The 72,089-nt window shown below is 33.9% G+C and overlaps 1 protein-coding gene and 1 long non-coding RNA gene across 2 annotated transcripts in view; one reads left to right on the top strand and one right to left on the bottom strand.

Annotated features, from left to right (window-relative positions):
* Positions 1–15,650, top strand: part of LOC145267162 (uncharacterized) — a 97,166-nt gene extending 81,516 nt beyond the window's left edge. Inside the window, exons 6-8 of the mRNA XM_080123211.1 lie at positions 1,811–1,917; positions 7,853–7,949; positions 15,135–15,650. Coding sequence (XP_079979337.1) covers positions 1,811–1,917; positions 7,853–7,949; positions 15,135–15,173 — 243 coding nt within the window. The 3' untranslated portion in view covers positions 15,174–15,650. The remainder of the gene's footprint in view (positions 1–1,810; positions 1,918–7,852; positions 7,950–15,134) is intronic.
* A 17,229-nt stretch (positions 15,651–32,879) lies between these two features.
* LOC145267164 (uncharacterized) lies at positions 32,880–64,387 on the bottom strand. Its single transcript, XR_013864834.1, has 2 exons — positions 64,202–64,387; positions 32,880–34,815 (listed from the first exon to the last, which is right to left on the bottom strand). It is a non-coding gene; the product is annotated as an uncharacterized LOC145267164 (long non-coding RNA).
* Positions 64,388–72,089: the final 7,702 nt, after the last annotated feature.

The raw sequence follows: 72,089 nt of genomic DNA, 5'->3' as shown, positions 1-72,089 counted from the left end.
CTTTTCTTGTGCGTCAGTGCCTCTCCTGACTGTGCGATATGGCACATACTGACCAATCAGAGGCATAGCGCAGGGACCTTCCTTACCCCCCAAGGAACTCTAACTGCTTCCGTTCCGGACGAGAAAACTCCTCCTTTTCCAGCTAGATGCCAAAGAAAGCGGACCTGTTTCCTCACTCTCCCTCTCTGCCAACACCGGTATTCTTGGGAATAACTACCGGGCAAAGGCAGACAAGTTTTATCCGAGTTATATCTTTTTGGCATCTTACCCTGACTCACTTCAATAAATTGTTAAGTTTTACAAAGTTGTTTGTTCGTTTATTCAGTAGCTTGTGTTGAATTAACTATTTTATTAGGGAGTGCCCGAAAAGCACTAACTCACTCCCTAAAACTTCCTTTGATTTCACGGGCTGATTAGATAGAATTAATTAGTTCTGGTTGATGATTCGAAACAAAGATCATACCTAATCAATGACTGCTGTATGAGATTAGTTGTAAATCGAGTTAATTCTTTTGAAAGTATAAATAAGAAGCTGCAATTATAGGACGGCATTCCCTCAGTCTAGAAAGATCACCACAAAAAAGTATACAGATCAGTAGTTAAGGTATTAATAATGATTTGTGAACTTTAATATTTCTGTAATGATTATGGAAATTTGATTGAAAATGAAATATAATTTTTAATCTTATTATTTTATTCTAACAATCAACATATTCCAACAGAGAAATTATTTTAAGATTCTGTCTCTTTCAGTGCAATTGTTTGTATCTCTCTTGCACTTGGTTCACTGAGTATATTTGCTAGGTAGTTTTTGAATTTATTTTTCATTAGTTTGGTTGCTACTATAATTACTGGAAATATGGAGATCATCTTAAGATTCCAGTTTCTTTTCATGCCATACGTAAAACCTTGACAGTTCATTATCGTCTCCCCCTTGAGCTCTGTTTTACCCAACATCATTGGGGCACGAACTTCTATTAGGGTCGCTTATTTTTCCTTCTTTTCCTATATCACTATGCTAGGTTTAATAACTCCGTTTTACAAGTATGTAACTGTATCTGGGTAATTGTAGCCATTGTGGATAATGTGATTTATTTCCAATTGTTCTCAAGGCTTGCTGCTGCATTCAATATTCAAATTTTTATAGATGGTCCAGTGAAGATATTTACACACTCCATTGGATGTCAGGTGACTCACACTCTCTACTTCTGTGTGAGAGAACCTGCGTTTGTTATCCTTACTGAGACCACTCATCTTTTTAAAAACATTAGTCATTAAGCCTTGATATTGGGCAGTCATTATAATCCTCTCCTGATCATAGTGGACCGATCCTTTTTTAGCCCGTTTATAGAGCCTTCCTTATCTATATAGTCCAACTTGACATGGTGTTGGTTGGCCTATTCTTCCAGTTTATTGCAACGAAATGTCTAAGTGTAATTTTGGCGATTCTTTTGATTATTTCTGTTGTTTTGTGTTTCTGTTTCATTTGTAAAACAATCTTGCCCAAATTATGATGGTGGTTATTTAGATGATTCTTATTTCTTGGCGTTGATATACTATCATGAGCTTTGGATTCTGGGAGCTCATCAGATATTTCCCTTTGCTCACAATACTGGCGCAATTATGAGAAAAGGAAAAAGCTTGAGTGTAATTGAATCCCCAATGTCTGGAAGCACCGCTCCATTCCCCTCTACCTCTTGAATGCCAATGCTTCCAAATCGTATGATGTTTGTTCAAATCTGTAATTTGCTGACTAATCTTAAAAACAATATTGCAATTGGATGATTGAACAAGAAAATATGTATTTTAGATTGCAGTTTATGAAAGTGAAAGCTGGCAAATTGATGATTTGGATAAACTTTCTCAAGTCACATCAACATGCAGTTCAGATGATTCTTGCACTAAATGTCCTGAGGTGTAAGTATTTACATAAGTTTTCATTTTGTTTTGATTTTCAATTTTATTATCGAGATCTCTGCAGTGGTCTTCAATATTGATATTGTTTTGTCTTGTGGAGCGCAACCATAATGAAGTTGTTTGGTCACACAATGACTAATCAGACTATAGAGCATAGTAATTTCTCCTGGAATTTTTAAGGATTTTAAGTATAGTTCATAATAATGATTGAAATAAATAATAAAGCTAAATAACGATTACAGTTACAAAAATCAAATAATAAAGAACATGTATAGAATACTACCCAGGAGAAATAACTCTACTTAACTCCGAAATTTGCCACAGTAGTTACTCCCTATATATATTATTACTTAAGAATACTAAATAATAACAATTAAATAAATAATAATATATGTAAATAAGTAAATGCATAAGTTTAATAACAATATATATATATATATATATATATATATATATATATATATATATATATATATACTCGTTGAGCAAAAAATGAGCTAAACAAATTTTATACATTGTATTGCACTAAAAACTATATTGAACAAAGAACAATTGAACAAGGAAACTTAAACGAGACTAATAGCACAGAACAAGACATTTACTTTAATAAATGCTTCAAATTTGATTTCTTTAAAAGATCAATCCTTTTAGACATGCACAAAGTGATGCACTGTGAAGAGGAGATACTATTCCATTCGCTTTGCACAACTTCCCACAATTTGTCATTGTTCTCAAAAGTTCTTCCGGCTAATGCACGAGACATTATGAACCAAATATTCTCGATTGGGTTTAAATCGGGGCTTTCATCTGGCCAAAATATCACATCAATTGAATTATCAAAAAAACAATTTTTTGTGAATTTAGCAGTGTGTGCAGGGGATATTATCATGTTGAAAAACAATGTTATGGATATTCCCAGCTTCTGGATACTTGGTAATAGTCCTGTTTCTAATATTCGAATATATTCCTTTCCATTGATTGACTTTTCACATCTAGTAAGTTTCCCATCTCCTGCTGTAGTAAAAGTTCCCCATACCATTCCCATGTTTAACTGTCATTTTTATGCCACTTGTCGAAAATCTTTCTCCAGTTCTTCGATTGCACCGTTCGGGAGCATCAGGAGCATCACTAACAAGACAAAATCTTGATTCATCTAACCAGAAAACATTCCTGAATCAATCTGTATCTTTCTTTCCATAACACGAGAAAAATCTCTTTCGATCATTGATGTTCTTCTTAGATAAAAATGGCTTCTTTGCACACCTTTTAGAAGAAAATCTCATTTCTTTCATTCGTCTAGATATTTTATATCTAGAAAGAGAATTTCCAGCCCCTGTTTTGAATTCTTTGCAATGATCAACATAAGTTTTTTTTTAATCCTTCAAAACAGTTAATTTAAACATGTGGTCGTCCTTCAAAGTGGATGCTCTAGGGCGACCAGATCCAGATTTCCCTTTTACCAAGTGTTCCACTTCGAAGCTTTGACCAATTCGCTTCACTACAGAAAGAGATGTTTTCACATTTTCTTTTCTTAAAATATCAAAACTCTGCTTGTAAGTCATTTTGGACTGCCTTAATCCTGCAATTCAGTTTTTTTGTATCCTCGCCAAGAGGCGGTCTTAACATTTTTACGATTAATTTTTTTCACTTATTATTATATGCTATAATAATAATGATCTACAAAATAGAAATTTTCAGTTAAAATTTTTTTAAATTCATTAAAATATTGAAAAATCGATTTCTTCCTTCTTTCACTCATGGCTTATTTTTTTTTTTTTGCTCATGAGTGTGTGTATGTGTGTGTGTGTGTGTATATATATATATATATATATATATATATATATATATATATATATAGTAATAGGCGAAATGGCTCTACTTTTTACTCTGAAATTTGTGACAGTAATTATTTCCCTTGGATATTATTGCTAAACAATACAGAAAGAAAGTGTGCGTAAATATTAAACAATTATAAGTGAATAATTATAGGTGAAACACATAATAATATGATTATTATTGATAAATGTTGTAATAATATTAAACAATAACAAAAATTCCAACCCATATTTCAAAGATAATTTAACAATATATATATATAACAGAATATTTCAAAGATAATTTAACAATATATATATAACAGAATATTTCAAAGATAATTTAACAATATATCTATAACAGAATATTTCAAAGATAATTTAACAAACATGCAAAACACCTGACTATGAAACTGCTATTTCTGGTTTCTGGCTTCCAGTATAAACATGGCTCTACTGAGTGATTGCACACATTTATTTCTTCATGATGAAGATGAGGCATACCTAAAAAATTTGAGAATTTACCACAATATTACTATCCTGGTGCGACACATTATATTTGTAAATAAATCCTTCAATATTCTCATTATTCTTTTTACCTACCTTGTCCCGAACCAAACTGTGTTTTTCTACAAGACTGCATTGTCATAACCTTCAGACACAACTCTTTTGATATATATATATATATATATATATATATATATATATATATATATATATATATATATATATATATATATATATACTAGCAAAAGTACCCATTGTTGACTGGGTTCAAAAACAGCCTACAGAAAATGGACTCTGATTTATGAAAGTATGATAGGTTATGAAAAGGAAGGGTTGTAAATTTGGGTTGAATTTGGGGGTATCAAAACCAAAGCAAAATATGATGAAAGTAAAAATAAAATGGATAAACCCCATAATTTATTATACCATACCTGTTCACACTGAAACACTTATCACAATATTCGTAATATTTGACCGCTTCTCAACTCAGTTGAATACATGTGTGGAGGGCGATAATGAGAGACACCAATCGTACCACCTGCAATATGAAGGACTGCCAAGATCAAACATATTTCAGGCATCTTTTGGAAGACACTGTAAAGGTTGTATGCTTCAAGTCCCACTTGTAGTTTGTTACAGAGGCTGAGAATGACTTCTTTAGTTATGTTGTATTCGTCCAAAAATTACATAAGATATGCAATTTGAATTTTCTTTTCCCTCCAAAATGTCGAATTTGTTCTGAATATATTCTGAATGAATGAATAGCATTATCTACTGCACATAAGAGTAGTAGTTGATGGGCAAAAATCAGAAGCTCACAGTATAAATGCTGGAGTCCCTCAGGGGTCGATCCTGGGCCCAATTCTTTTCCTGATCTACATTAATGATCTTCCAAATCACATTCTTACATCATTCGTAGACATTTTTGCTGATGACACTACCATCTATGGTAGCACATCTAAGACAGTAAACGACCAAGTTCTCTCCGATTCTCTCTCCTCTGATCTTGATCAGGTTGTACAATGGGGAAAGGAGTGGCTGGTTACTTTTAATGCATCTAAAACCAAGCTTCTATCCTTACATCATCAACGTTCTGATCTCCATCTGGCATCAATTAAAATGAAGGGCTCTCGTCTTGGGGAGGCCTCAAGTTTTGACAGGCTTCTGGGCTTGATCTTTACTCCTGATCTTAAATGGAATACGTACATCAAATCTGTTGCCAAGGCCGCTGGAAAAATGGTCGGATCCTTCTATCGATCCAGTAGATATCTCACTGCTGATGCAATTCTCTATCTATATAAGAGCCAGATACGTCGAAGGATGGAGTACTGTTGCCACATATGGGCAGGAGCTGCTAGAAAAGACTTGTCCTGCCTTGATAGGGTTCAAAATAGACTTCGTGGCCTGGTGGGAGATGTCCTTTTCTCTTCCCTGCAACCTCTATCTCACAGAAGAGATGTTGCGAGTTTGTCTCTGCTTTATCGTTATTTTCATGGAAAGTGTTCAACTGAGCTTCAATCTATGGTCCCCCCTCGCCAAACTTTCACAAGAAACACTAGACTAGCTGAAAACACTATCAATAATTTTCCCCATTCTTTATCTGTGCCTAAACCTAAACATAGATTCTATGATCAAAGCTTCTTTCATAGACTGCACGCCTGTGGAATTGTCTTCCGTTTTCCTGCTTTCCAGCTTTCTATAATATGGTTGTCTTCAAGTCCAACGTGACCAAGTTTTTGATGAGCCGTTCCACTTATGTTAACAAATTTACCGAACTTCCATTTCTATCGATTACTATATTGTCCTTTTGACTACTCTACAGTCTTTAACCCTTATCCTTGAGTGGCCTATTGGCCTTGATAAGTGGTGACGTCTATGTAAAAAAAAACCATAAGCAATACCTTTCTTGCAGATTAATATTAATGAATAGAGGCCCAAATGATAACCAAACTTTTGTCAAATCATGTCTTGTGCTATATAAATTTTATATGCAAGACATAAACGTATGTTTTACATTATTTGGATTATTTAGACTACTGTTCTCATTTAGACGGTCTTTTCACAATATTTCAGCCGATGTTACCTCGAAAGGTCTCTAAGTACATCTTGTTGAACTCAGGAATTTGTACAGAATTTCAAATGAAAAAATAAAAACTGATGATGAGCAAATTATGCTATTTTTCCATTGCACACACGTACTTCGCTGCAGATCAATATTTAATGAATACAATTCATGTCAAAGCAATTTTTCACCACTTTTGTGCGCTTTTACAAAGATTAAAATCTGAATCTAATAATAAAATAAAAGTTTATGTCTAGAATTTTTAATCTAATTTTGGTCAAGATCCATTTCATTATTTTAATTCAAGTATATGTCTTAAAATTTAAGAAAAAATTGAAATTCAGGGATTGCTTGATTCGTGTTTAATTGACTATGGATCAAATTTAATGTAAATCTGAAATATTTGAATTTTCAAAGGCTGTGTCCATATTATGCATCCTCAAAAATTACTCCAAAGAAATTTAAATTTGTGAAGTATTTTTTAACGGATGTCAAAATGTCACAAGAATTGAATCTGAATTTTCACAAAGGACTTCCATCTCTTTTTTCTTCCTTTGCTTAAATTAAATAAAACTAAATATAGTCCACATTTAGACAGCTTACGCTGTTGCACAATAATTATCAGTTAATTAGTTTAGATGTGCGTCCTGAGCATAAAAATATACAAATGTATACACAGCTATATATATTAGTTGCATAAGTTCCTGCTGTTTTTTAAAGAAAATCAAAGAATTTTAACAGCAAAAGTAAGTTCATGTTGAACCCAAACTGCAAGTTTTTGTGTGAATCCCATCGACTGAAGGTGGTGTGAAATTGTTGCAAAATAACTCTTCATCTTTTCACCCAATTCTTTACATGTCTGATGGCCATCTTCCTTCAAAAAAAACCTGAGTTGGTTTTCATCTATCTTGATTGGTTTTCCAGAACGAAGTGCGTTACTGAGGTCAAAATTACTGTGTTTTAATCTGATAAACCAATCTCGAACAGTTCTCTCAGCCATAGCGTTTATTCCATATATGGCACAAATATCCTTGGTCACTTCACTCGCTTTTTGACTTCGATTAAAGGCGAAAATAACAAAGCGTCGAAAAATGTGATTTTTTATCTACTTGACAATCCATTTGACGGTTCTGAAAAACTAGAAAAATTATATGAGCAAAAAACGATGACCATTATCTTATCTTATCTATCTATATACGTGTATATCTGATACTTGGCAAAGTGTTATACACCATATATATAACACTTTGCCAAATATCAAAACGTGTTTTCGAACAAAAAATTTTTATGAAACGGTGGGAACTTATGCAACAACCTGATAGATAAATATAATTATTACGTCTATTTATTTAAAATGTTATCTTCTAAATCACGATGATAACTAAAATAAAATTGCCAAATTTGCTATGAAGATTTCCGAGTTCAAGAAGACGCACCTAAAGAAAGTCAGAGATTGCATTGATCGAAACATCATGAGAATAACAGCCAAGATGAGAACAGTAGTCTAAATACCTGAAAATTAATTGGAAATGTTCCATTTTTGTTTCTCCAGGAAAAGTGACCATTATTTTCTTGTTTTCGTGATTTTGGATTCAATCCTGGCATTCATGATCGTTGTACTCATTCGAGTTTTTGTTTGGAAAAAGAAGGTAACATTGTTTTGCTTTGACTTTTTTTTTGCATTTATGTATTTTATATTGTACGATTAATATATTATTATATTCTTATATGTATAAACTATGGCCTTTAAAATGATTTAATAAGGTGGAGCAAAGGTCCGGAAGGGAGGAAATATTGCCCGGGTTATTATTGGTAGAATTTCATCCCTGAACGGCATTGGTACAGTGTCAGTGCTTTGTTGTTTCCCTTTGTTTTTAGCCAGGAAAGGTCAAAAGAATAACCTAGAATCCATCATAACGAACGAAACCCCTACAAAATAAAGGATGCCATGTACAGATATCCTTACCTTACCGTGTAAGGGAGAGAACTACGGATACGCATGAGTACAAACTAACATAGTTTATGTTTTTTTATGATGTTGTTGTTTTTTAGATGTTATCAACTATAAATAAATGTGTTGTTTTTAGTTTCATCTATTATTCATTCTGATGTTTGATATGTTTAATAGACGGTTGCGTGATAAAATAACCTTTTATACTAACACTCAATTGCTTACAGTACCATTGAGGATTTCATCAACCATGTGCATGGAGGACATATAGTATAGACAAGGTATTTTTCTCTCTCCCACTGCGAGAAGATGTAACAAGGGTCAGAAAGTGAGATTGAAGAGCCAGCGCTCTAGAGAAAGATGTCTGGTCAGCCCCGTCAGCATTTCCCGGTATGGGTGTCTCAGGCGATTAGCAATAAATTAATCTCTCCTCAAAAAAAAAGAGCAAAGCCTTGGAGGGTGAGCCTCCTAGAGTGTCACACGGCCAACAACATACTACAGTCAACAAGAAAAAGTTAGTTCAGAAATGGCAAAGACATTGTTGGCTTTGATGGTAAAAATAGTGTAGAGAAGTCACACATGAAACTCAAACTAAAATAGACTTTCTTAACCTTCAGCCTAGGATGAAAGTGTAGTATCTGGTTTGTTTAAATATGGTTCAGTAATTTCACTGAATATCCATAAAATATGTAAACATTTTGAAAAATATATTAACCAGAGTTTTAGCTTGAACAAAGCAGTTTAAATTTCAACAGTGTAAGGAGATGTATGCAAAGCAGTAGATTTTATTGGTTGGTCGAATTGAAAAATGAATAAGATTTCTTGGGTTAATAAGTGTAGAGCAGTTGAGGTAGAACGGTCAGTTGGAAGGGAAAAGCCAAGGAAAAAATGAGAAGAAATGATAAGGAAGGATTTAAAAGAGAGATAAAGACCTGTCCAGAGATAAATTCATTTGGAAATCAATTTCTAAAAGTTGACCAACACATGCCAGCATGCAAAACGGATGTTGAGCCAACTATGAAGATGATGATAGTTTAATATGAAGAAAGGCTATAATTTAAGAAATTTAATGGATGTAATTTTTAAGATTAAAAATTTCATAAATTAAGATTTAATAGTTACTATTATAGTTTTATTCTTACTTTCAAAAGGTCGGTGTCTCAGATATTTTTTATAAATACAATGTTTTTTTATTACTGACAGTTTAATAAAACTTTATAAATAATACAAAGTCTTTATTAGGTGTTTTTTAATGTTACAATATTTTTTCTTCATATCTTTTATAATTTTGTAAGCTTACACAAAAATTATACCTTAAATAACAAAGATTAAACAAGAATTTTTGCAAAACTATAAAGAAAAATGTAAAGAATGTAAATTTTAAGCTAAAGCCTTTTAGCTTACATTTCACCCCATATGGTGATTATAGAGGAGATAGTAAAGGAGTAATCAGCAGGTTGTATGTTCCTATTACGTCGGGGTCACAATTTATAATGAAAATATTGAATGGGGTAAAGCTAAATGGTCCCCAGCTTTGGCAAAAGTCATTTTGAATGATGATGATGATGATGATGATGATGATGATGATGATGATGATGATGATGATGATGATGTCCATTATTATTGTCAAGAATCACAATTATATCTATTATAAATTTTTAGCGAAAGAAGGAAATGACATGCATAAAAAATGGAAATAAATGAAATGTTAAGAAAATAGAAAATAAAAAGTAGCAAGTGTTCCCTAGAACATAAACAGTTTTGCAAATGCAAAATATATGAGGAAACAAAATTTTATAATGGAACATTTTTATAAAAGAGATAAGAATATAAAAGGTACTTTTAATTATGAAAATGTTCATTTATGCAAATACGTGTTTGGTAAAGAATGTTGTGTCATTTATGCAAATACGTGTGTGGTAAAGGATGTTGTGTCATTTATGCAAATACATGTTCGGTAAAAATGTTGTGTAGTTTAGCAAATACGTGTTTGGTAAAGAATGTTGTCTTATTCATGGAAATACGTGTTTGGTAAAGAATGTTGTGTCATTTATGCAAATATGTGTTTTGTAAAGAATGTTGTGTCATTTATGCAAATACCTGTTTGATAAAGTATGTTGTGCCATTTATGCAAATACGTGCTTGGTAAAGAATGTTGTGTCATTTATGCAAATACGCGTTTGGTAAAGAATGTTGTGTCGTTTATGCAAATACGTGTTTGGTAAAGAATGTTGTGTCGTTTATGCAAATACGTGTTTGGTAAAGAATGTTGTGTCATTTATGCAAATACGTGTTTGGTAAAGAATGTTGTGTCATTTATGCAAATACGCGTTTGGTAAAATTTTTGTGTCATTCATGCAAATACGTGTTTGGTAAAGAATGTTGTGTCATTTATGCAAATACGTGTTTGGTAAAGAATGTTGTGTCGTTTATGCAAATACGTGTTTGGTAAAGAATGTTGTGTCATTTATGCAAATACGTGTTTGGTAAAGAATGTTGTGTCATTTATGCAAATACGCGTTTGGTAAAATTTTTGTGTCATTCATGCAAATACGCGTTTGGTAAAGAATGTTGTGTCATTTATGCAAATACGTGTTTGGTAAAGAATGTTGTGTCGTTTATGCAAATACGTGTTTGGTAAAGAATGTTGTGTCGTTCATGCAAATATGTGTTTGGTAAAGAATGTTTTATCATTTATGAAAATACGTGTTTGGTAAAGAAGGTTTTATCATTTATCAAAATACGTGTTTCGTAAAGAATGTTGTGTCGTTGATGCAAATACATGTGTGGTAAAGAATGTTGTGTCGTTTATGAAATACGTGTTTGGTAAAAGTTTTTTGTCATTTATGCAAATACGTGTTTGGTAAAGAATGTTTTATCGTTCATGCAAAGACATGTTTGGTAAAGAATGTTGTGTCATTTATGCAAATACGTGTTTGATAAAGAATGTTTTGTTATTTATGCAAATACGTGTTTGGTACAAATGCTTTATCATTTATGCAAATATGTGTTTGGTAAATAATCTTGTGTCGTTTATGCAAATACGCTTTTGGTAAAGAATGTTGTGTCATTTATGCAAATACGTGTTTGGTAAAGAATGTTGTGCCGTTATGCAAATATGTGTTCGGTAAAATTTTTTGTCATTTATACAAATACGTGTTTGGTAAAAATGTTTTATCATTTATGCAAATACGTGTTTGGTAAAGAATGTTGTGTCGTTTATGCAAATATGTGTTTGGAAAAGAATGTTGTGTCTTTTATGTAAATACGTGTTTGGTAAAGAATGTTGTGCCGTTATGCAAATACGTGTTCGGTAAAAATGTTGTGTCATTTATACAAATACGTGTTTGGTAAAAATGTTTTATCATTTATGCAAATACTTGTTTGGTAAAGAATGTTGTGTCATTTATGCAAATACGTGTTTGGTAAAGAATGTTGTGTCATTTATTCAAATACGTGCTTGGTAAAGAATGTTGTGTCATTTATGCAAATACGTGTTTGGTAAAGAATGTTGTGTCATTTATGCAAATACGTGCTTGGTAAAGAATGTTGTGTCATTTATGCAAATACGTGCTTGGTAAAGAATGTGGTGTCATTTATGCAAATACGTGTTTGGTAAAGAATGTTGTGTCATTTATGCAAATACGTGTTTGGTAAAGAATGTTGTGTCATTTGTCAGAAATTTAATTTCTTCCTTCTTTTCGTCGTTGTCTTTTATCTTTCCTCCCTTCTTTCCTTCTTTAACTTTACATCTTTTTAACGAGCTGCTGCTGCTGCTGAAAGAATCACGCCACAATTGGTTCTACTAAGAGATATTTTTCCCGCGAAAATTCAACAAGTGCACTAGAGAGCGGAGCGAAAGTCAGTTTTGGACAGAGATTCCACGAGGGTAACACGCAAGTTACGAGCTCTGGTCCTACTCAGACATTCAAGTCTTAAAAATAGTAAAAGTTATTTCATTGTTCATAGGAATGAATAATGAGTTTCAGTAAGAGTCGAATCAAGTTGGTTGACTCGAAAAGAAAAAAAAAGAATCAATTCTAAGAAGAATTGATCTATAAACTGGACGCACGAGATGCGATTAAATGTCGGCGTGTGGAAACCGAAATGTCTTTCCATGTTGTAACCAGTGAGAATTTCATCTGACAAGAAGGACGAACGAAGGTTTTACCAAACAACATTGAGTTTTCAAATTCAAGGATTATTTTCAAAAGAACTTTCAAGGATTCTGTCACTGAAGTGAGGACAGATCGATTTGGAGTGGCGTGAAGAAAATATATATGTAAAAGAAAGGACTCACACACATATATATAAAGATAAAAAAAGAAAGGTTAAAAAAAACGAAATCATTGTTTTACGCAGTAAGTTCTCTTATTCTAATGTTCTCTTATTTCTGTACTCTCTCTCTAGTGTTAATTAAGCCTTTAGTGCTTGCCATAAGGACATTTTTTGGCAGTCGAATTGGTGAAGATATAAACTGTATTTTCTCTTGTAAATTGAACATATAAACTCTTTTCTCAATAATTGAACTTTGCAGCTTTGCTGCCTTCTTTCCCCAACCCTTATGCTTTCTTTTCCCTCAATAAAATGTCAATATTTTTTTTATTCTTAAAAGTATTTCCTTGTCTTTATTTTTTCATGTCCTGATTTTTCTAGGCTTATTAACATGAACCACGTGGGATAACCTTCACGGGACTCAGTGAATAAATTTCCCGCACATTTATGCAAATACGTGCTTGGTAAAGAATGTTGTGTCATTTATGCAAATATGTGTTTGGTAAAGAATGTTGTGTCATTTATGCAAATACGTGTTTGGTAAAGAATGTTGTGTCATTTACGCAAATACGTGTTTGGTAAAGAATGTTGTATCATTTATGCAAATACGTGTTTGGTAAAGAATGTTGTGTCATTTCTGCAAATATGTGTTCGGTAAAGAATGTTGTGTCGTTTATACAAATACAGATTTGGTAAAGAATGTTGTGTCATTTATGCAAATACGTGTTTGGTAAAGAATGTTGTGTCATTTATACAAATACAGGTTTGGTAAAGAATGTTGGGTCATAAGGCTTAGAATTGTGTAGGTCAACATGTTCATAGTGTGAATATGTAATATAATTTATATGAGTATCTGACAGCGTGGCATTGTGTATGTATGTGCATTGATTTGCATGAGTCGATATGAGTAATTGAGTTCTTTCCATCTTGCCTCCTCCAACCCAAATGCATGGGGTAGCGGGGTTGAGCAATGTTCTTGGATTCTTCCGTGCATGATAGCTGGTGTTGTCCGTATCTCTTTCTAGCTTTTAATTTCGTGTCGGCTTATTATTTTCATTTGCATATCATTTTTACATCAGATCTGGTAAATCCAATGGACTAAAAAAAAAAAAAATAGGATAGTGTTTGTCAGTATAATTTATGCCGGTAATGAAATTTCCTTGCCCATGGCCCAATTGAAAATGCTGCTTTTGGGGGGAAATCTTACCCTGTATTTAATTTTGCCGTCGATGGAAAACAACTTTCCAGCGATTTTGCTCTTGTATCTTTTTTGATAGTACACTTCAAATTTTCTGTTCTCGGTCAATGAAGTAAAATTTTTATTTTTGTCACAATTTTTCATGTTGGATTTTAAATCATTAAACATTAAAACCGAACTTTGTCTAACTTTACTCTTATGGGAACGAACATGCAGCCAATCTTTGCAATAATTTTGCAATAAATTCTAATTTTTTAATAGTTTAAACAAAAATTTGTTTGTTAATACTTTTTATTATCGTTTATTAATTTCCTATTTTTTATATTATTAACTAGCTATTTTAATGAGCCGTTTTTAAACGTTAACTAGTGTTTTTTATTATTTTTTTCAATTATATTTTAATCTTTTTAATGTAATAATTTCTAATTTTTTAATAGTTTTAACAAAATTTTGTTTGTTAATATTATTTTTTATTATCCTTTATTAATTTTCTATTTATTATATTATCGTCTATTACCTAGTTATTTTAATTAGCCGTTTTTAAACATTAACTATATTTTTTTAATTTACTTTTTCAATTATATTTTTTACTTATCTTTTTTAATTATATTTTTACTTAGCTTTTATTAATCAACTTTTACCATTTATATTTTTTAATTAACTTTTATTAATTAGCTTTTTTAATAGGAAAAAAATTATTTAAAAAATAAACTTTATAAATTGATTCACGAAAGTAAGGGATGTCGTTTCTAAATTTAATTTTAAGATACCTATGACATGGCAAAGTTTTATTTACAATACAAGATATTACTTTGAAATCACCAAAATGGCACCATCTGATATAGATCTGATAGAAATGTAAAAATAATGTAGTTTTCCAGATGAGGCTCGCGTTAAGATTAGAGTAGTGGGAAATTCATTTTGAAGTTAACAGTTATGATTACGTAACAGGATATGACGCCATGAGAGGAAGTAGTTGACTGAGAAGTGAAATCAATTTTGCTTTAAGAGGTAGGTGGTGACAGAAGACAAAATTAGCAGCCGTACTCCTGAGGTTTTGGGGCAGGAGTATTGCAGCTGTAAAGTTGCTGTAAAAAAAAAAAAAATAATAATAAAATAAGCACCGGAAGCGAATAATGGTGTTATTTTTATTTTAAAATTCCTCCTATTATTACAGCTACCAGAAGGAAAGGGGGAAAGAATCTAAGAGACGGAATATCAACAGAGCAATTTTGACAAAATAGAATTCCAGACAAAACACTGGTCAGAGATGTTTGTGACAGTCTGGGATTGAGGCCACCTTAACTACGCTACAAAACCAATTGATAGATATTGTTAATACTGTCTTATTCGTTTATTATTATATTAGGTTTAAATATCTAATTTCTGATTTAATTTTTTTTCTTTCAGAGCAATATATTAGCATGTTTTGGTGGAGTTTGTCCTTGAGTCGGTGGATTAGATGAAGGAGCCGAGCAGACCATATTTTTTTTGACAAACATTGCAAAAAAAAAACTATAAATAATCTTGCTTTCTCATCTGTTAAAAATCTGTAGTGTGAATATATTTAGAGATATTAATTTGGAAATAATAAATGTGCATTTCATATTTATTGCTGTGGATGATAATGTTAGTTTAAATAATGTCATTAAGAAATTTGAAAAGAGTGAAAAATGAGACGAGTATAGGATTCGAATCCTAACCACCTAATCCGAGCATCATTTTAGATTGGTTGTACTAATGAGCCAGTACGTCTACAGAAAGTTGAAATTGCACAAATAACACATCTTCTAAGTTCAACAATAAAGTTTTGTTTACGTTTTTACCAGTAATGTAACCATATTTTTTTTTTGCATCAGCAATGAAATACGATAAACATGTTGGTTAATACTGAAGTTTATTTCTGACAAAATGTTGTGCATTATACTGTTTTGTTTTTGTTTTTGTTTTTTTTTTTGCTTTTTTTTTTTTTTTTTTTTTTTTTTTTTTGCTTTTTGTTTTTTTTTTGTGGCGCTAATGTAACACAAACGATTGATTTATTCTACTTTAATAATATTTATTTTTTTTATTAAAATATGTATGAATTAATCTTGCTGTTGCATAGGGGTGTTATTATTAAAACGTACCACTTGTGCGCCTATGTTACGGGAGTTTTTATTTAGTGTTCTTGTTTGTGAGAGTCTTAGTGAGAGATTATAGACAGTCTTAAAAGTGTTCATATGTCTTAAAATGTTCATGTTGTAAAAGATGGAGACATTGGTAAGATATAGAGACAGAGTACATATATATAGAGAGAAAAACAGTTATATATATATATATATATATATATATATATATATATATATATATATATATATATATATAATAGACAGTATACATGTTATTACAAGAGAACCAATTCAATGAGAGGAGATTTATGAATATCTTGATAGATAGACCGAGAGATAGTGCGTTTGACATTTACGTTTTGATAGTTGTGCATATAATATAAACACGTTACCTTTCTCGTTGTAATGATGAACACAGAAGACGCAGATACACAAAAATGGTGACGTGCTTTATTTCATGACTGGTCCATGATTTCGCTTGAGGAATTCAAAGTTTCTTTACGTGGTTATTTCTAAAACCCTCTCACTTCTAGAGGGTGTCTTGATTCTAACGGAGAATCGGTCTGAAACTCTCTGCTTCTCTCCGACTCTTTTTCCAGACTCCCAGCCTGCATCTAAAAACTCTACCTATATTAACTCGTCATGTCATTGCATGATTAAACATGTGCTCATCAAGCACGTTAGTTGACATGCGTTACGTTGCCAAACTTGACATGACCCCGAGTTCAGTAACCTATTTTTCCAATAACATTTTTACAAAATATGTTTACAATTTCAATTGACGATTAAATTCCTTATCAGAAACAAATTTCATTTTTGCATTCCTTTTCCATATACAGATATGTTTACAATTGCAATTCCTTATTTCAATAACATTCTGTATTTATTTTAACTTATGATTGGAATTTTCAATTCCAAATCTAGCTTCGCAAGTTCGAATCCTTGACTATCCTATTTCATATGTACATTTAACTAATTCCCTTTTTTTTACTTACATGAAAAGGGGGGGCAGCCCTTTTATCATGTAACATTGTCCTATAAGTTAAACGTTTTCATGACATTTACAGCTAATAAAAGCAATTATAAAAAATTGCATTTAAAATCAAATTAAACTAATATTGTTTATTTAAATATCATAAAATGTTTGAAGATTACGATTTTATTAACAAAAACAATACTTAAAAATGTAACCAGACGGTGGACCAGGCAACGCCGAATGGCCTTGCTTGCTGGGTTAGGAAGCAGTCAGCATCTGGGTGGTTCTTTTGACACAAATTGAGGGGATTTCACATTGTTGGACGTAATAGTGATGATGATGATGATGATGATGATGATGATGATGATGATGATGATGATGATGAAAAGAAGAAATCTGTTTTAACAGATAATCAAAATGACTTCCCCTCATCACCAAGCTGGATAGCTGAAGGATGTAAGTTGAAATCATAAAATGCTTTCAGGGTGTGAAGATTGGCACTTAAATTTTATTTGAGGGGACCACCAGAAAATCAAATCAGGTAGATAAATTGTCAAGTGGATTCGAATTATTGGATTGACTGTGAAATCACTTTGGAAAGAAGGCCAACTATGATGACCGGTTTACTTATCCTACCTTATACAGATGGCCTTTGGAAAACCATCCCACAAGTGAAAAAAAAAAAAAAGCTAAAGGCTTAACGTGAGTGAAGGTGAAAGCACTGGGGCCCTCCCACTTTAGTTATGACTAGCAGTTCAGCTCGGGTCCTATGTACTGTTCATAACTTTCCCTACATGTGAATACATTTTATGTAAGATTTCAAATGTTTAGACCAAAATTTGTCTGAGTAATTTGGTAGAGATTGCAAAGGTCACTTTTTTAAAGCTTTGACTCCAATTTTGACCCCTTAACATTTATTATTTTGATCTCAAATCAAAATACAAAATTTTACCCATGTCCAAGTTACCTACATCTAAAATTTCAAGTCTTTACACCCAAAATTGGTGGAGGAATTTGGTAGAATCTGCAAAGGTCAACTCTTTCAACTTTTGACCTTTTGGCAGCCAAATTTTCGGCCCAAAACTGACTAAAATGCTTGCCGCATATCTGAATACCCGTTATGTAAAATTTCAAATTTTCGACCAAAACCGATTAAAAAGCTTGCCCTATCTCTGAATACCCTTTATGTAAAATTTCAAATGTTTAGACCAGAAATTGGAGACCACAGACGTCAAATTTTTTCAAACTTTGACTCCAATTTTTGCTCCTTAACATTTATTTTTTTGAGCTCAAATCAAATTAAAATGTTCGATCCATGTCCAAATAACCTACATTTAAAATTTCAAGTGTTTTGACCCAAAATCGTTGAACTTTGACCTTTTGACAGCCAAATTTCTGGCCGAAAACCGAGTAAAAAGATTTTCCCAAATCTCAATACTCTCTATGTCAAATCACGATTATCTAGACCGAAAATTGACAGAGTTATTTGGTATGGAAATGTACACAGACACACGCACACAGACATTTTCACTTTTATAGATATATATAGATAAGAGGTATGGATTGAGAGAAAAGAAGAAAGGGAAAAAGTCCCTTCAAGCTTGAGAAGTACAATTCTTTTTTTAGATTGGTTTATGAAGAATAGTGGAATAAAATTCTGTTGATCGGGGGGTGGGGGTGGGGGTAAGCCTATATGGTTCTGACTATAATGAAAGGCAACAATAACCTCGAGGACACCTCTGCCCGACCGCTGGGAAACCCAGACTTTTGAGAAAAAACACATTTCACTTGGGTCTCACTCTGCTCCAAACCACTGAGTTCGCACTGTAAAGAGACAGGCCCTTCAGACTTAGGGTTTATTAACAAAAGCCAACAGTCCCCGAGTATTTGTATCTGGAGTCAGAAATGGTCAGAATTTGTAACTACCCCTGAATAAGTATCTTGTTTTTGTTATACAACAAGCCAATAGTGTTGCTGTAGAAAACTAAAATTTAGTTTAGAAAGCTAAAATTTAAATATTGTAAAATTATATATATATATATATATAATATATATATATATATATATATATATATATATATATAATGAGTAGTACTAGTAGTAGTAGTAGTAGTAGTAGTAGTAGTAGTAGTAGTCATTCGGTATTTAAAATTCTTTTTTCTTTACCACAATGTTAAATTGAAAGGAAAGTGAACGGAGAGTCTTGCGTGATGTTACCTGTAGTGTTGTTTTTGAAATGCCGGAAGAATGCGTGACGCGATTTGAATATCAAGGTACTTCCCCCCCCCCCCCGTATTAGAAGCGTTGACTGGATTTGAATTTTAAGATGAAAAACGTATAAAATACGTTTTGAAGCCAACTACAAGGCAAAAATAAACAAAAAAATACTACAGCTAACAGCACGCGGACTCTATTCACTTCTCCAATTTAACATTATAGTGAAGAAAAACAAACAAAAAAGATTTTTAAATACCGACAAAGTTATACAACTTCGAAATATATATATATATATATATCCACACGCAATTATATTTTAACAATATATATGCCGCTCCCCATTTGGGCGTACCAATTTGGTTAAAGGGAAAATTATTCCCAACTCGCATTTAGGTAAAAATGCACTTTTGTACATTTTTACTTAATTGTTTAATTGAATTCATTCAAAAAGTATCGCAAAACAAATAACACACACACACACACACACACACACACACACACACACACACACACACACACACACACACACACATATATATATAATTTAGTTTTCTATTATTTATACCAAGGATAAATTTATAAATATTTATTGATTTGAATCTATTTAAAATTCATAGAACATAACGATTTTAGGTTAAAAATGGCGCTGGTAAAAATAACACAAATGGATGAGACAAGTGAAAAAAAACCCATAAAAATCTTACAATGAGTTTATTAAAATCTTGGATTTTCATAAAGGAAAATCATTAAAAAAAAATTGTCAAACTGAAAATTATATCTACATTAGATTCTAAAGATTCTTTGCTAAATCCCCATATTCTTTGCTAAAGATTCTTTGCTAAATCCCCACAAGTAAATTCTACCTTTTAGACGATTTTTGAATCAAAATCGAGAATTCAAAATAGAATTGGAAAAAATATTAGAATAATCCCATCGCATATATATGAATAACAATACACACACACTATATATGATTCCTGAAATTCATACTTGAGTCATTTCATCGACTGAAATGTGTAAAAGTTAATGTGTATTTTTAGTTGCCCTTACACACGTTGATAAAAATATGATGGTGTCAAAATTCCAGTTTTCTTAGCATTTATCTGAAATTCTTTGGGTCATCATAAATAGCAGCAGAATAAAACCCAATTTGAATAAGGTGGTAGTGATCGCATCGAAGCCTGAACCTAGCGCAATGAGTCAAAAGTTCCATCAGTGTTATAGCAGCATTTGTTGGGTGAGAGGCAGTATAGGTACAGAGACATTGAAATAATTTTTGTTTTTCTGATTTAAACTAATTAGACTTCTGTCACTCAATTAGCTCTTAATATCCTAGATATAATTTTTACTATTTAAATTTAACATAAAATGATCATCCATTTTCGAACCAACAACTTTAGATGTCTGTCTTGTAAAGTGTAATTGTTTCATTGTTCTGATGGATCCTTGTGTGGAGTTTAAGACCTCAAACTGAAGCATATTTTTTTCACATAAATCTGACGTTGAGACTTTTTGATTTTGAATGATCTTCAAAATGTACTTAAAGGTGAACTATATCTAAAAGATTCGGGGACTATGAATTACTGATGTTCCATTGTTTTTATCGGAAAAATAAGGCAAGATGAATCATGCTCATTGAGACCCAGATGGCTGACTGCCAGTCTTGTTTTATTCACGTTGGGCGAGATTTTTACATAAAACACGTTAGACAACAGGAAACAACTCCCACCGATGAAGGATGACTGAACAAAAAATCTCCCTTTTTTATTTAATAGTCTTCAATGTTCAATATTCAATGTTCTTTTTATTGATGCATTCTTTAAGTAATTTAATTATGTGATTTTTTTATCTATATATTTTTTTTATTTTAAATCTCGGTTGATAGATGGTCAAATAATGTCCAGATCGAGTTGCTATATAATCTTGAAAAGTCAGGGTTAGACATGTTATACTCATGATCTCCTTCCTTGCTGAATGATTCTCTTTATGAGACTCCTATTTCGTTGGGTGGGTTAGGTACAATGTGTTATTTATTGCGTTAGATAATTATCATTTCATAGGAATGTAGTGTAGATGCTGTTTAAACAACAAAAACTTCCTGTATGAAAGGTTGAAGCTCTTGACTGATTCTGGTGTACAATTTTTGAGTGATGGTAGCTCTTCAGCTCTGTGTGATGGGCAATGCATGAGTCTTTGAAAATGAAATAAGATAGTATTGAACACGTTTGGAGCCAAATAATTGCAACACACAAAAAATTTTTTATAAAATAAACGAGTGTTTATTTTTTAGAATTTCCGTTTCTGACATGGCTCATGAAATGTAGGTGGAGTGGATTTTTGTATCATCTTGTCATTGTAATAGCACTGCTCCCAGCCCGTTAGATGAAGCATCGGCAGAAATCACAGTTTCATGTGATGGTTTATACAAACATAGCACAGGTGCTGAGCACAATGCTTGATGGAGCTGAATGTTTCCTGTTGTGCATTGTCCCAAACGAATGCATATTCTTGGCTTAAAAAGTCCCTTGGTGACTTATTCATGTCTGCCAGGTTTGGGATGAATTTTCCCAATATCTAAGAGCAGATAACTTTCTGTCATGTTCGTTGGTGTGGAGATTTGGAAACCCCAGTAAGCTTTTCTGGATTTGGTTGAAAACCGTCAGCACCGAGTATGTGCCCAAGAAATTTCACTAATGATTTGGAGCATTCTTCCAGGTTGAGCATAATGTCAGCAGCCTGGATTTTTTTTCTTTAGTGTACTTTTAGTCGGGCATCGTGTTCTTGATTTTTGCCATAGATTAGCACGTCAGCTTGCATGCATATCACTTCCATTTCATTCTCTAGTACTTGTTACATGCACCTCGGATAGATTTCACTGGCTAATCAAATACCAAATGGGAGACAGTCGAATTGGTACTGTCCGAATGGGCTAATGAAGGTCGTCAGTGCATAGCATATAGCTTAGACACTGAAGAATATCAAAGCATATTAAATAAAGAGGGGGGGTATGTTAGCAGACATTCTGATAATACATATATTATAACAAAACATGGTGTCAGAATAAGGGATTTATGAACGAATGTGGACAATACATAGGGAAGGAGTTAAAGTGTTGATCCCAAAAGCCATGTAAAAAGAAATCTATATATCTATAAAAGTGAGAATGTGTGTGTGTGTGCGCGTGTGTGTGCGTGTGTGTGTGTGTGAGGACAATTCTCAACCTATATACTCAATGAATTTTTGATCTACAGACTTGAAATTTGGTATATAGGATATTCAGACATGTGGAAAACTTTAAACCATTTTCATCTGGACAATAGGGCTGCTAAAGGGTCAAAAGTGAAAAATTGGTACTTGGGGGTCATCAGATTTTTACCTGTTTGTCACCTGTTTCACGATTGTGCATGCACGAATTGTTCATGTGACAGCTTCCTTATGTTAAGAATAAGTAGGCTTGAAAACACTTTTTAAACAACGTGGCAAGATGGCCTAATGGTTATCATATTTGACTCACTGTCTTTAGGTTTTGGTTTCGATATCTCAGCTCGAGTAGTTTTTTGTTTTTGCTTACAAGAAATGAACTGTTTACAAAAACAAAATACTCGCATGTACATGTCTCAGTTTCTTTCCAGTTTTTTTTTTACTTCATTTTTTAAAAGGAATTTAACGTTACGGTTAATACTGGACAACGGTACATCTGCTAGTATTAAATAAAAGAATTACACAAATGAATTCCAGTATGACAAGTCATTTGAGCCCAGCAGAACCCTTTACATTCAACTCAAGTTATGGGAAAGATGGATTCAACAGTTCAGCCATTACAGGACTGTTTAGAAACTTCGAGATATTGCATGGGTGATAAAGCAGAAGACATTTTTGGCACATTTAAGCTTTCGCCCAAACAATGTGAAAACTTTGGCATAGTTATATCACAGTTCAATGACCATTTTAAAGGTGACACAAACATAGTATTTTAATCGGCCAGGTTCAACCAGAGATGTCAAAAGGTGAGTCGATTCTTTTATTATGGATCCTCATGTACTGGCTAAAAACTGCAATTTTAAGGATCTGCACAGAAAACTAATTTGTGACAGAATTGTAGTCGGGTGCACACATCATAATATGTCATTGAGTCTGCAAATCATTCCAGACCTCACCTTAGACAAGGCCATCAGACACGCATAGCAGTGTGAAACAATTAAATCACAACGTCTCCTGCGATCACCAGAACACATCAGCTCAAAGGAATTTTGGTGTTGACTCTATTAATCACAACAGAAATCGAAGACAAGGTTAGAGCAAATACAAGACCCAGACGTGAATCTCACCACGAGAATCAACAGAAGAATGGGCATAACAAGATCCCCCATCAAAGACGTGTATGCACCACCATTTTAGTCACTTGCCAATTGTGATAAGCCACTATGTCCAGTATTACCACACAAGACTACATGAAGTTAAGCATAACTCAGATGACAGTGAAAGCGACCAGAGTGCATACTTTGGTGTTCTGATGATATTAGAAATCAGCCTGAGCAAACCTTGGCGAACTAACATCACCATTAATGGACTACAACTACAATTTAAGTTGGATTCGGCGGCAAATGTTACCACAATCCTTGAACACATCTATAAATTAAAGAGCCGCTGTTAGGTAAACCAGCCATCAAATCTCTTAAGCTTATAACCGTCCACCCAAGCTTACATACCATCAGGAATAAAACACAATCATTTGAGCCGAAAAAGTAAATGCCAGACCTATTCACAAGCCTAAAGAATACAACATACTGCTACATGCAGATGCGAATTCACAGCACTATGTGTACTACTACTCTTGATAAAGAAAACACAGGCAGAACTCTAAAGAATGGGAAAGCTGGGGGTCATAAGCCAGATTGACAAACCCACTCAATGGTGTTATCTCATGATGCGAGTACTAAAAGCAAACAAGAAGGTTAGAATATGTGTAGATTTCACAAAGCTCAACAAGTGTATAAAACGTAAACTATGGTTGACCACCTTTTGGCTCAGTTAAGGGAAGTGAGAATCATGAGCCACTGGATGTGAACAACAGATATTAGTAGATTCCACTTTAATCAGAATTTCATTTCTGACACCATGTTTTGTTATATTTTTTCAGGAAAATAAGACAAGACGAAGTATGCTTGTTAAGACCAGGATGCCTGACTTGTTTTATTCACATTGGGCGAAAGTTTACATTTTTAAAGGGAGGCAACTCCTACTGGTGCAAAATGTCTGCTAATATAGCAACCACCAATCTCTGTGATACATTAAGACATTAAAACCTGGTGGTGATGTGAATATAATCAGATTGTCTGCTTGAACCTTTTCAAGGAAAGACACCCAGAGTGTTTTCATTGTTAAGAAGCTTTTTGAATCGTGTGTGATCAATTGAGGTAACACAAGTTGAAATTGAAACTGCCAAAACGAATTTTGCAAGTTGGTGATGGAATACGAAATAAAAAATCATTCACTGAAAAAATAAAACAAATGTAATAAATGTTTATATAAGAAGAAATATATACATGCATATCACGAGAGTCAGTTTTGTCTCGTTCAAGGCAAATCAAGCACATAACACTCACACCAATTTTTTTGAGTAAAATATGCAAATACACACACACATCTGTGAACATAAGTTATAAATCATCATCACAACCATCAACTGAAAAGTTAAATGAAAGAAAAATGTATGATTTTTAAATTGCATTTCTTTTTTCCTGTTTTGCTATTACCTTTTAGCCTTGAAGCCACAAGGACGATAACAAGATAAGCACTATAAGAAGAACAAGAGAATTTATAATAAAAACTAAATTACACAAAACTCCTTTTGAATCTAATAACATTAATCCTCGTTTTTTTCTATAAGATCGAATACTACAGATGCATCTGTACATCTGGTTGTTGAAAACTGTCCGATATGCCGATGGCAAAAATTGTGTCATACTCTATTGCCTTCCTGATTTTCTCCAGCAAGGTTTTGAAGAAATTAAGAGGGTTTATTGTTCTGTATAGTCCATTTATTGCCTCTGATTGATGCTATTCTGACTCTGTTGAGCAAAGATGCCCGTTTCTGAATGCTGTAAGGCAGCTGAATGGGTCAAAGCACACGGAAGCATCATTCTCCATAAGGGTTCAGTTCAACCTGTTCAGCTGCCATTGTGCAAATCAGAAAGTGTTCTGTCAATATGGCTGCTATAAGTCAGATACAAACATGCATAAATTTATAGAAGTTTGAATCCTTGTAAGAGTGAAATAGTCGTAGTCAAGGGAAGATATACTAACATGACTAGAAAATGCATTGAATTGAAGAAATTAACAGATTGTGGCTCTATGATAGCAAGCAGGAAGGGTTAATGAGATAAATATGCAATTTATACAGCTGGCTGTGAATACAGCTTGAGGAATTTTAAAAATTAAATATAAACAAAATAAGATTTTGAAAGTTAAAGTGATTTTACCAACAATAAAAAATTTCCCACTATGGACAAAAAGAAATCACACTAAATCGTGTCCATAATATCATAAAAAAAACATAGACAGCTCCAAAGCTGCTGATCTTATTTCTGCTATACTATATATAGCCCCTATTCTGTCAACACTCTACAACATAGTTGCTGAATCTTGCTTTCTTAATAGTTGGAAAATTGCCTCTGTGATACCAACTTCTTGGTCTTTTTTCCTCATCAAATCTTCCTTAAGGTTCGTATATAAGGTCCATTGCTTTTTCTGCTTCTCGTAAAATCATTTCTATCTCTTGCTCTAAATACTTTCTCACACCCAAAGCTATTCTCTATCTCTATAAATCTAATATCAAACAATTTATGGAGTATTTGAACTGATGAATCTCTATCCCACTTGAAGGTTCTTGATAAATTCCAGAAATGCATCTGTAATTTGATTGGTCCCACCCTTTCTTCTTCATTGCAACCTCTCTTTTACAGGTGTGATGTTGCTAGTCTCAGTCTTTTTTTATATATACTATTACGGCATGTATTCTTCAGAATTGTCTGATTTATTCCCCATTTTCTTTTGTTCCAGCTCATTTGACTCCTCGGTCTTATAATTTTCATCAATTCATTGATAACTCATTGCAATAGAGTTTCCTATTCCAGTAGCATCTTCCAAGAACTGCAATCTTCCTGATAACTGTTTCCCTCCTACATACAGCCTTGGTCTTTTCAAGGCTAAAGTCATGAGATATTTCTGTCTTTGTGATAATCATCATTCGTTCTTGTTAGTTCCTTACATCAAGTGGCTTCATATCTTGTCTGGAACGTTTTCCATAAAAACAAACAAAAGAACATAGCAGTTTATGGCTGTTCAGATAAAATCAAAGTAGAATGATTAGTGGTTGTGCCCCAACGATTTGTTCATTACATTTAAGTAGAAAAATAAACAGTCTTCAAGAAATTTTAAAAATTGGATGAGGGGGGGGGGATATTAATTGCAGATATTTATATTATAACTATGGCAAAAAGCTGAAAAGAGCATCCTTGGACATTAAATGGTTCGATTAGGAAATGATTTCCCATTTTGTCAATCGAAATAGCAGCAGTAAATAATTTATATTTTATGAAAACATTATTTCCTTTTGAGGACGAAATCTTCATTGCAGCTTTTACAGACCCATCAGTCAAGACAAACCGATAGAAGAAGGTATGTTCACCTTTTGGACTGATGTACTTTTACAGAAAATGTTGTCCTTGTAAAGAACTGTATCGACTCTTAACAAAAGCTCAAATCAGCAGTTTCTTTCAACCAATAATAACGCAAGAAATATTTCCTCCTGAATATTGTGCATACTGTAAAATCCCAAATCCCTTCTATTTCTTTCTAATTTTTTTTACACAGACAACACATATGCATAAATCACAATCCAACTTTTTAGGTCAGAAAGGCTTTAAGCAAATAGTATACACATGATTAGATACATTCACAAACACACAGTGACAGTATTCATCAAATGTGCATACACACAAGTTCCAAGATGCACACATACTTTCCTACTAACAAAAAAGGCACACTAATATACACACACATTTTCATTTACATACACGGCGACAGCCAAAATGAATATGTTGTACTCAATTTCTCCTTCTAGACAAAAATTTTGCACCAGGAATTCTCATTCATTGCCATTTAAACATTGCATTAAGAAACTCTGAAATATTTCTCTCACCTGATGTTTCTTTCATCAAGCCACTTTTAGAGGATGATATCTATGCGTCTGCTCCATATCTAATACGTGATATTCAATATTTGGCTACTCAAAAGATGCAGGGACTAAGTGATCTACCTTATGAATGTTTACTCAAGAAGTTCAACTTTTTTCTATTTTGAGTGCAGACGATTATGCAATCATCTTATTCTGGCCTTCAATCTCGTCATTATGATATACCTCAGGACCTATTAGTCACTCCTGCATCAGAAAGAAATCTATGCAGACACCATGAGAAACTATTTTGCTGCTGATTTCGACTGTACCGGAGGAGGGCTAATTCATCTCTCTAACCAAGAGATCTTTTGAAATAATTTGAGATGGAATTCAACTGCAGTGCATTGATAGGGGACAGTGGTTCAAATCTTCACATCATCTTAACACCAACTGACCTGTTTACTTAGATTCAACACTTACATAGATTCAACACTTACGTACAAAAGTTAAGTGATCATTCATAAATCACTTTAAGAATACCCGTCCCAGGATGAGTAAAATTCCTCAAACAGTTTTGTACAACTTTTATGGTTCAATGACAGATTAAATATATAATGAGACTAAACTTTATATCTAGAATCTTGATCTCCTCTTATGTTGTCCAGTTTTAATCTTCCATTGAGGTCTTTAAGACTTGTGTTATGCGTACATTGTATCATTTTTATATCATTTCTCTCCATGCAACGCATGTCCTCATCATTCACTGACCCGGTTTCACTTCTATACACTGCACACAAACTAGTGTTGGAACGATTAATTAGAATCGAGAATTTAAAAAATCGGATCTTTTTGGGGTATCGGAAAAATTGGAGCCTAATTTCTGATTTCAAAAATTACTTTATTATTTTTTTTTTTGTTTAAAATTTAATTTTCTAAATAATAAAATGAAATTACTAGTAAAACTAAAATTTATAAACCATAATGATGGATGTAAGAAAAAAATGGAACCAAAAGAAAATGGCATGGGGAAAAAAGTGTCATAGATAAAACTGGCATGGGTGGAAAATATAGATGAAAATCTTAGAATGAGTTTATCAAAATTTTGTCAAAAATACATGAAGGGAAAACATTAAAAAGTTAAAAATAAAATCATATGTACATTTAAAAATAGATGAAGATTTGCCATTGCCCTCGCCCTTCCAAAAAATAATAATGAAATGTTTTGGGCAATTAAACTATTTTAAAATTGGAATTGGTAAGTGTATCGGAATCTTGAATCGTCCCATCACTAGTACAGACTCCTCACTTGGTTGACAAAAATAATGCTCTACTGATCATCAACCGCAGAAGTTCTCCATTCACTCCAAACTCCATGCGATGAAGTAATACTAATAGTTTTGCTTCACTATCAATTGACGGACAAATGAAGACAATACCAAATAAATAAGAGAACAGAAAGTTAAGCAATGGTTTCATTTTTATTAATTTGTTAATGCCGGGTTTACAAAATAAAAAGAGAAAGGGTTTATATCTAACACAAGAACAATGAAAAGGAAAAATCCACTTTTGTATGGATGAAGAGGATCCGTTTTAGGATGAGGCAAGCTAAAAGCATCATTCGGGAATGAAAGGCTCATTTGAAATAGAAATGCGATTTGAAAAATAAATCTTTCTGGGGAAGATGGGTGATGGTGGTGGTGCTAAGGAATACACAACTCTGGAAACAGCTTTTCAATATAGATTTGATACCTTTTCAGATTTCGGTTTTTATCCAAGACAGTGATGCCACTATTAGAAATAACAATTTTAGTACAGACATTTACAGGATAACAGTGTTATGCTGAATAAATACCATATTACATATAGGAATGATAACTAATGTTGAAACGAGATCTTCGACACTAGTCGAATTTTCTTCTGTGGATTTTATTATCTTCCAATCAATATCATTATCCGTTTATGGTTTTATCCATGCAAAACACAGATATTCTATAAAAAGCAATAAATTTAAGTTTAAACCAATATTTTAAATCAATTATTTTACTATTTAATATACTAGCAGTCTCGCCTGGGTCCTAATTTTTGTAGATTACAGAAACAATTAAAATAAACAATTTACTTAATATTTTAATTTGAAATTGTAAACTTTACTTTCATACAAAATCAGAGTAAAAATACTTATATCTGTTTAAGATTCGAACCAGTAACCTCTGACACTAAAGGTGTACTAAACAATGATTAGCTTTTTACAGGATATTCATATGTTGCATGTTACAGGATATTCATATGTTGCATGTTACACCATGTTTTTACAGGATATTCATATGTTGCATGTTCAACCGTGATTTTATTTAGTCATGTGACCCTTACCTTTTCTTTCATTCTTCAATATGAAAAGAAAGAATGGACATAATTTTTTTTGGCCTGGCGATATCAAGCTTATCAAAGCTACAACAGAAACATGTTTGGATGTATAGCATGCTATGTGTGTAGGAAACATTCTGTACTCTGATTTCTCTAGACCGATTCTTCAGTCTTGTTTCGTGTAGAAGGTTGCTGGAAATGCTTAAACCAGACGTCTAATGGCTAACGGTGTTCTCCATTGAGTTTTACTCTTTAATAGTATTTCTCAACGGTTTTACAAGCTGCCATCTGTCTGATAAGGAGTTGAATTGTATGGAATTTTTTTTCCTTCTTTTCCTTTTAAGGGTTAAAGTTTATGTAACAAAAGACTATAAGAATGTTTACTCTCTATCTTGTTTATTTGAAAATGGTATATGTATTACATGTGTTTGTTTAAGAAATGTAAATTATTTAGTGTGAACCTTTTCTTTAAAATAAAGTCATATTAATGCTCATCATGTTTAGTTATGATAGATTTAAAAATAGATACACAAGTAAATAAGTATTAATCAAAATGAAAAAATATTTAAATCATATATGTTCTAAAATAAAGCAAAATATGAACGAATGTGCAAAAGGCAAGAATTTAATGAGAGGAGGGGGGGTTAAACAAAAATGATCCATATCGCATGTAAAATGGTGACTCTTACATAAACAAATATCTTATGTGCATAACTGAAAGTTTAGTTATTTTTTATGACGCCATTAAAATGTTATTTCGTCTGTTCTTGAAAAAGACAGATTTTAAAGTTAAAATTTTATTTCGGTTTTGAAGAAATTCTTACAGATTTTTACTGGTCCCTTCATAAATGTTTTTTACTGGTCCCTTCATAAATGTTTTTTACTTGTCCTTCCATAAATGTAAGAACGGCACAAAACAAGTTTAATTGCAAAAGACAGATAAAATTGATTTTATACTCCACCCCAAGGAGTGTGGGTGTGGCACAGACACTAGAGATTCACTCTTGACTCCATTTCCTTTAATGAAAATTGGGGGTTGGGTAGATTTAGGAGACAACCTCCTAGTGTTGAATCAGCGCCATAAATAAGCAACAGTTTTTGGATAATGTGTTTCAGGTATTTTTTAATGAGTGAAAGAAAAACTTTCAAACGATTTTGTTATGCATTACATATATTTTAAGTTTATCAACAAGAAACCTTAAGAATCACATATGTAATAATTAAACAGTTTTATTTTGTTTTCGACTGTTTAAAATTTATTACAATAAATTCATATGTAAACATTCATCCATGGAAAATGTGTTACAGATGAGAATTATTCCTAAAAAATAAAATGATTAAAGTATATTGGGAAAAATTAATTCAGCGATAAAAATACAACACAAATTAGATAATTATATATTAGACTTGCTCCCATACTTACGAAACTATTTAAGCACTGCCTTAAGGAGAAGTGCTTTCCGACCCCCTGGAAGACCTCATCAGTTTGCCCTGTATTTAAGAATTCAGGTGATAAGTCATCTCCCTCTCAGTACAGACCAATAAGTCTCCTGTGTGTTATGAGTAAGTTGCTGGAATCCATATTAAATAGAGAAATAGTCAACCACCTCAGCAGGAATAACCTTCTTAGTGACACACAATATAGTTTCCGCTCTGCAAGATCTACCGCAGATGTGCTGACGGTTATATCCCACAGGATTAGTGAATCTCTTGACAAAGGCTTCCTTTCTAGGGCAATTGCTCTTGACATATCAAAGGCTTTCAACAAGGTATGGCATAAGGGTCTACTTCACAAGATTTTCAGCTACGGTATAACTGGAAATGTTTTCTCAATCATTAAATCATTTCTCTCCGATAGGTTCATAAGAGTAGTGGTAGATGGACAAAAATCGGAGGCCTGCAATATAAATGCTGGAGTCCCTCAGGGGTCAATCCTGGGCCCAACTCTCTTCCTGATCTACATCAATTACCTCCCTATACACATACTTAAATCATTCGTTGACATCTATGCTGATGACACGACCATCTACGGCAACACATCAAAGGCTGTAAATGACAAAGTTCTCTCGGATTCTCTCTCTTCTGATCTCGAGCGCGTGGTTCAGTGGGGGAAGATGTGGCTGGTTACCTTTAATACATCCAAAACCAAACTCCTATCCTTACATCATCTACGCTCTGATCCCCAGCTGGCATCAATTGGGATGGATGGCTCTCGTCTGGGTGAGGCCCCGTGTTTTGACAAGCTTCTGGGTTTGACCTTTACTCCTGATCTGAAATGGAACACGTACATCAAGTCTGTTGCCAAGGTCGCTGGAAAGATGGTGGGATCCTTCTACCGCTCCAGAAGATATCTCACTACTGATGCAATTCTCTATCTATATAAAAGCCAAGTACGTCCAAGGATGGAATACTGTTGCCATATCTGGGCAGGAGCTGCCAAAAACAGCCTATCATGCCTTGACAGAGTACAAAATAGACTTCGTGGTTTAGTGGGGGATGCCCTTTTCTCTACCCTGCAACCTCTCTCCCACAGAAGAGACGTTGCGAGCCTATCCTTGTTTTATCGTTATTTTCATGGCAGGTGCTCGTCTGAACTCCAATCCCTGGTTCCCCCTCGCCAATCTTTCACGAAAAACACCCGTCTAGCTGAATCCACTGTGAAAAATTTCCCCCACTCTATATCCGTGCCTAAATCAAAACGCGGATTCCATGAACAAAGCTTCTTTCTAAGAACTGCACGCCTGTGGAACTCTGTTCCGTCTGCCTGCTTCCCTCCGGACTACAACTTGGATGTCTTCAAGTCCAATGTTAACAAATTCCTAATGAACCGCCCCCCTAATTAAACACTTCATCAAATCTCCACACTAACGTAATGTACTTGCAATAACCCTTATCCCTGAGTGGCTTCCGGGCCTTGATAAGTGGTGATCACTGTGTAAAAAAAAAAAAAAAAAAAGAAGACAACTTATGTAAGATAAACTTATAATTTATCTATATTAAAACGTTTGAAACTTATTTGTAAATTATTTTTAGATTCTATGAATTCTTCTCATGAAGGCTTCAGAAAATGTTCGAAAAATGATCTTTGGTCATAAAGGGAATAAAAATATCCTTTTCATTGTTATTTGACAAATAAAAAAAAAAAATAGAAAACTTATACATTGGAGTTCGGCATTCATAAATTTAAATCAAACAATTTTTCGTAAAAGAAAAACATTCGTCAATTTTCGTTTTTAGTTTTGCTGTAAGATTTTTTTTTTTTTCAAAACGTCAATAATTTTGAAGGCCATTTTAGAACACAAACATTGAAACAAATTTCAAAATAACTTTAATACAAAACACTTTTTGTGCAATTTCTTTGTGAAAGTGACAAGGTGAAAGGGGGTGAGAACAGTAGCAAATAAAAATCATTCCTCAATTTACTTTCAACAACTTTTTTTTTACAGAACAATTCTGGATGAGACTTTACCAATGCAAAAGAAAGATATTTTACATCATAATATATATATATATATATATATATATATATATATATATATATATATATATATATATATATATATATATATATATATATGTCAGTGTCTGTGAGTGTGTTCCTTATATTAGAAAGAAAAGTTGGAGAATCTACATAAAAACTAAAAGCATATTAACATTCCTAAGGAAGTTATGAATCCCAAACTTTGCTTAAAATTTCAAATATTTTCTATTTAAATGAAATTTAAATCATATGTACAAAATTTTCTCGGGAAGACAATGGAAGTGGTTCAAAATCTATGTGCATTGAATCTCTGCACCTTCTCCAAGGAACTATGAGGCAGAACTTCCTTAAAACTTCAAATATGTATACCCAACTGGAATAAAATTTAAACCATATGTATAACATAATTCAGGGAGTTTTTCATTTCGTTTTTTGTATAATTATTCACAATTTTAAACCTTAATGCCAGTTTTTCATCTCATGGTCAGTAGAGAGCTAACAAATTTGTTAAATAAATTTTTAGACCATGGTCTAGAACGGCTATAATCGGTAATCTTTAGCCCAACAAAATAGATTTCCAGTGTGTCCGTGAAACCACAGATATCGATGGCGGATCAAATTAATATAGTGTTATGTGTAATTAAACACACACACATTTGGGCAGCATTTTTTCTTTGATACATGTTTCATTAAAGAACGTTCACAAATCTCATTTGTTTCTTTTCTAATCCATCAATTTGAATTGGGAGACCAGCGATTTAAGGTTCTGCTCGAGTATGAACAAAAACTTAGCATACCGGTAAATGTTTTCAACTCTCATGAGTCTTGATCAGTCACGTGATGAGTTACAAAATTTATACTTGGGCAGAATGCTAGATCATTAGTCTGCAAATTCGAAAGGATAAATCAGAAAAGTAAACAAACAGTAATTGCCACTTTAATCAAACATGGATATATGTGTGTGTGTGTGTGTGTGTGTGTGTGTGTGTGTGTGTGCGTGTGCGTGTGTGCGTGTGTGAAACTGCTATAACAATTCATAAGTGTCTATGTTGTAAAATTAAAACTATAAAAATGCCTTCCAATGAAGGGGGATATTTTTTAAATTATTATTTATCATAGTAATAAAATGAACAAATTTTGTTTCATTTTAATCAAAACGTTAAATTTTGTATAAAATTTATTTTGTTCGGTGAATGTAAACATTTCCTTTTCTGCTTCTGAAAAAATAACTTTTTTTTTTACATTCTTCCGAATGTAAAAAAATTTGGAAACTTAAAATCTATTTCTGCTAAAGTTTTCTTTTTAAAAAAATTAAACAAAAAAGTGCCGAGGTGGATTTGATAGGTATGAAAATAACTTTATAAAAACAATATTCGATTTTGGCTTTATTACCTAAACTTTTTATCAGTTGTTGTCGTTTGGCAAAAGTTTTATTCATCCAGAAAAGTTTTGGGACTAAAAGGGAAGTTATCCCCCTTCCCGGGAAGAAAACGGGGGAGTAGGAATGGGATAAAGAAAAGAATGGGGAGGAGGAAATGTTTGACTTTGAAAGCAACATTGGTAAAATATTTGCAAAAAAAATCATTTTTGTTCAATCATTTGATTGAAAGTTTTATTTGGTTGTTTGCTTCTTCAATATTGAGGTTTATAAGCAAGTATCATTGGCCATCTTCGGCTTCTTCCTCTTCTGATATCTTGGTCCACAATTTTTGGTCAGAAAGAAGTGAGGGCGGAAAGAGACCAGTTTTAAGATAATCTTCAAGTACCTAAAAAAAAAATTGTAAATATTTCTATCAATCAGTCTAAAAGAAAAAATATTGTAACATTTTAATCAACATTCCAAATGCTGGAAAATAATGCAATGTTTTTGCATTATAATGAGATATAAAAAAAAAAATGCATTTGAAGTAATTTTGTTTCATGTAGAAATTAGTAAAAATTATTGAGTAGAAAAATAATTACAAGAAAAAAATAAAATTTATCAAATATTGCATTTTATATTGCGAAAAATTCCATATGACAAACTCACTTATGCCCTTTGTTTTAATTTCAAATTAGAAAATGTTGGATCAATAATAATGATTTTGTTTTTGTAAAAAAGGTTCTAAATTTCTACTCAATCATTTGTCGGAATTTTTACTAATTTATAAATTACAGGTTAGTATGTAATAGTGTTTTTACTTAAAATGCATTTTTCATTTTTGAGATATCCAATGCACAACCATAAAAAATTATACAAGATTTATGATATATAATTTATTCTTCTCTCTCTCTCTCTATATATATATATATATATATATCAGTATTGCTTATTCGCATATATATTTGTTTTCGAGTTTTAAATAAATTAATATTCTGTAATATCCATTTATAATTTTATTGCTAAATTTGTTTCTACACAGGCAATCGTTTTAACTATATATTAATATGATAGCGTGTGTTCTTTTGTGTGTTACGCTTTATGTCAAATTTCATTGGTTGAGATTTAAGAACACACACGATATTATATATATATATATAAATTATACTAAATGTGAGTTAATGTATTTAGTGAGGGTTTAATGAGATCTTAGGCATAATCTCCTCCTCCTTTTCCAGTAGGGGGATGTGATAGTCTGACGTGTTTACTTCCGGTGATGACGTCATTATCTTCTGTTAAAAAAGATGCATATAATATATTTATGATGTACTACACTGACATAAGATATCATATTCCAAAAATCACATGGATGTACTGCCAATTCCCAAAATCAGGTAAATGGATCAGTGCATGCTAGGGGCTTATTTGTAACATTCCAAAAATCATGTAAATATATCAAGTAATCCTGAATTCATATTTTCGTCCTTAAAGTCCTTATGGCAGTAATTGCAAAAACTCTTCTTAAGGAGGGGGGTTTAAAGTCACTGGAATGCTGAGACTGATACTGCACTCAGAAATTCATGTTGAAGTAATGGTTGCCTAATCCCTAACCGTGTTAATGTTTTTATGTATTAATTTCGAAAAGCTGCTGAAACAGTTTATGATTTAAACATTACTTTATTTCAAGTATATTTTTAACAGTGGGGTGGGAGATATGAAGTCAGTCCCGGAAATGGCTGAAACTGTTTATGCATTAAACATTACTTTATTTCATGTATATTTTTAACAGTGGGGTGGGGGGTGAGGGGATAAAATGTCAGTCCCGGAAATGGCTGAAACAGTTTACGATTTAGACATTACATTATTTCATGTATATTTTTAACAATGGGTTGGGGATGTAAAGTAAGTCCCGGAAATGGCTAAAACAGTTTACGATGTAAACATTACTTTATTTCATGTATATTTTTAATAGTAGGGTGGCGGACATGAGGTCAGTCCCTGGATTAGATAAGTGCAAATATGTGCTATACTATACACTATATACTAGCAGTATACGCAGCGTCACCTGGGATTGGATAAGATAGGTGGAGAATACCCAGAATTGATTGGTGTGTTTGTAATGAAATAATCACCCTAGGCAATATATCAAAGTTATTATTTTAGTAAGGGGGGGGGGCGATAATGTGGGTTAAAATTATGAAAAATGATTGTCGAAATTAGTAACATATCCAAGAATTATGATAAATGATGAAATATGGGTTAATTGATTGGTGTGTTTGTAATGAAATAACCAGCCCAGACAAAGTTATTCTTTTAGTAAGTGGTGGGGCAATACAGTTTTAACAAATGAGCTAGAATAATATGATGGTGTCTTCATTCATACTGAACGCCCACAGAATGCCCAGCAGCAATATATTACATATGAAAGATGCCGCCGTGGAATTTCCACTGGTCCCGCTAGTTATTATTATTATTGGCTCACAAGGACCTTTCACACAGGTCATCAAAGATCTTTCCTTGAAAACAGCTTGTGGTGTTCCCTGGAAACTGAGTGACATCAAGTCTCCCCAAATTTCCAGTACTCTCCACCTCCCTTGATAACATTTGCAAATGAATTTGCATCATCGCAACAGCCATTTACCATTGATTTCTCGCTGGCAGTGGCCATTGTTCTCAACTGGAATTTGAGTGGCAATAAACCTCGCAAGGTCCTAGTTCTCTTTGCACTTGTCCAGCGGAGGTCTGGTCAGTGCTCTCTCCGCAGTCTTTCCATCCGCCTTCACCCTACTCGGCTATTTGGCATCACTCTTTATTGGTGATGGGGTAATGGAGGGATGGGGGAAGGGATAAAGAACTTATAGATATGCAGTTTCAATGTTCTTGGTTCCATGAAATGCTTCTTCATGTTTGCTTCTGCAGTAGTTCGTTCGACCCGTACATATGGCTCATGTCTGCTAGTCTCCACATTCAAGGGTTTTTCTCAATATTTCAGCTGTTTTCATTATTGTTATTCCTTGTATCTTTCCAGTCATTCCTCCGATTCCAATTTCTCTTATTCTTTTTTCAAAATTTTTAAGGATTGTTTCTAGTACTCCTATTATTTTGATTTTCTTGATCATCCATATCCCTTTCAGTTTTCTAGCTAGCTTTGTTTTGTCCATCTTTGCTTTGATGTGATTGAGTTATCTTCTGCTGCATTTATTAGGGATTCAGTTTCTCGGTTTATGTGTCCTTTTCACATACATGTCCAAGTGTTTTCATTATTTTCATCTTTTGTCATCCATATGAATCTTCCATGTAGTTGTTTCTCTCCCCATTTTTCTTTTCTCGTCTTATTCTTTGTTTCTGTTTTCTGTTTTGTTGATTTTTACAGTGTCTCTTGCTGCTATGATTATCCTTTCAGGATTTTGCATTATGTATTTGATTTTATTATTATTATACTTAATATAATTTATAAAACTCACTATGTGTGCATGTCTCTGTCTCCACTTTTTCAAAGTGCATCTCCTCTGAGACACAAGGAGGCAGAATGGCATGTCAAATGATTGCATTTTTTTGTTGACCGTTTTTTATGCTAGTAAAAATAGCTACTAAGGGGTAAAAAAATGAAAAAAATGGAATCTGGCAAGTGTAAATTGCCTAAATGAGTTCTTTGTATGCATGCGCAAATATACATTTATATGTTACAGTCGGTTCATTTTTAACTATTTCTTATTCGTTAATCATTACCATTTGAGCTATTATCAAATAGCTCAAACACTCCAGCTTAAGTCGTTACCGTTTGAGCTATTATCAAATGGCTCAAACGGTAATGACTAAAGCTGGAGTGTTATATGTCTTAGTTTTGATTCTAACCCGATGAAACCCAAGTATTATTTTATTTTATTTTTTTTTTGCTTTTGAAATCACTACTATATACTGGGTACAATATATAATAATCGATTGAAATTTGACTATTATAATAAATATGAAATCTCCATAAATCATATTTAAGCATATTTTACGACTAGGCAACGCCCAGCTAATAAAATGGTATAAAGAGGTTTTATAAAAAAAAGAGATAGCGTTTTGAAAACTTTTTTGGATTTCATTTTCAAGAGAAGAAGAACAGATACTACACTTTGAAATATTTATTTGCTGAAAATATAAAAATTTACTATTTAAACAAATTAGGAAAAAAGCCATTCAAAAGTGTGGAGAAAATGGGTATCGTTTATTCTAAAAATTAAAACAATAAACAAATAAGAAAATAAAAAATTAGATAAGTATAATATATATATGTAAAATGATAACAATAAAATTATAAGATCGATTTTGCGACATGATAACTCGTATATAAATGATATGAGAATAAAAATGCATAAAAGCTTAAGTACCTCCAGTAGATAAACGCTTAAGTAGCTTTAGTACAGACACACACACACACACACACACACACACACACACACACACGCACGCGCACACACAAACACACACACACACACATATATATATTGGAAGGAAGCGAGCCTTATTGGTTAAGGCGCTGAATGCCATGTATTCTTTTCAGGCTTTTGATTGGACCTCTAGGAAACTTCCTGTGTGCACAGTTTTTAAAACTTACAGACATTTTGGCTCTCTTTGCAAAAAACCTTGCTAGGGGCAAGATGCTAAATTAAGTATCTCCCTAAAAGAGACTCCCTCAAGGTCAAAAATGCTTGGAGCTCCATTTCCTTTTTTTCTTTTAACCAAGAATTTTTTCCTATTGTGACAGGAATTTTTTTTAGACGAATATCGTCTTCCCTAGAACTAAAATAGTTTGGCGCCGTTAATGGAGTTTTATTCTTCCAGATACTATAAATAAATGGTTTCTGCTCCCTTTTACTAGCTTCTCCGAAGAGAAGCAATTTCATACTTCAAAAAAAAAAAAAAAAAAAAAACTACCAGACTCAGATACGTGAGAAATGGGCATATTTTTTGCAATCCTACCAAAGAAGATTGAAATTCATCACCTCAGGTAAGGCTTGCTTTTATTCCGTTTGTCCTTTTTTTTTTTGCCCTTTGCTGAGTTCTAAAGCATGTGAGGAAATTAATTCTCATATACTTTATTTTGTGAAAAATATTTGCTGATAGTTTAAATCTTTCTTTGTTTTATTTTGTGAAAAATATTTGCTGATAGTTTAAATCTTTCTTTGTTTTATTTTGCGAAAAATATTTGCTGATAGTTTAAAACTTTCTTTGTTATATTTTTGCGAAAAATATTTGCTGATAGTTTAAATCTTTCTTTGTTATATTTTTGCGAAAAATATTTGCTGATAGTTTAAAACTTTCTTTGTTATATTTTTGCGAAAAATATTTGCTGATAGTTTAAATCTTTCTTTGTTATATATTTGTGAAAAATATTTGCTGATAGTTTAAAACTTTCTTTGTTATATTTTTGTGAAAAATATTTGCTGATAGTTTAAATCTTTCTTTGTTATATTTTTGCGAAAAATATTTGCTGATAGTTTAAATCTTTCTTTGTTATATTTTTGTGAAAAATATTTGCTGATAGTTTAAATCTTTCTTTGTTATATTTTTGCGAAAAATATTTGCTGATAGTTTAAATCTTTCTTTGTTATATTTTTGTGAAAAATATTTGCTGATAGTTTAAATCTTTCTTTGTTATATTTTTGTGAAAAATATTTGCTGATAGTTTAAATCTTTCTTTGTTATATTTTTGCGAAAAATATTTGCTGATAGTTTAAATCTTTCTTTGTTATATTTTTGTGAAAAATATTTGCTGACAGTTTAAATCTTTCTTTGTTATATTTTTGTGAAAAATATTTGCTGATAGTTTAAATCTTTCTTTGTTATATTTTTGTGAAAAATATTTGCTGATAGTTTAAATCTTTCTTTGTTATATTTTTGCGAAAAATATTTGCTGATAGTTTAAAACTTTCTTTGTTATATTTTTGTGAAAAATATTTGCTAATAGTTTAAATCTTTCTTTGTTTTATTTTGCGAAAAATATTTGCTGATAGTTTAAAACTTTCTTTGTTATATTTTTGCGAAAAATATTTGCTGATAGTTTAAATCTTTCTTTGTTATATTTTTGTGAAAAATATTTGCTGATAGTTTAAAACTTTCTTTGTTATATTTTTGCGAAAAATATTTGCTGATAGTTTAAATCTTTCTTTGTTATATTTTTGTGAAAAATATTTGCTGATAGTTTAAATCTTTCTTTGTCTTATTTTTGCGAAAAATATTTGCTGATAGTTTAAATCTTTCTTTGTCTTATTTTTGTGAAAAATATTTGCTGATAGTTTAAATCTTTCTTTGTCTTATTTTTGCGAAAAATATTTGCTGATAGTTTAAATCTTTCTTTGTCTTATTTTTGCGAAAAATATTTGCTGATAGTTTAAATCTTTCTTTGTTATATTTTTGCGAAAAATATTTGCTGATAGTTTAAATCTTTCTTTGTTATATTTTTGTGAAAAATATTTGCTGATAGTTTAAATCTTTCTTTGTTATATTTTTGCGAAAAATATTTGCTGATAGTTTAAATCTTTCTTTGTTATATTTTTGCGAAAAATATTTGCTGATAGTTTAAATCTTTCTTTGTTATATTTTTGCGAAAAATATTTGCTGATAGTTTAAATCTTTCTTTGTTATATTTTTGCGAAAAATATTTGCTGATAGTTTAAATCTTTTTTGTTATATTTTTGTGAAAAATATTTGCTGATAGTTTAAATCTTTCTTTGTTATATTTTTGCGAAAAATATTTGCTGATAGTTTAAATCTTTCTTTGTTATATTTTTGCGAAAAATATTTGCTGATAGTTTAAATCTTTCTTTGTTATATTTTTGCGAAAAATATTTGCTGATAGTTTAAATCTTTCTTTGTTATATTTTTGTGAAAAATATTTGCTGATAGTTTAAATCTTTCTTTGTTATATTTTCGTGAAAAATATTTGCTGATAGTTTAAATCTTTCTGTGTTATATTTTTGTGAAAAATATTTGCTGATAGTTTAAATCTTTCTTTGTTATATTTTTGTGAAAAATATTTGCTGATAGTTTAAATCTTTCTTTGTTATATTTTTGCGAAAAATATTTGCTGATAGTTTAAATATTTCTTTGTTATATTTTTGCGAAAAATATTTGCTGATAGTTTAAATATTTCTTTGTTATATTTTTGCGAAAAATATTTGCTGATAGTTTAAATCTTTCTTTGTTATATTTTTGTGAAAAATATTTGCTGATAGTTTAAATCTTTCTTTGTTATATTTTCGTGAAAAATATTTGCTGATAGTTTAAATCTTTCTGTGTTATATTTTTGTTAAAAATATTTGCTGATAGTTTAAATCTTTCTTTGTTATATTGTTGTGAAAAATATTTGCTGATAGTTTAAACCTTTCTTTGTCTTATTTTTGCGAAAAATATTTGCTGATAGTTTAAATCTTTCTTTGTCTTATTTTTGTGAAAAATATTTGCTGATAGTTTAAATCTTTCTTTGTCTTATTTTTGCGAAAAATATTTGCTGATAGTTTAAATCTTTCTTTGTTATATTTTTGCGAAAAATATTTGCTGATAGTTTAAATCTTTCTCTGTTATATTTTTGTGAAAAATATTTGCTGATAGTTTAAATCTTTCTTTGTTATATTTTTGCGAAAAATATTTGCTGATAGTTTAAATCTTTCTTTGTTATATTTTTGCGAAAAATATTTGCTGATAGTTTAAATCTTTCTTTGTTATATTTTTGCGAAAAATATTTGCTGATAGTTTAAATCTTTCTTTGTTATATTTTTGCGAAAAATATTTGCTGATAGTTTAAATCTTTTTTTGTTATATTTTTGTGAAAAATATTTGCTGATAGTTTAAATCTTTCTTTGTTATATTTTTGCGAAAAATATTTGCTGATAGTTTAAATCTTTCTGTGTTATATTTTTGTGAAAAATATTTGCTGATAGTTTAAATCTTTCTTTGTTATATTTTCGTGAAAAATATTTGCTGATAGTTTAAATCTTTCTTTGTTATATTTTTGTGAAAAATATTTGCTGATAGTTTAAATCTTTCTCTGTTTTATTTTGCGAAAAATATTTGCTGATAGTTTAAATCTTTCTTTGTTATATTTTTGTGAAAAATATATGCTGATAGTGTAAATCTTTCTCCGTTTTATTTTGCGAAAAATATTTGTTAAATCTTTCTTTGTCTTATTTTTGCGAAAAGGACCTAAAAATATTTAATATTTCGCTCATAATTTAGCTTGTATTTACTTAGTGCATACTCTTTAATATTTTCAAAGGCCATTTTAAAATTGATTGAATTATCGCTGACGTTATATTCATAAACTGAGTGGCGCTTAACACTAGCTAAATGTTTCATGACTGAATTAACCCCTTCCTATAAAAAAAACAAATGTGTTAAAAAAAAAAACCCTACTTAATGACCCTGAAAACTTAACTAGGTCAGTTTCATTGTGAAGAAAAAAAAATATGTTATTGACTTGTTTGTACTGGAAAAACATTTTCTTCACGTTATTTCTGATTTTAATAACTATAAATTATCCTGAAGCGTTTTTTGTTTATTCTAGAGTTTGACGGCGAATTTTCGTGGGATCGTGATTTCATGTGGTGACCAGGCTGCTGTTTTTAATGTAAACATTTTTTGTGAGCCTGGTTTTTGCTGCAGACCTGGTATTAATTTATAGAGACCAGAATTTTTATTTAAAAAAAAAATTTCTTTCAGTTATTAAATCTACATTCTTGTCTAAAATTAAGATTGTTTGATTCAGGGGATTAAATTTAACTCCCGCTATCTGTATTTCTTGCTCTTACGGTATTGTTGACAGGATTTCGCCTCTTGAAGGGTATTTTCTATCCGTTCTTTTATGACTGGTCTCCTTTGTCGTTGTTTAGTGTTCATCCCCTTCCTTAAGATGAGCGCTGGTAAAGACTTATTGGCTAAAATTGAAGCCAAGAAATGTTGAATATCAAACACGGTAGAATGGTTGAAGGATAATACCTTCAATTCATTTGAGAGTGGCAGATGTAGAGAGATGGATTTCAGAACTTGACGAAATTATCGACCAACTGGAGAGAAGGAGGATGTGTTTTGAGGCAGAGCAATTTTCATCCGAAATAAGAGAAGAGCTGCTTCTGTTGAAAGCCAATCATGTGGTCAAGAAACCCTCCGCTCCTCTGCCTTTACGGATGGACTTAGAATGTCCCAGTTTCAGTGGATCACCTTCAGATGATAAGTTTGAATTTAAAACTTTTCTACGGAGGTTTGATTTCTGCACCTCCAATGTGGGAGAAGCAGACAAGTTACTTCTACTTAAGTCCAAATTGAAGGGGAAAGCTTATGACTTGATCTCCAGTTTGATGTCACTTCCGACAATTACATCATAGCTTTGAATTGTTTTCCTACTTTTTTATCTATTATGGCTAATTTCTTTGATATTATATATTTTTTACAGGCAGCACCATTGAATGCTAAAAACAGGAATATTTTGCACCCAATTCGCCACCGTGGGACTATAATAAGTTGGCTCAGGTAGATTCCAATTATGTACCTTCTCTGAGAATTATGCAGAGAGTGGCAGTATCCTTGGAGAAGCAGGTATTGTATGATAAATATCTACAAGTGTTCGATGACTATGAAAAATTGGGCATCGTCGAACCTTTCTCTGTTACTCCTGGTGAGTACGTCAAATATTGTTGGATTCCTCACACAGTGTGTTAGTGGATGGCAGCTTATATGTTTTTAAAAAGGGTCTTGGAGTTACCACTAAAATCCGGTCAGTCTTTAATTGTTCCTTAAAAAAGAAGGGAGGAATTTCTATTAATGATGCAGCTTATACTGGCATGAATTTAACGGCACAGCTGCTTGACTTGTTATTGGCCTTTAGAAAAAATAATCATGTCCTCTTGGGAAATCTCTGCAAAGCATTCTTGCAAATTTGCCTGCACACTGAGCAGGACAAAAACAGGTTTCGTTTTTTCCCCAAAATTAAGGAGAAATTGTGTAGGTACAATTCTATTATTTTCGGCTTCAATGCCAGCCCCTTCATCTTGAGTTACATTCTCAAGTTTTATAAGGTGTATGTCTCTGATGAGTTTTCATCTATAATGACATTCAATGACATTCAATTTTTATGTTGACAATTTGGTCACCATTGGAGGAGACTATGAATCTCTCCTTGTAGTGTATAACACTGCGCAAACGATTAAAGGAGGCAGGATTTGATCTTCAGTCCTGTAATTCCAACTGCACTGACATGTAGAAACAAATGATAGAGGATGAATCTATCACTTCTCCTCTTCCTTCCTTTGAAAAAGTCCTGGGGTACCGTTATTCCCATAGTCTAGACAGTCAGATTGAGCCCTGTTGTGGTAGATGCCACATGAAATGTGCGATTCTTTGTCATTACTACTTCCAGTTACTATACAAGGCAAAGTACTTGTCAGCCAACTATGGAAAGACAAACTTTCATGGGATCAAGAAATTTCTGAAACCTTCACTACCTCTTGGCAAGCCCTAGCCAAAGAATTGAACAAACTAGTTGATATAGAGTTCTCCCGATGTGTGTTAGTGGATGGCAGCTTATATGTTTTTGTGATGCATCTAAGTTCGCTTACGGGTTTTCTCTATATGTAAGACAAGGGTCAGAATTAGTGGTGGGACGATTAATCGGAATCGGAATCGTTAATCGTAAGAATCGTGTATTTTGGGAGGTATCGGAATCGGAATCGCATCGTTAAAAAATACCTTAATTTTCCGATTCCTTCATTACGATTCTTTTAGTCTGATGTTGAAAAAAAGAAAAAAATTTCCTGATATTTCTAACCGCAAGAGAGAAATGTAGCATGTTATAAAAAACCACCAAAGAAATTCATTATTAACAGGGCAATGCTTAGTGCCCCTCCCTTACAAGGTTCATTCGTTCAGATCTATTGTAATCAAAACTACAAAAGAGTTAACTTGAAAAGAAGTATGCAGGGCTCTACATTGCGAGTAAAAAAAAAACCGCTTATCTTTTTGGCGATTGTTTTTTTTTACTGACAAATCTTCTAATACTGAATGAAAATGCTTTTTCAACTTATATTTTCTTAAAATAAAACGAGCAAAGTCAAATTATTTAAACAGTAAACGGTTTAATAGAACAATGTACTTTTTTTTCTTTTTTTAAAAGAAGGCTTTTGAAAGAAATATCTCTAAAATTAAATTGATCACGTATTATTTCGCAAAGTTTTGACAGTTGTCGGCTTCTTTTGATGTTTCCAAAAAATCGACCCCATACCTATCTCTTCCAAACCTAAAGTTATTAAATAACCCCTTCGTTAATTCAAGGGTAATTAATTCAAGTCAGTCAAGTTTTTTTTTTTAATTTCATTGAAATAAAATCCATTTTTTAAATTTTTTTCTCCAGAAAGATAAAACCCTGAATTTGATTATATTAAAAGCAGAATAATATAATCTTTTTTCTAGAATTTTAAATTGAAAATTAAAAGTGTTTTGCGCAGTTTTTTGCCGAATGAAAAAGAAATTAATATATATATTTTTAAAAGGTTTTGTAATCAATTAATTTTTATGTCTAAATAATATTTACGATTAATTAAATAATTTCATTTTAAAAAGTATTTATGAATAGAATTTTACTTAAGACTTATAGTTTAGCAATATTGAACCGCATCAACCATGTGGGAATTGAACACAGTCAACCAAAAAAAAAATTCAAAAGAAAATGCATATTTGCATTTCATTATGTAAACTTTTATACATTGGTTTCAAAAATTAAATTCTATAAGTTTTTTTTGTTAACTACCGGTTGGTACAATTTACCGCCCCATCCCTTTATATTTTTTTCTTTTTGTCTTTTTTAGCGGATTTTTTTTTTTTTTTTTTTTTTTACACAGTGATCACCACTTATCAAGGCCCGGAAGCCACTCAGGGATAAGGGTTATTGCAAGTACATTACGTTAGTGTGGAGATTTGATGAAATGTTTAATTAGGGGGGGGGCGGTTCATTAGGAATTTGTTAACATTGGACTTGAAGACATCCAAGTTGTAGTCCGGAGGGAAGCAGGCAGACGGAACAGAGTTCCACAGGTGTGCAGTTCTAAGAAAGAAGCTTTGTTCATGGAATCCGCGTTTTGATTTAGGCACAGATAAAGAGTGGGGGAAATTTTTCACAGTGGATTCAGCTAGACGGGTGTTTTTTTTGAAAGATTGGCGAGGGTGGACCAGGGATTGGAGTTCAGACGAGCACCTGCCATGAAAATAATGATCAAAAAGGATAGGCTCGCAATGTCTCTTCTGTGGGAGAGAGGTTGCAGGGTAGAAAAAAGAGCATCCCCCACTAAACCACGAAGACTATTTTGTACTCTGTCAAGGCATGATAGGCTGTTTTTGGCAGCTCCTGCCCAGATATGGCAACAGTATTCCATCCTTGGACATACTTGGCTTTTATATAGATAGAGAATTGCATCAGTAGTGAGATATCTTCTGGAGCGGTAGAAGGATCCCACCATCTTTCCAGCGACCTTGGCAACAGACTTGATGTACGTGTTCCATTTCAGATCAGGAGTAAAGGTCAAACCCAGAAGCTTGTCAAAACACGGGGCCTCATCCAGACGAGAGCCATCCATCACAATTGATGCCAGATGGGGATCAGAGCGTTGATGATGTAAGGATAGGAGTTTGGTTTTGGATGCATTAAAGGTAACCAGCCACATCTTCCCCCACTGAACCACGCGCTCGAGATCAGCGGAGAGAGAATCCGAGAGAACTTTGTCATTTACAGCCTTTGATGTGTTGCCGTAGATGGTCGTGTCATCAGCATAGATGTCAACGAATGATTTAAGTATGTGTTTAGAGAGGTCATTGATGTAGATCAGGAAGAGAGTTGGGCCCAGGATTCACCCCTGAGGGACTCCAGCATTTATATTGCAGGCCTCCGATTTTTGTCCACCTACCACTACTCTTATGAGCCTATCGGAGAGAAATGATTTAATGATAGAGAACACATTTCCAGTTATACCGTAGCTGGAAATCTTGTGAAGTAGACCCTTATGCCATACCTTGTCGAAGGCCTTTGATATGTCAAGAGCAATTGCCCTAGAAAGGAAGCCTTTGTCAAGAGATTCACTAATCCTGTGGGATATAACCGTCAGCACATCTGCGGTAAATCTTACAGAGCGGAAACCATATTGTGTGTCACTAAGAAGGTTATTCCTGCTGAGGTGGTTGACTATTTCTCTATTTAATATGGATTCCAGCAACTTACTCATAACACACAGGAGACTTATTGGTCTGTACTGAGAGGGAGAGGACTTATCACGTGAATTCTTAAACACAGGGCAAACTGATGAGGTCTTCCAGGGGGTCGGAAAGCACTTCTCCTTAAGGCAGCGCTTAAATAGTTTTGTAAGTATGGGAGCAAGTTCTGGTTGAAGCTTTTTTAACACTATAATTGGGATGCCATCAGGGCCAGTTGCCTTACTAGAATCTAGGTTCTTGATTAGCTTGGCGACCTCATGCACGGATATTTGTATGTTACCTAGCTTGTTCTGTGTTGTAGGAGGAAATATGGGGAGTTGATGGCCTTCGTCGCATAGGGTAGAATTAGCTGCAAAGTTCTTTGCAAATAGTTTGGCCCTGTCTGACGCTGACTAGATGACCTCTGGTCCATTGATAATGGTTGGGATAGAACGCACAACGCCAAAGTCCAAAAAAAGTCTTCCATGGAAACTTTTTGAAGTTGATGAAGATGATGAGTTGAAAGCCATTTGCAAAGTCTGTCAAATTAAAATATCGCGAGGAATAAAACCATCTAACATGACCACAACCAACATGTTAAAACATTTAACTATGATGCATCCAAATAAATTGGAGGAGCAAAATAAAAAAGAAAAGGAACAAAATATTACCAACTAGTCACTCAGTGCAGTTTTATTAATGAGGGTCGAAATCGCAGTGTCTCTTTTTTTTTTTTTTTTTTTTTTGCCTACGTCACCATCTAGGTGTCACCAATTTTTTTAACCCTCCTTAACTTCAAAGAGTAAATACAATATATACAACTAAAAAAATAATTTTTAAAAATGCTGATTCTATTCATGAAAAATTCTTTTAACTAGAAATTAAAACTTAGGTAAAGATAGCTGACTGACAGCAACAGGAGCACTGGTTAACTACTGAACCACGTGGAAAGGTGTGGGGGGGGAGGAAAAAAAAGGAAATTAAATGATGATAATAAATTATGATAACCGTCTTTGAAAAGCACTAAACTCCTAAAATTTACTTCTTTAAAATTTTAGGCGGCACTCCCCGGCGATTTTAAAGCACTCTCTCTCTCTCCCAAAAAAAAAAAAAAAAAAAAAAAAAAAGATTTAATTTTTAAGTTTGGGAAAGATGTATTTATTATAACCGAATTCTTGTATGAAGACTGGATCTACTTTATTGGACGTTAATTTGTGAGATAAGTAATTTTTCAATGTTTAATATGTTTTTAAAGTTTCAATTATCAATTAAATTTTTTTAATTGCGTTTATTTTTCAATTTATTTAAAAAAACAGGGTTTTAAATGTATTTTTCAAGGTAACAAGCTTCGAAAGAAGTCTAATAAAAAAAAATCACTTAATTTTTAATTTCGACAACCCTGAGAATTTAATTATTAAAAAAATATTGAAATGTGACATTTTTTTATTTAACATTTCTATTAGTTCAATTAATTTTCTTTCAATAATTCATTTCACTCAACAAACTTCACCATTTTTTTTTAATCGTTTTCTGTAATTTTGGTAATTATGTTTGCTCAATTTTATCTAGTATGTCATTTGTTTTTTATAGTGGTATCATTTTTATATGTGTTCCTTTGATATACCCTATTTCAAAATTAGTTTGGCTAAACTTATTCTTCACGTTAGAAACAACGTGTAAAAGCAATGAAAAAGTAATAAAAAATAATAGGTGTTAACTACTACTTGTGAATTATGGAGGTCTGAAGAACTGCCGTCACAAATACAACTATCAATAGCCAAACAAAAAATCGTTTTTGAAATTCCTTTAATTGTAACTTTTCGCTATACCTACCTTTTTGGTATAAAACACAAAAACTTTTGATTAATGGTATTTCTCATATATGGTCGTTAACTTTGGAAAGGTTATTTTGTATCTACGGCGCCATGTCACATGTTATATTGTTTTTTTTTTCATTACGCACGTTCATTTATAAATTATTAAATTAAATATTTATCTTTTTTATATTTAATTAGTATATATTTTCTTTCTCTTCCGCTATATTTTTTTTTATTTAATTCATTAAATCTGTTAATTATGAGGACCAAAATAATGAATCGTGTGTATTTATTCTCTAATTTTCTTGTTTTTGTTCTGTTATATAAATTCTATTTTATTTGTTTTTTTTCTGAAGGATAAATTCTATTTTCTTTGAGTTTTTTTTCTGTATTCCAATTAAGTAAAATAAATTTTCTCTAAAATAAATTTTGCTAAGTTTTCCGTTTAGTTTATTATATAATAATTTTATTTAAACCAAAACACGACGGTGTACTGGTGTAGACATAAAATATCTCTTCCAAAGTTAGAGAACATATTTGGGAACTACCGACCATAAGTATAAAACTACCTGGTATATTTCAAAACAATAATTCCCTAGGAATCGGAATCGGAATCGTACTTGGTATCGGAATCGTTAATCAATATTTTCCTGGAATCGGAATCGGAATCGTATAAAAATTAGGAATCGTCCCAACACTAGTCAGAATGTTCCCTGTTATTTGCCAAGATGAAAGTGGCTTCTATTAAAAGGAAGACCCTTCCTACCTTGGAACTTTTGGCCATTTATCTGGCCCTTAAAGTAGTGCCTAATGTACTGAAAGCATTGGGAACTATCAACATTAATTCCTTCTTTCTTGTGTCTGATGCTCAAGTAGCCTTATCTTGGGTCTTAAATGGGAAAGGAACTAAAAACATCTTTGTAAACAACCGTGTGATGGATATAAAAAAAAATTCTGGATGAATTTAATCTAGAGTTCCAAGTTCTCCCTCGGTTCAAATATGTTCCTTCGTCCGAAAACCCAGCAGACTTAACTAGAGGGTTTACTACCTCTAAGTTTGAACAACTATTAAAATTTTGGGCCCCAACTGGTTGAATAAACTGGCAATTGACTGGCCAGTGTCTCCTTTACTTTGCCTTAATGATGTGAACAAAAAGGTCATTTCTTGTATGTTCTCCGATGGTCCTAGCACTGAACCAATAAATATTGCCAATTATTCTTTGCTGACCAAAGCAATTAATGTCCTGGAGAAGGTATTGGGGTTCTGTGATAAGTTAAAACACCGAAACACAGATACCAATCATAGAGCTAAACTACTGCTCTTTTCTTATATGCAAGAGAAAGAATATCCATTTGAATTGGAATACTTGTGCCAGCCCTCTAATAAAGCTGTTCCTTCAAGAGTATCTGCTCTTGGTTTGTTCCTTGATAAGGACGGTCTGATGCGAACAAGAGGTCGTATTCAGAATTCTGACATCCACCCCCTTTGATGTCAAATTCCCTATACTTCTGGGGGGAAAATCATCATTTGGCTGAATTGGTTATCAAAGAGGCACACCTAAATTGTTGCCATCTAGAAACCAACTCAACTCTTGCAAAGTTGAGATTATCTGGGTTTTCGATCCCTCAAGGGATGCAATCGGTGAAGAAAATTCTTCGCAATTGTATTATTTGCAAAAACGTCAATTTGATGCCTTTTAAAACTCTCTCAGGTTCTCTACTGCCCAATCATCGGGCTAATTTTATTAATCCTTTTCAACAGGTGGGTGTTGACTTTACCGTTCATTTTTTGCTAAAGCAGAACAACAAAGACGTCAAAATATACATCTTATTATTCACCTGTAATGAGCTTGCGTGCTGTGCATCTGGAACTTTTACCAGATATTAGCACCACTTCCTTCATATTGGCATTTGTCAGATTCACCAACCAGTTTGGGGTTCCTACGCATGTTTATTTGGACAATGCGAAAACCTTCTTGGCATCCGGTATCTTGTTATCTGAAGTATTTGTCTCTGATGAATTCAAAGAGAATTTCAGATCGACTACCATTAGTCATCTCACCATCCCTCTTTATTCAGCTTGGCATGGCGATGCATGGGAGAGAATGATTAAGACGCTCAAACAATGTTGGATCGAAAGAAAGCCTGCTACTTCGGATTTTTTACCATTCTTTCCATGTAGAAAAGGCGATCAATGATCGACCACTCACCTACATAGCAGCTTCCGAAGGAGGTCTCGATATTTTAATGCCCAATCACTTTCTACAAACCGGGTATAGTCCTCGTTTATTGATAAGCAGTAATGGATTGTGCCCTGATCCCCTCAGTCGGGCAAAACTTCTGCAGTCTCTAAAATTGAGACATCAATATATCGAGAGATTCCGGAAGATATGGCACAATGATTATTTATTGTCCTTGAGTGAGGTTGATGCCAATATGGTGGGCGATAGACCTCTGAAGGTGTCAGTGGGAGAAATCGTTTTGATTAAAGCACCAAATAAAACCAGACCCTTTTGGAGTCTAGGAAAAGTGCTCAGACTCATTAATGGGACCGATGGTAGAGTTCGTTCGACCTATGTGCTGAGCGATGGTTGCGAACAGGTCCACAAGATGTTTTAACATCTGTTTCTTCTAGAACTAAATGCCACTTCTGTGCCATCTTCTACAGAATTTGTAGAGGAGGGGGTGTCCTTTCTTCTGTCGGAGCTATTCTGTCGCAAATGATGGATCAGCTCCCATGGTGTGCTGTGATGCCTGTGACAATTGGTATCATTTCGACTGTGTTGGGGTGACTCAACAGGATACCTTGGGGGAATGGAGTTGTCCGAATTGTTCAGAAAACTAAAAATTTAACCTTCTCTTTCCTTAACCCCAGTTGTTGCCATTAGACTTACGTTAAAATATCATTCTTAAAATTACTAATATTGGCAACCTAGAAAAAGTAAATTGTTTATAAAACTAACTCGTCACGTACAGATAACTCATAATTACCTTAAATAAAGATGCTAAACCCATAACAGTTTGTTAGGTCCTTGCAACTGATTATTTCAAATGCCCATTAAGTGACATAGATAAATTGTAATTAGTATTAGAAAAAAGTAATAAATACCTATTCCTTTTTCTTTCTTCCCTTGGCAGTGTGCTGAAAATTGTACATGGGAAAGTGAGCCTTATTGGTTGAGGCGCTGAATGCCATGTTTTCTTTTAAGGCTTTGGATTGGACCTCTAGGAAACTTCCTGCATGCACAGTTTTTAAAACTTACAGACATTTTTGCTCTCTTTGCAAAAAACCTTGCTAGGGGCAAGATGCTAAATTAAGTATCTCCCTAAAAGAGACTGCCTCAAGGTCAAAAATGCTTGGAGCTCCATTTCCTTTTTTTTCATTAACTAAGAATTTTTTCCTATTGTGACAGGAATTTTTTTAGACGAATATCGTCTTCCCTAGAACTAAAATAGTTTGGCGCCGTTAATGGAGTTTTATTCTTCCAGATACCATAAATAAATGGTTTCTGCTCCCTTTTACTAGCTTCTCCGAAGAGAAGCAATTTAACACTTTAAAAAAAAAAATACCAGACTCTCAGATACGCGAGAAATGGGCATATTTTTTGCAATCCTACCAAAGATTGATATTCATCACCTTAGGTAAGGCTTGCTTTTATTCCGTTTGTCCTTTTTTTTTGCACTCTGCCGAGTTCTAAAGCATGTGAGGAAATTAATTCTCACACGATGCCTATCCCAATCTTAACTGTAACCATCAATCACCATAATACCACATTTACTCCAAGGTTTGTCCTAAAAATTTCCCAAAAAACATTTATCATTCATGAAAATTAATGTCTATATACAATAATTTGTAGATTATGTGGGGTGTGAGTCGCATTCACCAATTCATAGCCAGAATCCCTCGATATTAGAGATCATGGTTGCAGATGCAGGGATATTTATAAGTTAAAAGCGGTAGAGTATGACTGGAACTGTTAAAGATAAATTTAACGAAATTTCCAATTTACAGAAGGATCCCACTGAGTCACATCGACATCCACATAAATTTCAAAGGTGTGAAAAATTTTGTAAAAAAAAAAAAACGACACCCAACAAAGAACCCAAGATCGCTGTACTGGGATAAAATAACATTTATTAGCATGTTTAAGAAAAAGTAATTCAAATTATTTCAATGTCAAGGTTTTTGCAACAAGTGTTCATTAGACAGTCTTTGCTAATGTGTGTCTTGAAGAAAAGACAAAACGTTCATGATTATGAATTTTCATGTTGAGAAGGAACCCATGTTATTTTCTGAAGGGAAAAGAAAATAGTCATTAAAATATGTATGCGTCTTGTGTGTGTGTGTGTGTGTGTGTGTGTGTGTGTGTGTGTGTGTGTGGGTGTGTGTGTGTTTGTGTGTGTATTCATTGCATATGAAAACAGCAATTTGAAATAACTTGTTGAAAAGAATTAATTCGCATTAAATATGGTGCTTTCCATGATAAAAATTTAGGTTTATGATGCACGCACAGTCGTGTTAGTGGTTTAACGTCACAATGATGGAGTAGGATGGCGTCATTGCTTATGCGTAGAATTGCATCCTGAACTGGTTTGATTTATGCATGCAAAAGCTTATATAGGAGAGTTGTAGAATATTTGTTGTATTACTGAGCGCAATGCGTAACAGTCCTTTATCACATGTGTGTGAATGGGCAAATTACAACGTTGTGTCTTTACGTGCACTTCATACGTATGCATGCTGAAAACGGTGATTGCTATTAGAATGTCTCTGCCAAAGATTTGTTCCAGCCGTATATAGTGGTCACTACAAATTTCATTAGAGAGAATCACATACAGTGGGGAAAAAACAACACCAAGAAGTAATGTTTAAATAATAATAATAAAAGTAATTTAATCAGAATATTCGATAGGTAGTGTAGTATAGGTTCCTCCAAAATAATCTCTTTCATGAAAGCTGTTTCATACCATGATAAGTAAGTACACCATAAAGGTTTTTCTATATTTTTGATTTTTTTAAAAAGTGCAATTCTAAATAAGCACCGCTTTTATTTAAAATTTTCTTTCACTTCGTAATAAATTTTATTATCAATATTTCTCACGCCTCCATAAATAAATAAATTGTGGTAGTTATGTCCCTTGCATGACTCTGAAGTAGAGAAGAGTTATTGCTCTTAATTGATCTTTTTTATTTTGTAATGGCGTTTCATAAATAAAACATACGATAAATCAGCTCTCGTTTTACCCGCTCATTATTGCAACCATCTTATCTGATAAACTCCGGAGTGTTAAAAACTGGATTATAAGGATACACTTATACCAAAAATGAAACTAAGTGAAATAATGAATTAATTGTGACATTCGTTTTTTCTCCACAAGGATTAAAAAAAAAAAAAATGAATACGTGCATAGCTGCTAAACACTAAGGTAAGATAATTATTTTTATACAAAAACAAAAATGGCAACTTCATCTCAAGTTCTTCCATCAACAACAGATTGGTCTAGCATAAACCTTGCCAAATCAATGGACAGATTTATTCGGCAAGTCAGGCTCCATTGTGATGATCCCATGTATGACGTTGACAATGATGCCAAACTTAGATATCTTCTGTTATAGACACGTGTCGAAGGACAAGGAATAAGTGACACATTTGTTTTCCGACATGGAGGAAGGACTGTTGAAACGCACAAAAAATACTTTGAGAACCCGAGATAGAATTTTCATGCAACAAGATACAAATTGCTGCAGTGCAAACAAAATTCAAATGAATCGGCACACTCATTCTTGAAATGGCTTCACCAAATAGCCAAACAGTGTGGATACGACAAAATGGTGGCAGACACCCTTATAATCGATCTCTTAATATTCTGTATTTATCTAAAGTCGAATTGATGCATCAGCATGAAACCCCTACTTACTCTTGGCAACATGTCAGCACAGATTTATTCTCGATAGCTTGTAAGGAATATTTGCTTGTAACAAACGAGTACAGTTGAAGTCCATTCATATGATGCCTCCACTGAACCTTATCAGCAGCTGTTATCAAAAATATAAAAGCAATATTTGAAGAACAAAGTGTACTGGAAGTTCTATACTCAGACATGAGCAAGAAATTCAAAGTCTTTTCCAGATCGTACAGCTTCCTACACAAGATATAGTTTTCACATTATCTGAAATCTAACTTTTTTAAGATTTGCTGAGAGGAATGGTCGGAATATACAAGAGAATAGTGCTGAAGGCAGCATTCTCTTGCATATTCTGACCATCCTTTGAAACTGGGCAAGACAGATATCTAGCGATGATAGCATACAAAGTCACACAAATATCTGTGAATGCATTACAGGATTTTGATTCTTGAAAATGTCTGAAACATAAGGCTTATGCTTAAGGAGTCTTAAAATGTTTTACATTTAAGGAGTCTTGAAAAGTAATCTTTAAAAAAAATCAAGATGCAGAGAATCTTGTATTATTGGTTTTTAATGACTTTAAAACAAATCCAATATATTTGACTGGTGCTACCAGATCAGGCTGTCTACTGACTTCCTGAGATGAAACGCACCTACATAGATGTCTTTGTTTTTTTATTCCCTTTTGCAAAACTTAGTCATGTTCTGCGAAAACAAAAACAAAAACAACATTCTCCTCCCCTTCCCCTCCCTCGTTTTCTTTTTCCTTCACCTCCTCACCCCCTTTTTTTTTTTTTTTTTTTTTTTTTTGCCTAGTTGGTAGGGCGATAGAACATACCAACTGCCCCCCTGCAGAGGGTAAAAATCCTTCAATGGGACCACCAGTTGACCGTTGGTGGCAACCCGTAATGCATTAAGAACGGGATCCTGGTGGTTGAGTGGAACATGCCTAGGAAATAATAACATGATACTACAACACACCACTTTGGCCCTTACTAGGCTAGACGGGAGGTTGGATAGGCCCGATCCAATCAATCGGTTGGTCATGACAAGCACTAATTCAGACAATCCAAACAAAAACACACTAACACTCAACATAAACAATAAACTGAGTTAATAAGCGATGGCTGAAGGGTCAATCAAGCTGGGAAAAAGGTAACCATCAGGAATAATAAAAATACAGGGAAATCCCATACTTGGGTGGGCATAACCATATATTGTGAATGCTTGGAAACCTCCCCATGTTTGAGTATACCAGCTATGTAGCCCTGGAGAACCGAGGCGAATGGGATTTACCCCCTCATAGTTCTTCCCCATAAGGGGCTCCGAGGAGGGTGGGGAGCATGGCTGATGAATTTTTCAAAAATTATTATGAATGCCAAAAAATCCAAGAGACCACACACAGAAATAGACTCTGACAGCGACAATGAAGATACAAACTTTCCAAGATTCATCGTGCTAGAAGCAACGTCTAATATACCGTTAACTAAAATGTCACCCTTCATTATCCAAAAGGTAATATCAAGCAAAATAACACCTAAAAATGTCAAAAAATTAAGGAATGGTACCATATTGGTAGAAGTACAAAATAAAAAACAGGCCAAAACTCTACTTCAACTACAAAAATTACATGAAACAAACATCAAAGCTTATCCACACCAAACACTAAACTACTCCAAAGGAGTCATAAAAAACCAGGAAATCTCCGTCTGCACAACAGAAGAAATCAAAACAGAACTAAAAAACCAAGGGGTCACAGATGTAAAAAGAATCACATTTAAAAAAAAAGGAGAGGTAATATATACAAACACTTATATATTAACATTCAATTATCCTCAAATACCAGAGACCATCAATATAGGTTATGAAAGAACGAAAATAGAACAATACATTCCAAAACCTTTACAATGCTACAACTGCCAAAAGTTTGGACATAATAAAGACCAATGTCTAAGATTCTTCACATGTGGAAACTGCAGTGAAAAAAACCCAGACCACGATGAAGAAGACTGTCCAAATAAAACCAAATGCACAAACTGTCAAGAAGAGCACCACTCTCACTCAAAACAGTGCAAAATATATAAGCAAGAGAAGGAAATAATAACAATCAAATATCAAAAAAATATAACCTTCCAAGAAGCCCGCAAAGAAGTCACAAATCGCACCAAAAACTCATATGCCACAATAACCCAACAAGCAAACAAAATGTACAACTACAATGAACTAAACCTTGCTCCAGAAATTGCAAACCTAGCAAAAGAACTAAAGAACATACTTGAAGAATTAAAATCTTTTTTATCAGAACTGAAAATAAATTCTAACAGCCAAATAAAAGTCAGAAACGAACAACCCAGTATAAAAGAAAACGAAACAAAGGAAATCAGAAAAACTTCCATCAATATTGAGGAATCAATCTCTAAAGAAATGAAACCTCCTCAATTATCAAAACGTGAAAGATCCAAGTCACTAACAAGGACAAAAACAGATGTTAAAAATAAACACACAACAACAGAAAAAATGGAAATAGAACAGAACAACAAAAAAACTACCCCCCAAAAACAAAATGACAAACAAAAAACAGAATTAGTATTAATTGAAAATGAAAATAAATTTGAACTAGTTGAAACTGGTAGCCAAAAAAGACAGTCAAGACAAAGTAAATCTAAAAGTCCCAGACCAAAACCCAAAAAAAGCCTCTCACCAGAAACAAGAAACAGACCATCCACTTCCAAAAGAAACACCCAAACTAACATCGAAACTATGGACGTAGACATAAACACCAACAGTCCAAAACCAAAAGAAAATATAAACCATGACTAACAAAATCCTACAGTGGAACATAAGAGGATTAAAAATTAATATCGAAGAAATGCAAATACTTATCAAATCCTTATGTCCTGCAATAATTTGCCTACAGGAAACACACTTAAAAGAAAATGACAAAATTAACATAAAACACTACTCAATATACAACCACATAAACAAATTATCATGCAAAGCCACCGGTGGATCATCAATACTGATAAACGAAAACATTCCACACAGCAAAGTGAACTTAAAAACAAATATGCAAGCTGTTGCAATAACTGCAACACTACACAAAACAGTAACCCTATGCTCACTCTATATACCACCAAATGAAACAATAAACGAAACAGAATTAAACAATATAATCAAACAACTACCTAAACCTTTTCTACTGTTGGGAGACTTCAATAGTCACAATATATGGTGGGGCAGTAAAAAAAACAACAAAAGAGGCCAAACCATAGAAAAAATAATTAACCAAAATGATCTATGCCTACTCAACAACAAAGAGAATACATATATGCACCCACCAACGGGAACCCTATCAGCAATCGATATAACACTATGTGACCCAACTATATACATGGATTATAGCTGGAGAACACATAAGGATACATGCGGAAGTGACCACTTCCCAATCATAATAGAAAACGAGAATCCCAAGCCAGAAGACAAAACACCCCGCTGGAATTTACAAAAGGCAAATTGGGAAAATTTCCAAAATACATGTCAATACAGATTAATACCTGAAGCGAATCCTGACTTAGAACACATCACATATTTCAGCAACACCCTACTCACAATAGCCGAGGAGAACATACCAAAAAGTTCCACTACTACAAAATATAACAAACCCTGGTACAATAAAGAATGCAAAGAAGCTATAAGAGCCAGACGTGCAAACCTAAGGAAATTCAAAAACAGTCCAACGAAAGAAAATTTGGACACCTATAAAAACAGCAAAGCCAAAGCACGGAAAACTATCAAAGAATCAAAACGGAACTCGTGGAAAGACTATGTAACAAAAATTAATCAAAACACAAAACCCAAAAAAGTATGGGAGATGGTCAGAAAAATAGCAGGAAAAAATACAAAGAACCCTATTAAACACCTTATATGCGACAACACAAAGATTACCGACAAACAAAATATCGCAAATAAATTAGCAGAACAATTCTCAATGAACTCATCATCAAAAAACCAAAATAAAAAATTCCAAGCTATAAAGAAAAATGAAGAAAAAATAAAAATAAACTTCAAATCAAAAAATGAAGAAAACTACAATCAATTATTCAACAGTGCAGAACTAGAGGAGGCAATAAACAAATCTCCCGATACAGCAGTCGGCCCCGACGAGATCCATTATCAATTCCTCAAAAAACTACCAAAACCATCACTGGACTACTTATTACAAATTTACAATGAGATATGGATAACTAACAACATTCCAAAAAACTGGAAGCAGGCAACAGTAATCCCAATACCCAAACCAAAAAAAGACCATACAAACCCAACAAACTACCGACCCATTGCACTAACTAGTTGTTTGTGCAAAACTTTTGAGAGAATGATTAACGAAAGGTTAAATTGGTACTTGGAAAGCAAAAATCTAATTACAGAAAGCCAGTCGGGTTTCAGGAAAAATAGAAGCCCCACCGATCACTTAATAAAACTGGAAACACGCATAAGAGAAGCATTTGCAAAAAAAGAACATCTATAGCAATTTTTTTTGACATGCAAAAGGCGTATGACACCGCTTGGAAATACGGAATCCAAAAAGACCTGTATGAACTAGGACTTAGGGGTAGAATGCCAGAAATTATCAGAAATTTCTTAACAAATAGAAACTTCCAAGTACGGATGGACAACACTTATTCAGTCCAAAAAGATCAAGAAATGGGGGTCCCCCAAGGCAGTATCCTGTCTGTCACCCTCTTCAACATTAAAATAAACAATATCATAAAAAACATAGACCCAGGAATTGAAAACGCCCTATACGTGGACGACCTACTTATATACTACCAATCTAAATATATACAAACAGCCGAACGCAAACTACAACTCTGTCTGAATAAAATAAACAAATGGGCCATAGAAAATGGATTTACATTCTCAGAGGAAAAAACTAAATGCATCCACTTTTGCAAATTACGAAAATTCCACCACGACCCCAACCTGAAACTGGATAACAAGAACATCCCACTCACCGACCAACATAAATATTTAGGTATTATATTCGATAAAAAATTGAACTTTATACCGCATATAAAATATTTAAAAGCAAAATGCCAAAAGACAATGCAATTGATCAAAGTCCTAGCACACACCGATTGGGGTGCAGACAAAGTCACATTATTGAAATTATACCAAACTCTAATCAGATCTAAAATGGACTATGGATGCTTCATCTATGGAGCAGCAAGGAAGTCCTACATAAAAGAACTAAATACAATCCATCATCAAGGATTAAGATTAGCCTTGGGAGCATTTAGAACCTCTCCAGTAGAAAGCCTCTATATAGAGGCCCATGAGCCTCCACTGATTCTAAGACGACAGAAGTTAGCGCTACAATATTACCTAAAGCTGGTATCGTGTCCAACAAATCCTGCATACCAATGTACCCTCCACCCACAATACACACATCTCTTCAACAAGAAAGAAAATATCATCAAGCCCTACAGCCTCCGGATAAAAAACCTTCTCACAGAAGCCCAAATGGACATTACAAAAATACATAAATATAACAAATCAAAAACTCCACCCTGGATGATCAAACAACCACACATAATATTAAAATTAAATAAATATCCCAAAACGAAAACCCACCCATCAACCTTCCATGAAGAACTACTTATCATCCAGAATACATACAAAGAATATACACAAATTTACACTGACGGATCAAAAGATGGAGATAAAGTAGGATGCGCAGCCATCCACAAAAAAATAAAACTAAAGAAAAGGCTCCCAAACGAATCTTCTATTTTCAGCGCAGAAGCAACAGCCATAGATTCGGCACTGAATATAATAACCAATGATGACCATCAAAAATATATCATATTTACTGACTCACTTTCAATACTCATATCTCTAAAAGAAAAAAAAATGACAAACCCACTTATTACAAAATTGCTAAACAAAATAGATGCCATAACCATGAAAAAAAACATTATCTTTTGCTGGATACCAAGCCATATCGGCATATACATGAATGAACAAGCAGATAAGGCAGCAAAGGAAACTCTGCAACAAAACCACATAAGTGGAAAAATCCCCTATACAGACCTAAAGACTAAAATAAACACATTTTTGAAGAGAAAATGGCAAGAAAACTGGAGCTCATGCACCAAAAACAAACTACTCCAAATAACACCAAATATTGGAACGAGAAACACCAAAAAGTTAACAAGAAAGGAAGAGGTAGTAATGACCAGACTGCGAATAGGTCACACTCACATCACCCACTCACATCTACTAAAAGGGGAGGAGACACCAAACTGTATAACGTGTCAAGAACCCTACACAATACACCATATACTGACAAACTGCATTGACCTTGAACAAATCCGAACAAAGTATTACCAAGAAAAAAATCTGAAAACAATATTAAACAAGATTGATCCCCAAAAAATTATCAATTTTCTGAAAGAAACTAAAATATACTCAAAAATATAAGGAAAGACCCCCCCCCCCAAAAAAAGAAAAACCTTAAGAAGAACAAACCAATATTTAACACAACATAACGAACCTTTCGGCATTAAATGACCCCAAAGTGGTTGATATGCCGTAAAACAGAACAAACAAACAATATATTTGAATTTTCAAATAGGTGGTTGTGTCCATATTATGCCACTCCATCTACTCCTCCTTTCCTCATCCATTTTCCTTACTAATCGCCTCCTACTGCCACACATCTCCACCTTCTCCTCTCCCTACGCAACCTACTACATACAGCATCCATTTCCTCCCTCCTCTTATTACTACTTCCATCCTGACAGTTTTTTTTTTCAAACTTCACTATATAAAATGTCAGTTTTTTAACAAATGAATATGGCTGAACGAATCAACCAAAATATCTTGACCCAGCTTTAATGATGTGTTCGATTTCTTACTTTTTCTAACGTGTTGCTTGCTTATCCACTGTCCCATAAACTAATTTTCCAGATACATTAAATCCACCAGAATGCATTTCAAGTCAACCATTTTAACCTTTTGTTAAAAAAGAATAATAAATTAATTTATCACTTTTCTAAGTTTGAAAGGGATTTGAAAACATTTAAACTGTGGAATAAGTTATTTCTGGCTTTAAAATTCTTAGCAAATCCTCATCAAACATTTGAAATTTTTTGAAGCTATTCACATCCAATAATTTTATAAATATAGCGATTAAAACATTTTATAAAAATTAACAATTTGATTCAATAATAATCTTTGACCAAACGATACTGTAATAATTAAATTCAACTTTCAGAATCTCTTTTCTCTATTCATTTAACGTCAATTTTCTCTTGCTCCAGTGTCAGACTGTTTTTAATATTTCAGAAGCTTATTCTCCAATCTTCAAAGTTGTTTCAGCAAATCCGTTGTTTCCAAATTCCACATTCTATAGTCTTGTCAAATCATTTGATTCTAAGTTTTTGTTGGCTTGTCAAATTACTTGCTTTTAAGTTTTTGTTGGCCAGCCAACCTTCCTGCAACTGTTTATCCATGTAATTATATCATATTAATACGATAACATGTGTGTTATTTTGTCATGCTTACATCTTTTGTCTTCCAAGTGACTGCCGTTTAATTGTTATGACCTTCCATTTCTGGTAATAAATAATTTTATCAAGAATTCTTCATAAGTTTTGGTTTCGATTCAAGCTGATGCACCCAAGTCATATGGCTATATTTTTTTAATTTTTGAAATCACAACTTTATAATATTTAAAAATCAATAGAACATTAACTCTATAATAATATATACAAAATTTGCATAAATTAAAATATCATATTTAAGTGTATTTTACGACCGGGCTATGCTAGGCATCCCTGCTAGCCTAGATAAATATTTTTGCAGTTTTAACAAAAGAGCTACAATAACATCAGAGCATCACCATTAATGCTGAACATCCACAGAATGCCAACATCAATATATTACATATGAAAGAGTCCGCTGTGGAATTTCAACAGGTCCCATTAGTTGAATAATAATTTGGTTATCATAGTTAAAAAAAAAAAAAAAACAGATAAAAATAAAAAGTAAAAACGTTGAGCAAATAAAATAATAAATTAGTTTTTAGTAGTAAGTAATAAATTAAATAATCAGTTTTTTTTTTTGTTTTTTTTTTAATCCAATCCTCCAACAAAGGAATTTTCCCTCTAAACCAAAAGCCACAAGTTTATAACCAAATAATATTTACTTTGGAGAGATTACAATATTCATCCTTCCCCAAAGTTGAATGGCAGACTTGTAGAATGAGATTTTTACCTGAAACCCACTAGTCTCATTAACATGGGACTTTACTATTGAAAGCCTTAGGGCCCCAATCTGCCTGGAAAAGCACATCAGACAAACTACTGGGAAGCACTTAGGAAAACCAATTGAATGCCTTAAACGTCCAACTCCACCTCCTTCAAAAAGGAAGGCTCTGATCGCTTCTCCTTCCCATCTCCTGGAATCTTTTCAGCCTTTGTTACCAGTCACTATTTAACCACCCAGAGGTTGACCACTAGTGATATCCACCGAAGATAACATATTCAGAGGAACTTATCTGCAGATAACCGTTGTAAATTACTTTTTTGAAGAAGGCCAGCATGACTACAGAATTAATGAGGTACTTAGATGAGAGGAATCCAGCCAGAGATATTCTCAGTTTCTGTGCCACACCTCCTTCCCCCTTTCTTTGGTCAAGCATCTATCACCTACAATGTCATTCATATGCACCATCAAAACATGCAGCAAAGTGCAGGTTTACAATTAAGTTATTGAACCTTCTTAAATGTTTGACAACTACAATGAAAGACAAATACTTTTTTAAAAAATGGCATAAAAACTTACTTCTTGCATCGATTCTATCGTTAGTTCTGGTTTCTGATAGGCAAATCCAAGAGATTCAAGTTTGGTTCCATCCAAATGAAGATGCTTGTTATATAGAAGTTCCTGATTAAAAGAGAAAAGGACAGTTTACATTACACGAGAATTATGAAGTCTTTGTGTTCAACAGGTGCACAACAACTCATTAAAAGTGCACATGTGCACATTTCCCTTATTATCTATCTGTGCCTAAAATTAAATGTAAATTCCATGAGCAAAGTTTCTTTCCTAGAACTGCCCATCTGTTGAACTCAATACCACAGGGACTTTTTTACCCCTCTTTTGTTTTGATCCCCTACTACCACTTTTTTTAACACCTCTCTTCATCCGGACTTCCTACTATTATTTTAACCCTCCCTCACACACATACATCTCTCCACACCTGGGCAACGCCGGGTACCCCCACTAGTCTATTATAGAAAAGACAAAATGGGCGGGAGCATTTGAGCATGTCGATGAAAAGCTTTTTGCGTCTGGGTTCTGGTGTCAGTTAGATTCTGGGAGAAGTTTTCTTATACTTCCTAGATCTCAGATTTGCAAACAGATATTGTCTCTATTTTTTTCTTGATCGAATTTTAAAAAATTCCCTCATTTCGAGTGTTTGTTTGTCTTTTTCGTATAAATAAAGTGAAACTAATCAAATACAAACATGCAAAACATTGGCATCTTGTCAGAGAATCAAAGTGTAGTATCTGTCCTCAGATACTGCACTTGGCTGGCTTTTGGTTTCTGGTTCTTCAGCTCTGCTGAAGCAAGGCACTAATCTCTCTCTGACTGACCCCATTCTTTGGGAGTCAAGTCTGGGTTATCACTAATTGCACTCACTTTCTTTTTCTTTCAAAGCCCAGGGTAACCACACAACTTAAGCAGCTGGCAAGTGCCTTGGAAACTCATGAACCCGTAAACAGTAAAGGTCTCCTTGGTCTTCGAATCGGCAGGTCTGTGTGGCCCCTGGGACTACAGATGTCCCATAGAGCATCAGCCTCGAAGAATGCTCCAGGAAGGAACGGCACGAGAGGTTCCTAAGCAGCATCTGCTCCGAAGGATGCCGCTTCCTGTTTGGTCGGTTCAAAAGGGTTCAAAACTGCACCTACGGGTACCACCAGTAGGGTCAGTTCGAAAGGGGGTACTACACCCATGGTACCCCCAGTACATTCGGTTCGGCGGTCGGTTCGGTAAGGGGTATCACACCTGGTAGTAACTCCAGTTCGGTCGGTTCGAAAGAGGGTACTGCACATACACCCATATGTGCAGTACCCCTTCTCGAACCGACCCCCAGTACAGTCGGTTCGAAAGAGGGTACTGCACCTACAGGTACCCCCAGTTCGGTCGGAAGCACTACACCTGCAAAAAAAAAAATATTTAAAAGATTTTTTTTCACGCATATTCTGATATGTCAATACTGAAAAGAAACGTCAGAACTTTTACGATTTTCACTTAATCACGGCGTTGTTCAACATTTCAGTCTCCATAACAGAAGAGTACCACGAGTTAAACTGTCAAATAACCAAATACTGTTGTTACATCCTTGAAATGTAGGGAAACGCATGACTTATCTAACTAGCATGTGTGCATAATTCAACGGCTTGGTCGTGGAATGAAATGAATGAAGAAGAAACAAAAATGGCTGCCTTATCTCTTTATATGCCTGCAATGTGACCACCCGATATGCAAATGAGATGCTCCTGGTTGGAGATAAAAGAGGGTTGATTTTTTAGAGGGAGGTTCATTTTGAAGTTGGATTTCGAAGAAATAAGTTGAATTAGCAGAAGTTCTTTGAAGTTGAGAAAAGGTGCGTTACGTATACAGAAGTTTGGAAGTTGGAAGTTTGGACAACAGTGTCAACCTTACCCAGGAAATTATTGGTGTGACGGGCAGTAGAAATAACACTCAAGTTATTGAATTATAAGCTATTTCGGTTCTCGGTGTGTGATGACTCAAAAGGCAGAAAATGGACAGATTCGACTTTCGCTTGATACCAGAGTTTGACGGATCTACTACTGGACTGTCTGTCGTCGAATGGGTTGAAAAGGCTGAGAAGATCTGTACACTATGCAGAATTAAAGAACCAGCCACAGTCATTCCTCTGAGGTTAACCGGAGGAGCCTATGCAGTCTACCAGCAAGTCGGGGATGAACCAGACTGGGATACAATCAAACACAGCCTGTATACAGCGTTTTGTACAGATCCGTTCATTGCATGGCAACAGTTCACGAGCCGGCGACTTCACCCCAAGGAAACGGTTGACGGGTACCTAGCTGACCTACGAAAGTTGTCGGTACCATCTGGTGGGGTCAACGATAAGATATTAAGATGTGCCTTTTTAGTAGGCTTACCTGAGGAGGTCAGCAAACTGTTGCGGGCATCGTCACGAATTGATGAATTGGCAACAGACGAGTTATTAGCCCGAGCTCAAAACATCTGTAAGGAACAGGAGCCAATTGCGGCAGCAACTAGTATTCAACATGCAGCAGTCGAACCGCATGGAAGCAATGTAGATTTTCTCCCAGGTAGTAATAAGTGTGTAGGCCCAGTGTACTATAAATGTGGGGAGGCCAATCATTTTGCTAAGGAGTGCCGGAGTGATAGGAGAACAGAGAACAGTATACAATGATATCGCTGCAATAAGTTTGGGCACATATCTCGCAACTGTTCGGGAAACGACATCGGGGGCAAGGTACTATCGCCACCCTTGACCCTTGTCAACCAATGAACACAGGATTACTGGTCATTGGCATTAAAATTGACAATGTGCAGTGTTCAGCACTCATGGACACAGGGTGTTCCCGGTCTATAGTTAGTGCACATCACTGTCAGATGTGGCGGGAGCAACCAGTCGGTATTATGAAGATCAATGGCTTATCCCGAGCATGTTGTGGTGAAGGGACAGTCACGATCTGTACTGAGAAGAGTGACACAGCCAAAGTTGACGTTCTGGTAATGCAAGAAAAACCCCTTGGCTTTTACATGTTGATTGGAATTGATGCAATGCAAACACTAGGAGGCGTTATAATCACAGCGACTGAAGGTGTAATGCTTGGAGAAGGAAAAGTCTGTGTAGCCATGTCTATTGAACAAAAGGATTTCTGTGCTACGTTTGACAAGGAAAAGGCGTGGACTGCATAGTGGAAATGGACTATGAGCCAGGCACCAGATTGGCTGTGCAACATTATTCCAGAATATGCAGTTTCCACGAAGAATAGGGCAGCATATGAAGAAGAACTTCAGATGTGGATTAATAACGGATGGTTAATACCGTACCCACAGGAACGTCTGGGACCACCCAAAGGTTTAATTCCGCTCATGGCTGTTGAACAACCTACTAAAGACAAAATTCAGCCCGTAATGGATTACCGAGAATTGAATCAACATGTGTATGCTTTCACTGGAAACGCAGATGTGTGCGCTGCAAAACTAAAAGAGTGGCATCAGAAAGGGAGTAATGTAGCACTGCTGGATTTGAAGAGAGCAGCCTACCTACAGATACGTGTCCATGAGTCATTATGGCCATTTCAGACAGTGATAATCAAGGGAAAACGATGTTGTTTGACACGTTTAGGTTTTGGCCTAAATGTAGCAGCCTTAATAACGACAACTATTATTAAAACTGTTCTGATGCAGGATGAGACCACGGCAAAAGCTGCTTCAGCTTACATTGATGACATCTACGTTAATGAGGATATAATGTCTGCAAATGTGGTTCGAATAAAACTGGAATCGTTTGGGTTAATAAGCAAAGACCCTAAGTGCCTAAAGGATGGGGTGCCCGTGTTAGGCCTAGAGGTCTATGAGAAGGGCAATACTTTGCAATGGAAGCGAGGGAGCGCGATTCCAAAGTTACCCAGTGTATTGACAAGACGCATTGTGTGTTCTATTTGCGGTAAATTAGTAGGACATCTACCTGTCTGTGGATGGCTCCGATCGGCAACAGGAGTGTTAAAAAGACAAGTAACTGCAGTAACCAAAGGATGGGACGACATGGTGGATGATGATTCTCTCCAGCAAATGATGGCTGAAATGTTGTCCAGAGTACATAGGAACGACCCTGCCCAGTGTGAGTGGCAAGTATCTGGAAACGAACTGAATGCATGGGTTGATGCAAGTTCACTGGCTACAGGTGTCGTGTTGGAACAATTGGGTGCGGCTTCGTCTGAAAAATGATGCCCAGCATATAAATTTGGCAGAACTTGATGCCATGTTAAAAGGGCTTAATCTTGCATTGCAATGGCAGGCTAAGGTTGTGCATCTCCATACTGACTCATTGTGTGTTTACCACTGGTTGACGGACACCTTGACTGGAAAGGCTCGAGTTAAGACTAGAGTTGCCAGTGAGATGTTAGTACGAAGGAGGCTGACAATAATAAAGCGTCTAGTTGACGAATATAGCTTGCAGGTGGACATTACCTTAGTTTCATCGATGCAGAATTTGGCTGATAGCTTGACTAGAGTACCAAAGAGGTGGATTGATGTAATGAGGCAGGGATCTGATCCTCCACAACAGACATGCGCGACCGTAACAGATCAATTAACACCTGACCAGATCTGTACAATACATCAGCAGAGTGGACATCATATTATGTCCGAAGACTGTGTCCTTCAACTACAAGAGAATCAATCAAGGCAGCTATATGCTCATGTGAAGAGTGTCAGTGAATTGATCCGGCACCATCCCAATGGCAAAAAGGGAAGCTTGAGGTGGAGGACAACTGGTATTGAGTAGGAATGGATGTAACGCATTATGAGGGCAAGCATTTTTTGACCTTGACAGATTGTGGCCCGACACGTTTCACGATATGGCGCCTGTTGACACGACAGGATGCATCTAGCATTATACGACAGTTGAGAGCTGTCTTTTTTAACGTAGTGCCCCGTTGGAAATTCTGACTGATAATGCAACTACGTTTCAATGTCAAGAATTTCAGAAAGTCACGCAGAAATGGGGGATTAGAATGCGTTACCGATGTGCATATTTTCTCGAAGGTAACGGTATAGCAGAGCAGTGTCACTGTACCATTAAAAGAATTGTGACCAGGACACAGTGTTCTATTCCAGAAGCTGTGTACTGGTATAATGTGACACCAAAGGACGATGCAACACCAGAAACTGCACCAACTAATGAGATTTACTGCTATGAACAGCGTATAAAAGGAATTGATGTCACACCATCAGTGGTTAGCATTGTCAATACACCATATCAAGTGGGAGATCGTGTTTGGGTAAAACCCCCAAATGCTGGGTGCACTGTAAAATTTTGCACAGGAAAAATAGATAAAATCATAAGTCCTCAGATCATGTTGATTAATGGTGTACCACGTCATGTAAAAGATATCCACCCCTGTTATACCTCTTCTGATTCTGAGGATAATGAGGAAGATCACATACAGTTCAGGAATGATCCTGATCGCCTACTGCCCCTACAGGTGAGCATAGAAACACTACCTACAGAACCAGATAACGGAATGATGGAACATACTAGTGGCAATAGTGATGAGAACGATGGACATGAGGAAGTAATACCACCAGATCCTCATCAAAGTACCCGAGAAAGACGAATACTGCCCACCCGCCGTGATTATGAAACACCGCCTATAGCACGAGAGGGGATGATGGAACATACTGAGGAAGATGGAACCGAGGAAGTGATGCCTCCGATTCTTCAAAGGAGTACCCGACAAAGACGGATACTGCCCCCTTGCCCTGATTGTGATACACCACATAGGGAACCATGACAAGGGATAATGGAACAGACTGGTGGCAATAACGGTGGCAATGAGGAAGTGCTGCCCCCAATTCTTCGAAGAAGTACTCGACAAAGATGACTGCCCCATTGCCCTGTGTGTGATCATGAGATCAGGGGGGAGTGTAGGGAAACGCGTAACTTATCTAACTAGCACGTGTGCATAATTCAACGGCTCGGTCGTGGAACAAAATGAATGAAGAAGAAAGAAACAAAAATGACTGCAATGTGACCACCCGATATGCAAATGAGATGCTCCTGGTTGGAGATAAAAGAGGATTGATTTTTTAGAGGGAGGTCCATTTTCGAAGAAATAAGTTGAATTAGCAGAAGTTCGTTTGGAGTTGAGAGAAGGTGGGTGCGTTATGCGTTACGTATACAGAAGTTCGGAAGTTGGAAGTTTGGACAACAGTGTCAACCTTACCCAGGAAATTATTGGTGTGACGGGCAGTAGAAATAACACTCAAGTTATTGAATTATAGACTTTGTAGTTTTTCCCATGTTTTCGCTTGTAAGTTTTGTTTTAAAAAAAAAAAAATAAATGTGCATGTTAAATTTTTTCATCTTTCTCCCGACACGCACATGTAATTTCACTAATACAATATACAAAAACGTAATCGCCAGACCTGAGCAAAATCATCATCGTGAACATCGTTAAAAACGTAAAAGCTGGGATATAAAATATTCGGGTTTGTATTACTGTACACATAGATTCGAAAAAGTTGTCAAAAAACAAATATATAACAAATAAATGTTATCAAAGGCAAGATAAGTTACTTTTCTACCTAACTGGATATATTTTTTGTGTTTTTATTCAGTGTAACATGTTTATTCAGCTCGAAAAACATGCAGTGTTTACCGATGTATTGGAAAATTCAAAATGGCAGCCGACTGTCTCTCGGAGAGGGTACGTTTGGGAAAAGGTATTATAAATAATAAACTAGACAAAATACTGTTAGGAATTCGCTCAATATATGTTACCGTGACATAAGTTGACATGTATTCGGTTGTTTTCTAACAGTATTTTGTCTAGTTTATTATTTATAATACCTTTTCCCAAACGTACCCTCTCCGAGAGACAGTCGGCTGCCATTTTGAATTTTCCAATACATCGGTAAACATTGCATGTTTTTCGAGCTGAATAAACATGTTACACTGAATAAAAACACAAAAAATATATCCAGTTAGGTAGAAAAGTAACTTATCTTGCCTTTGATAACATTTATTTGTTATATATTTGTTTTTTGACAACTTTTTCGAATCTATGTGTACAGTAATACAAACCCAAATATTCATTAGCTGTACAAACATTGTAGACCGTTTAAATGGAACTTTCCATCTGGAAAATAATTATTTAAAATTGTCTCCCTTATCGTAGATATTTTGAGGAGAGTTATGTCCCTTGGATTCCAGCCAGCCGACATTTTTTTAGATAAAGATGTGCTGCAAGTGGCAGCAATATTTACTTCTTCGATTGTAAATCTATGTTTAATAATTAATTTTGTTGAGCTATACAGCAGCGTTGTTTTATTTATTTATTTATTTATTTATTTTTATTTTATTATTATTATTATTATTATTATTATTATTATTATTATTATTATTATTATTATTATTATTATTCACGAGTAACACATTATCTAAATTTTCATCTAGAGTTACTTCCCTTTACAGTTTCTTGCTTTTTGTAATAAAGACTTAACAATGATTACTAAGAATTTTAAATGTAAAACTGGGGGGGGGGGGCAGGTCAGTACTTTTTGACGGACCGTCTTTTTAAAAATCTACCAAAAATCAGGTAATTATCCGATCAATACGAAATTTTCAGCGATTATTAGGAGAAGAATGAACTTTATAACAGTGTACTTATTTTTCATAAACGATATTTATATATATATTTTTTTTTTGCTTACAACCCCCCCCTTGTTTTGAAGTGGGAACAAATATGCTTAAAATAATCATCTGAGACTGAAATCAACATATTGTGTTGTAAGGGACAGAATTATAGATTCAAAAAAAAAAAAAAAAAAAAAAAATTGTTTGCATACCTTATTTTGACGTCTGAATATCAGAACTTCGATTGTGTTTAATTATCCCGCTTTTGAGTTTTGAAGT

This window comes from Euprymna scolopes, chromosome 42 (assembly GCF_053919585.1).
Source record: "Euprymna scolopes isolate OS-2025 chromosome 42, ASM5391958v1, whole genome shotgun sequence".
Lineage (NCBI taxonomy): Eukaryota > Metazoa > Mollusca > Cephalopoda > Sepiida > Sepiolidae > Euprymna > Euprymna scolopes.
This window is presented reverse-complemented; position numbering and strand designations above follow the sequence as displayed.